This window comes from Triturus cristatus, chromosome 7, assembly GCF_964204655.1.
Source record: "Triturus cristatus chromosome 7, aTriCri1.1, whole genome shotgun sequence".
Lineage (NCBI taxonomy): Eukaryota > Metazoa > Chordata > Amphibia > Caudata > Salamandridae > Triturus > Triturus cristatus.
This window is the reverse complement of record NC_140590.1, coordinates 1,218,153,154-1,218,225,242: the sequence shown is the minus strand read 5'-3', so window position 1 is coordinate 1,218,225,242 and position 72,089 is coordinate 1,218,153,154. Positions and strand designations below refer to the sequence as shown.

General features: G+C 44.0%; 2 protein-coding genes across 4 annotated transcripts; one reads left to right on the top strand and one right to left on the bottom strand.

Annotated features, from left to right (window-relative positions):
• Positions 1-6,988: 6,988 nt before the first annotated feature.
• Positions 6,989-9,451, bottom strand: LOC146811654 (uncharacterized). The gene has a single exon (XM_085615093.1). The coding sequence runs from the start codon at positions 9,449-9,451 to the stop codon at positions 6,989-6,991; it is 2,463 nt and encodes an 820-aa protein (XP_085471219.1).
• Positions 9,452-17,900: 8,449 nt separating this feature from the next.
• LOC146811653 (uncharacterized) lies at positions 17,901-63,802 on the top strand. Of its 3 annotated transcripts, XM_085618627.1 has the most exons (7): positions 17,908-18,177; positions 20,809-21,108; positions 22,093-23,733; positions 23,838-23,917; positions 25,736-26,039; positions 26,354-26,478; positions 63,682-63,802. In XM_085618627.1, exons 2-6 carry the CDS (start codon positions 20,868-20,870, stop codon positions 26,470-26,472), a joined length of 2,385 nt encoding a protein of 794 aa, XP_085474753.1. In that variant the 5' UTR covers positions 17,908-18,177; positions 20,809-20,867; the 3' UTR covers positions 26,473-26,478; positions 63,682-63,802. The 3 variants fall into 3 exon arrangements, with proteins under 3 accessions (XP_085474752.1, XP_085474753.1, XP_085474751.1); XM_085618626.1 differs by lacking the exon at positions 63,682-63,802 and having other exon boundaries at positions 17,901-18,196; positions 26,354-27,109; XM_085618625.1 differs by lacking the exon at positions 63,682-63,802 and having other exon boundaries at positions 26,354-27,109.
• Positions 63,803-72,089: the final 8,287 nt, after the last annotated feature.

The window sequence follows — 72,089 nt, the reverse complement described above, 5'->3', positions numbered from 1 at the left end:
TGTCCTTCCTCTGGTGGCCCATACACCCTGGGGCTGTTGGAGAAAGTATTCCATAGACGGAGCCAACAAGGGTGCCCTCAACACAATACTAAAAGAGGCAAGCAGAGCAAGTGATCGGCCGGCTGGTGACTTTGTTGAGTTTGCGACAAAATACTCTGGGGGATATTCACAAGGATCTATCGCCGAGTTAACGGCACTTTATCGCAGCCAATCACAAGCAGGTATTAACAGCCCACAGCACCAGTTTACCCGTGATAGCAGCCGCAAAAAACATCGCCACACATGACCCCCGCAACTATCGCTAATGAGATGCAAAGTAATCGTTCCCGTGCCAAAAGTCGCGACAACACCACTCCACAACATTCACAATGACCAGCCAGAACTGCGATAAGAGCACAAAACAGGCAATAAGACGCGTTAGCAGCAGAAAAAATAACACCTGCTCTGACCTGGTGGAAAGTCAGGCCACAGCCTGCACCACAAAAGGGAGCACAGCCCAGAGCCACACCAGGGCCGCCTGGGAAAGCGCACGCATAGCTAGGTCCTGCCGCCATTCCTCTGTCCCCGGCGACACCTGTTACTGCAGCACCGGAGAGGACGGAAGGGGGAAGCAGTCAAGCAGCAGAGACCTACCTGAGTCTCGCCACGCCATTTCTTTCGCCGCCACCGCCAAGAGCCCAGCGCAGTTATCGCCGCACGAAGTGGGCGCCATCTCCCGCGTCGCCGCCCCGGGACCACAACTCCCGGCAGCACTAGCGGCGGCGCGTGGTTTTGACGCGGCGCAACCGCCAGGAGGCGGCTACAAAGCTCCCAGAGGCCGGCGGAGCGGGGGGAAGCAGTCAAGCAGCAGAGACCTACCTGAGTCTCGCCACGCCATTTCTTTCACCGCCACCGCCAAGAGTCCAGCGCAGTTATCGCCGCACGAAGTGGGCGCCATCTCCCGCGTCGCCGCCCCGGGACCACAACTCCCGGCAGCACTAGCGGCGGCACGTGGCTCTGACGCGGCGCAACCGCCAGGAGGCGGCTACAAAGCTCCCAGAGGCCGGCGGAGCGGGGGGGAAGCATTCAAGCAGCAGAGACCTACCTGAGTCTCGCCACGCCATTTCTTTCGCCGCCACCGCCAAGAGTCCAGCGCAGTTATTGCCGCACGAAGTGGGCGCCATCTCCCGCGTCGCCGCCCCGGGACCACAACTCCCGGCAGCACTAGCGGCGGCGCGTGGCTCTGACGCGGCGCAACCGCCAGGAGGCGGCTACAAAGCTCCCAGAGGCCGGCGGAGCGGGGGGGAAGCATTCAAGCAGCAGAGACCTACCTGAGTCTCGCCACGCCATTTCTTTCGCCGCCACCGCCAAGAGTCCAGCGCAGTTATCGCCGCACGAAGTGGGCACCATCTCCCGCGTCGCCGCCCCGGGACCACAACTCCCGGCAGCACTAGCGGCGGCGCGTGGCTCTGATGCGGCGCAACCGCCAGGAGGCGGCTACAAAGCTCCCAGAGGCCCGCTTCGCGGGACGCGTGCGGGACGCGCCGGGCTAAGCCCGGGCAAAGGGCGGGCCCTCTGTGGCCCTCAGAGGCCTGAGGAGACCGGACTGGACCCGTCCCCCTGGTCAATACGTCCGTGAAACAACCTGCACGCACAGTAAGTCACTATTTTACCAAATTGTCGTGACATCTGGTTGCCAAGTTCATAACATGTCCTCTGACGTGCTGAGTTCGAAAAAAACGGTGGCCAATAGAGTGGGGACTTCATTGAATGGCACCCTGGATAATTATATTGTCAGAACATCATCCGGAGGGTTGACAGAATGCTCACTGGTAGAGCGCCGGGCTGAACGCCGACGCTCTATCGAAAATATTAAGAATAGGGCACTGTCTGAGTCAAACCATGCAGCCATTCTTAATAATGAGATAGCCCAAGATCTTGCAAATGACACCCTATCTACAGATGGTGTACCTTTCTTGCTGAGAGACTGCGAAGTGCCCAGCACTAGTTCTATCGGATTAGACATTCCAATCTCACCGGGGAACAACCTTTACAATGCAACTTTTACAACGCACTACCATTACAACACATTTTTTACAACGCATAATCCATTACAACGCATGACATTACAACGCATACTACCATTACAACGCATACCATTACAACGCATAATATTACACTATACTATCCAACACTTACCCTACTGATGCACCCCCTGGAGTTAGAATAGTAATTTTTACCACTATACTATCCAACACTTACCCTACTGATGCACCCCCTGGAGTTAGAATAGTAATTTTTACCCCTATACTATCCAACACTTACCCTACTGTTGCACCCCCTGGAGTTAGAATAGTAATTTTTACCCCTATACTATCCAACACTTACCCTACTGATGCACCCCCTGGAGTTAGAATAGTAATTTTTACCCCTATACTATCCAACACTTACCCTACTGATGCACCCCCTGGAGTTAGAATAGTAATTTTTACCCCTATACTATCCAACACTTACCCTACTGTTGCACCCCCTGGAGTTAGAATAGTAATTTTTACCCCTATACTATCCAACACTTACCCTACTGATGCACCCCCTGGAGTTAGAATAGTAATTTTTACCCCTATACTATCCAACACTTACCCTACTGATGCACCCCCTGGAGTTAGAATAGTAATTTTTACCCCTATACTATCCAACACTTACCCTACTGATGCACCCCCTGGAGTTAGAATAGTAATTTTTACCCCTATACTATCCAACACTTACCCTACTGTTGCACCCCCTGGAGTTAGAATAGTAATTTTTACCCCTATACTATCCAACACTTACCCTACTGATGCACCCCCTGGAGTTAGAATAGTAATTTTTACCCCTATACTATCCAACACTTACCCTACTGATGCACCCCCTGGAGTTAGAATAGTAATTTTTACCCCTATACTATCCAACACTTACCCTACTGATGCACCCCCTGGAGTTAGAATAGTAATTTTTACCCCTATACTATCCAACACTTACCCTACTGATGCACCCCCTGGAGTTAGAATAGTAATTTTTACCCCTATACTATCCAACACTTACCCTACTGATGCACCCCCTGGAGTTAGAATAGTAATTTTTACCCCTATACTATCCAACACTTACCCTACTGTTGCACCCCCTGGAGTTAGAATAGTAATTTTTACCCCTATACTATCTAATACTTACCTTAAATGTAATTTAATATTATGCGTTGTAATGGTATGCGTTGTAAAGGTAGTATGCGTTGTAATGGTAATGCGTTGTAAAGGTATTTTTTAAAAATGCGTTGTAGTGTCATGCGTTGTAATGTCATGCGTTGTAATGGATTATGCGTTGTAAAAAATGCGTTGTAAGTGCATGCGTTGTAAAAGTGTGCGTTGTAACGTCATACATCCATCTCACCACAGAATACTCACTGCATTCCCAGTACCCCTGGAGTTCTGATTGCTGTGCCACCCGCTCCTCCTAAGACAGTTCGACAAAGGTCTAAGAAACCTATACAAACTTTAAAGTATGGTCCACCTCCTACCAAGAGGAGACGCAAAAGGATGGAACCTAATAGTCAGAAGCTAAGTTCTACTGACTTTGGGAAAAAGGCCATCCCCTCTAGTACTAATGTTACAACCGCTGCAGTTTTCACGGATGTGACTGGAACGGTTAATGCTTCTATATCAATGTTAACTTCTGCATATACAGAGGGGGAGCCTAGCACTAAACCTAGCCTGGAGGATAATGGGTCTAATTCAATACATACCAGTAAACTTTTGGATAGTATTGAGATCATTATGCGAACCTATACTCTAGCTATAGTGGAAAGATTGGAAAATATGGAGTACAGATTAGGGAAAATAGAAGCAGATCTGGGTAGGAAGAGAAGCCCTACAAGTCAAAAAGCTAATCCAGAGCTTAAAGTGGTCTCAGTCCCTTCCCTAGTGGATAACTCCGCCAACAACTCCCGATCATCGTCTACTGAAATTGTGTCAACATCAAATACAATTTCAAACAATTCCATATCAGATGTTCCGTCCTCTAGCAGACACCCTTTGAACGGGACAGTTCTTGCCCCTAAATCCGCTCATAATAATTTTATTACTAATCAGATAAACGCTCCTGTGAGCACTGCAACAGTTAAAACTAACTGTTATCCAACAATCCCTGATAATAAATCTTTCAGAGATCAGGGCAGTTGCCCGATTGGATTAATGAGAAACGAGGAGGGAGGCCTCAGGCAGACCAGGGGGGAATCGATCAGGAGACCACTACCGGATCTTCCCCCAGAGGCCGTACCATATGTAGTGATTCTCACAGGGGTACCAGAGCTTCCAGTGAACAAGAGAGAGAGTTTTTCCCAACTAAAGAATAAAATAACTCACTGGCTGACATTACACAGGCCAATTGCCAGTCATATAGATGGCAAAATAATACATGTACGCCGTCTTCAGTGGTTGGGTGGAAGACCTAAAGAAATTGGGGGGGATGTGGTTGTGGTCAATTTTAGAGATCATAATGCAGTACGATATATCCTGAATTGGCCCCAGATAAATCTTAATAGTAGCATTTCTCCACGCCCTCTGACCTATTTCTACCCAAGATCTGTAGTATTTCCTCTCCAACCTGCCCATGATTACTCTTTTCCTACTACCAACTTACCCATTGTGCCGAATAATAGGAATTTGGCCTATGTCCATTACCCAGCTCCAGTCGCAGAAACACCTGGGTGGAATACAGTACCTACCAGGCCGGGTGTTGCTGTACATGTGAGTACGGATTATCCAGTGCCATTCACTCCACTGGAGTTGTCAAATAGGTTTGGCGTCTTCAGTGGTTTGGATGCCTGTGATTGAAGATTACAGCAAGGAGGGGAGGAGATAGTGGGTGTACATTTCCCAACTACAGGCGGTTTGGATGAGGTCTTGGAAGGGAATGTATCCATTGTTCCAAGTATATCTGATGGAGATTCGGATCCGATTAGTGTCATTGTTAATATGCCAATTAATTTCGATAACCGTACACAAATAAACAACCAAGGAAGCCGTCTAAGTGGTACAACAACTCACGGTTTAACCAATTACGAGGCTCTCCCCGGAGTTACAGGATATTCTACACCTAGTGACTGTCCAGGGATGGCCAATGAATCTGGTCGTCCGGTGGAGGTCAGCGGATCAGTGACAGAGGGAGTGCAGGCTATTAGTAGCATGGGAGTTACAATAAATGTTCACAATCCTCTAAATAGTAATGTGGAGAGCCAGTTTCTGGTTTCGTGGAATGTGGCAGGTCTTAAAAACAAGATGGCATCCAGGGATTGGACCTCCTTTATTGATAACTATATGATTGTCAACATGCAAGAAACATGGGCATTAGAACCCCAACATAGATCAGGGTATCTTCATTTTGCAATAGCCGCAACTAAAACAAATAAAGGAAGACCTAAGGGGAGACTGACCACTTGGGTAAAACAGGATGATGGATTCACAACCACCCAATTAGCAATTAATTCAAGGGATATTCTGGGGGTCAAGTTAAAATCTCCCTCATTTGGTGAACTCATTATTTTTAATGTGTATGCCAGGGGAAAGCCGGGAGGGAAATCGTCAGAAGTTGTGGTGGCACTGGGACACTATCTAAGCATTTGGAGAGGAGGTGCTAATATATTAATCTGCGGAGATTTCAACTGCTCCTATGAGCCTCTGGACAATATGGATCTAGAGCTCACGGAGGCAGAGGATATTTGTTGGCAAATTCCCCCCCTTAGCATATCCCCTATCAAACGGTGGACCCAGGCAGCCCTTCAACTTCCCTTACCGAAGTCGAATACTACATTTAGTGGTTAACCTGTCTTTTTATAGCATTCGAAGACTATTTTATGCTTATTTTAGTATTCAGTAGTATTCTTTTTGGGAAGGCTAGTGCATGAAGACTACTGATATGTAAGTGATATTTCTTGAACACTAACAGAATACTAAGCAAATACTTATTTGCTAATCATATAGTCTTCATTTACAATGCAGAACATTTAGTGAATACAAACAATTTGAATACTACTGGACCACTATTAACATTCTACTCAAGCTTCTGAATCGTAGCAGAATTGTGAACCATTAAATATTAAAAAGATGTCCAAAGCATTTTGTGTCCAAACTGTTAAAGCGAAACCGAGCGGTATGGCTAGGTTAATAGTATATCACATTATTAACAAATAAACAGGTGCACTAGCAGATGCTTAGTTACACATGTATAGGTCGGAGGATCTTACAACTTCCTCCATTAATATATTAGTATGAATTAATGGTCAAAGTATCCCAGCACTTATGACCATTTGTTCATATGACTATGGTTTATTTTCAACAGTCCAAAGATTACAATAAAGTAAAAGTATATGGGTTTTTATCAGTAACACAATGAACAATCTCCACATATGACTGAGACGCATAGCCCACCTTAATTTGTCAATGAAAACTCTTTAAACTAAATGGTTAGCAGAAATTTAATTTTCTTATTGATAATAGTACACAACAGTGTGAATTTCCTATGGATAGATGTGGCAAAATCTAGCTTTTACACAACATTTAAAATGTATTTAAAATGTACTTAAAATGTACTTATAAAAACATTTTGTAAAAGTAAACACATAGCCTTACGGGTGCCCTGGTAATTACTTGTTTACAGTGGGGGAGAGGCCGGGTTGCAGTTAAAAGTGATGTGAATATAACATTTCCTAGTAATTACAGGGTGGAGTACCCCCAGATCAGTTTTCAAACCTGCCGAAATGTATGGTATAGACCTTTTAAACATCTAGGCAAGTAGATTTTGGTAGGGATACGTATCACAAGGTCAATCTTAGAATCAAGTACATAACTTTCCATTAAACAACAGAGAGAATCCAGGTGACCACATACTGTGTTACATAACAGACAATGTAGTTCAATCCACTACTTAGAGAAAGTGGCTCCTATATCATGTTGTGGTACTGCTAATACAACAGCATCCACTAATCTCTCTCATAGTGATTTGGAAATTCGCATACAAATGACAATTTTGTGGTACAAACAAAGCAGCAACTTCCTAGTATTTCCGAAATATACACTGCAATTATCTGGTTCCAACTTGGATTAACTTGATGGACATTGCAGTCACTGGAATATGTGTTTATACAAGGCATCGGATTTAATAGTGCCAAGTTGTGAGTTTTTCTATTTATTTCTGTGACCTGGATAAATTTCAACACTTTTCCAAACTGCATTTGTGAATTATCTAAATATTTTATTGTACTTTGGTCCCGTCTGACTAGTTTGTTGTAGTTTGCTGCATACACATAGCAATAACCCTTCCTTAAACTAATTTTATCATATGATGCTACTTTCCTTTCGAAGTATACAGATACTCTTTTTTGCGCTGCCAGGAACTCATCATTTGTTAAATCTTTTATAGTCACTTTCCCCATTTGAAAGCACCCATCAATTATCTCCATTCTCTCCACACGTATCGATGGATCCATAAGTCTATTGACTGCATTTTCTATCTCGCTATCAATATTATAGGTTGCTTTTAGTAATGGTATCATCTGAATTAATGTCACAGTATTTAGGATTTGCATTTCTACATTTTGTGTTCCAGAGATGTGGGACACTATGTAGCCATTTAGGTCTTCAAAATGAAAACAGTTATTTGAAAAGAGTGGGCCATTGTGACGTACACAGTCTGAAAGATGCACTAACTGATGAATATTCATAGTCATGAACCTCTGATCATACAGGTCTCCAAAAAATTTGACAAAGGTGAGCAAGCAAGTCTCTGCTCGGTCGATTTCTGAAAATGTTAGACTTTCTTTATCTAGTAAATATATTCCTTTTGAGAAGAGGCAAAAATGTATAAATAACTGATTGGGTAATACATCAGCTAGTACTGGAATTCCCCAGAAGAGCAAGAAGTTTCTGTATTCAGAGAATTTCCATAAATGGACATCTTCAAGGCTACGAGGAGGTCTTGATATGTTAAGTGGAGGCTTGATCGCCTGTAATCTCTTGCTAACAAGTTCTCTGTAAGAGTGTGCTGAAAAGCATGACTTCTCATATTGCTTCCCGAACCATAATGTGAGCATTAGTTTCATTACACCAGCGCAGACCCCATGCATATAATCTAAACGAAATCCCTTAATACATGGGAAAAGGGAAAGGAACAGAAACCGGAAAGGGCCTTTCACACCACGAACTGAATATTCATGTTCACCCTGTTGTATTTTAGCTAATGTTTCATTTATATCATTCTTCAGATTTTCTGTTGTTCGTGGTGGTCCTTTAGGATCATCATCATTGTAAGGAAAAACATGACAATGCCCCATTCCAGATCTTGAAGTCATGCCTGGCTGTAAACAGGACCAACAGCTAAATTTCCCATTGAACTCCTTACTGTTGGTAACCAAACAACGAGCTGGTAGATCACAAGTACATGAAAGTAGTGCAGCACGACATACAAAAACAGAGCCTGTATGATCTGTAAACATAACTCCATTTTCCAACTGACTCAATTCCTCAGTTAAAGGATGTAGGTATGTCCACATATATGGCTTTCTTTGCCCAATCCAAATTCCATAGACAAGCATGTTTTCTTTTGCTTTGCGTTTTGTTATGGAGAGCTCATTAATCATCAAATACACAGGCCACATACTTAGTTTACTACTTTTAAAAATGTTCACTCCATCTGTGTTCAGAACAAAAGAGATATTGTTTTCATTACTTAATATCCCCTCATCAAACAGGTTTTTATATCCAATTCCATCATAAACATCACCTATTACAGAGTTTCCATTCTGTTTGTAGTGTTCATATCTGTGGGTTCTCACTTCCTCCGTAAAATCTCTCCTCTTAAACATAGTATTTAGCTGTTCAATTATGGAATGTTGGACAAAAAATGCAACAGCACCAGGCTCTGTAAGATCCTTTAGACAATGGGTGTTAGTGCATATCTTTTCATTATCGCTGATGCTTTCATAGCAAGAGGAACAGTAGTTTCTTATCTTAGGAATAGTGATGTATTTTTTTATAAACATCTTAAGTTTGAATAACGAGTTAATCATTTTATTAGGCACTGGTAAAATGCAGCAGATTAAGTCCAGTAGTGCCCCTAATGCCTCATCAGAAATTCTAAATCTAACCGCAAAGCAAATGATAAGCAGTAGGACAGCTTGCACAGTGTGTCGTGAACCTTTAAATAAAAAATTGTCTTCTTGGATTTCATGACTTTTAGAATTATTAATTTCGCCCTCATTTACAATAGTTATATTGTTTACAACATTCTCTGTAAAGTCTTGTGCTTCAAAACCGATTTCATTGTCTTCTGGATCAAAATTATTTTCTCTTTCATCTGCATATTCATTCTGATGCCCAGATGTGTGTAATTCCTCATAAGCCTCTTCATCAAAATCATATGTTGGAGTACGTAAATTATATTCCATAGTAAAGGATGAGACTACTTCAGTTTATCACCAATTGCATTGGAACGTATGATATTTTTATTAAACAAGCTCACCAAAGACACAACCACTTTGGGGTTCAAAGCAATTGGGGGCCTCAGGCATCAGAAAAGACTTCACTCAGTGGGACCTAATCGGGATTTCCAGGTTGTGAGACCTCCACACGGGTAGAGAGATGATGTCATTTGAACGGCTAGAGAACAAATATGAAGTGGCCAAAACATATTGCCCAAAACAGTGGGGGAAATTTTTGGGATAAATGGAATATATATCGGGGAGTCCCTGCCTCCGGTGGTTGACACAACCCTTGCCATGAATCAAGCAGAAATTATCTGACGGGAACAGCATACCAGGAGATAAGGAGGACAGCGGCCCTGCAAGGCCCTTTGGCAACACTCTGGGGGGGGAGGGGTGGTACTGCTTAAGCGTGTTTGTAATATTGATGATGTAAAGACGTAATTCTGCGCTGTTACAATAAAAAGATTTATTTTAAAAAAATAGAACCAGAGAATTTATTGTGGAGCGCCCAACATTCCAATGTTCTAATTTTTATTGAATGTTTAGAGCTCCCATCCAGGTAGGGTGAAGGGTGAAGCATCTGAAGGTCCTGAGTGCGCCCCATCTGCAGGGGATCCCGACTGCTGCAGCCAAGTCCAAGTGAATCTGGTGCACACCAAGCAGCCACACTCAGCAGGCGCTGAGTCTCTCACAGGCCAAAGGGAGTGACTAGCGTTCATAACTGGGTGTCAGGCACTATGATATATGTGCTTCAAAAGGTTGGGCTAGAGAGCCCTGTTTTTTTATGATTCTCTTATCAGTCTCATCTCCTTCCTAAGATGTGCCCAGGTCCCGTTATGGTGACCTGGCACTAAATCAAAGAGCACCCTTGGAAGTGTACAGGTGAAGCCTAACTCTTCCCTCTCCAGTTTGCGTCTCACCCAGCTTCTAGGAATGCAACAATACACAAATCTGTCTGTGGGATTACTCTATGTCCTCTGCATGTTTCACCAATGCTGGACTGAGTTTTACTATTCATTCATTCCTAAAAACTTTATTTCGGCAATCAAATGCCATAAAAACATCAATAAAACAAGCAATAAAATTCAATGACTTCATAAAATATACACAGTTAAAAAGGTAGTGTTAAAATTCGTTAGAGTGCTAAACAGTAATCCAAATAGTAGAATTGATGTAGCCCCTCCCAGAACCCGAAATGTAGCCAGAAAAATCCAATATTATGATCACCCATACAATTCCTGCAATGTCATTCTACTATTCAAAGGCACACCTACACCCATTCAAACATTCTAAATCACTTACCAATATTAAATGTTTGTGGTATGGACCTCGTTTTTTAGAAAGTCTTTTTTTTGCTCCTGCTTCTGCCATTACTCCTACGATATAAAAAGAATCTTGAGCCATGAACAATTTTGTGCTAAAATAAAAACCTCTATGTATATGTGTACTTATTTCCATACACCCTCTGCATACTCTGCAAGACAAATGGATCCACCCTGAATCCAGGAAGACCGTCACACATGCACTCATCACCAACAGGCTGGACTACAGGAACGCTCTCTATGCCGGAATCAACAAATCTCTACTTCACAAGACTGTCCAGAACGCTGCAGCCAGACTCGTCCTCAGCATCCCACAACAAGACCACATTACCCAGCACCTCTACTGGCTCCCCGTCAAAAGGAGAGTGACCTTCAAGCTGCTCACACACGCCTACAAAGCGCCCTCCACAACACCGGACCCCAACACCTCAACGAAAGAATCTCCTTCTTTGCCCCCAGGAGAAAACCACACACAGCAGCATGCTGCCATTTCAATTGAAGGACTCGGTGGTTCTATTTATGATAGGACTGTTTGCATGATATGGCGCAAGCGCACAGACAGTGCTTAGCCCTTGACCCTTGCTTGTACTGTCTACCAAAGTACAAAATGATGTGTCTATCTCCCATCACATAGGTCTCTGGATGCAGACCCTCGATATACACCACCCTTTGGGGTAAAAAGACAATTATGGCCATTTACTATCCTGCCACTAGACGAGAATAGAAACCTTTCTCTTCTCAATACTGAAAACCCTGACTTCGAGATTATTTGCTCCCCTGTGAAATGGATCCAAATAAGAGAAACATTTTTGCTGGAAATGTCGTATTTCAATTCCAAAGTGCAGCATCTGGATTAAAAGGTTAAAAATATGCCAAATAACTAAATAAAGTAACAGGGTGGCAGCAAACTGGCCAGATTGATTTTATTCACACACAAACACAATAGCACCACTTTTTCAGAGTTTGCCAGAGAAGCGCTTTTTTTGTTTGCTTGGTTTCCCTGGGCTTGCAACAATAGTGCATCAATCCTGGAGGTACTGCAAAGTGTGGATTGAACAAAATGTGTACTGCGCTCTGTGTGCAGGGATGTGGTCTTTTTACCTGCTGCTTACGTTTTGTAAGGATATAAGCAATGGATATTGAAATGGGTCAGGGCCCTCATGTCCTTAACTTTTCAGGCATATCCTCCGCTTCTAGGAAAATTATTTAATCTTCCATGCCTAAAAAACAAAGGAGTTATGAGCTTGTGTAATGTAACTGGTGTCCATGTTTAGCGCTCCAATATTTTCGGGTCGAATCCGTGCTACATAAAACTGCAAAAAAAAGTTCAGCAAATCACGTTGTGAATTATCCGTCCAGTTATATCGAGCTTAAAACCTACCATGTGCTCTGCCACCTCTTTCTGCTGCGGTACACTAATGTAAGCACTTGAGCTGCTGGTTAAACAATCCCCAGTGTGAGGCAGAGTCCTGCAGTTGGAAGTGCATGCCTCCATCTGTCCTAACAGAAACAGATGTATGCAGCAGCACAGCTGCCCAGAAGTCATTTTTAGGTCTCGCCTGAGCCAGCGCTTTAGCGCTGCTCTGGCAAGAGCTATAGAAAACGGGGATTTGGAAGTGCAAACGAGTGCTTTTCAGGCCCCCAACTACAGTGCATGTGCGCCGGGTGCGCGCACCAGTTGGCAGCCTGCGTGTACATTTCGCGGGCGCTTTGATGTTCTCAGTGAGCCGCGCGGCGACTGCGCACATCAAAGCGCCCGCGAAATGATTACTTTCACTTTAAAGTTCGCACCTACTTGGCAGACTGGTTCTCTCTTGCTCTTTCCTCCTCTGCTCTCTCTCCTCAGAGTCCGTCCCTCCCCCTGTTGCAGCAGCTGGCATTACACGGGGGAGGGTGGCTCTTCATGCCTACCAGGCCAGTGGCGCTCTTCGTAGTCACATTAGTGGCACGAAGTGCTTTATAAATTCTATATTGCAGTAGTAATCGGAGTTACACGCCTCAAAGCGCTTCAGCGCCTCGTCAGAGGCAATAAGCGCTATATAAATCCAGTTACAGTACAATATTTCCGCAGAAGCCCCTTATAACGCAACCAAACCTTCTTCGGGGCCCAACTTGTGCAGATGGCATGAATGGTGTGCTCAGGTGTGGGCCCCAGGGGCCCATACTGAGGCTTGAAGGCCTCATCGGCACCAGCACGCTCCAGGGGCAGGCCTTCCCGTGCAGCCGTCTCTGCACCTCCGTGTCTCTTTGCTTAAACCGAAGCCCCGCTCCCCCCCCACCCTCCCCCACTTGTCTGTTATCTCTGGCTTAGGGCTAGTACCATATAACTCTCTCCGCTCTGATAAGGCAGGTCTCTGGTTTGAGTTCTCGAAGAACAAACAATACATTTTTTTATTCTTTCCTTTCTGAAATATTTTACAGCCCTGTTTATGAGGGAATTACCAGACACTATTTATATTAGGGAACGTAAGATGCTTTTCTTAGTCTGTGGTAAAAGACTTCAAAAAGAAAACACCGTTTGCCTGCTATCGAAAAGTACATCTAAAGGAAAATGTGTCGGCTTTTCACTTGCAGATGGAATATTGTATTTTTTATTTTTGTAAAGTGCTGCACAGTGACACATGGTCTTTACTACACGTGATTAGCTTTCATAAGTGGATACATGCAATGTTTAGATTATACTAACATTTACCTAAATAAAGCATCTATCGCCTTAAATTAGACATATATAACAATAGAGTGATAACACAGCCATGTTATACGGTTCCGCGGCTTTTTGGCCCTGTAAAAAGCGGGTGTTACAATAACCTAGTTAAACAAGCATTTGCAATGCAATAGGTCTCGCAGTTATACGAGTTTGAGCTATTGGCATTATAAATGACAGTGCCTTTTATTTATGTTTTAAAAAACCAAACTTAAATAAAAAGCATTGTCATTTACAATGCCAATAGCTCAAACTCCTATAAATGCGAGACCTATTGCATTGCAAATGCTTGTTCAAAAGGCAGATTAAAACATCTGCCAGAAGCCACTTACGAGGCCGGAGCAGGAGCAGCCCCCTCAGCTGGGCCTGTCACTCCGGGCTAAGAGCAGCAGGGCGGGCGAAAAAGGCTGCATCGCGCACGCGCGTGTTCTGATTGGGCGCTATGACTTTAATATTTGGGCCTCCCTTCTCCCATTACTCAGCTGTTGCACGCGCCCCACTCCCACTTTAAACCTCATTTTCTTTGGTTTCTGCTCACAGCTGTCATCAGATTACGAGAAGAAGCAGCCTAGGTCACATTTTTGAGTAGATTGAGCAGGGGGATGTGATCTGTGAGAAATCTCCGCTGAGGCGTAATGGAGCACTTTATTAACACACAGTTGTGGGTTAACAACACACATAGGCTCACTGTACTATATCCTCGAAAACATCATGCTAGTAAACAGTATCTCTCCCTCAAGAGCTAAAGCAAAATGCTTGAAGTTGATACACATTTGCACAGCAGATTTTCGGATCAGCGTTAAGATGCACCAATGATTTCCCAACACACAGAGTATTTTCATTTAAATATCTGCAAGGATGTATTATTTATGCCTTACGTCCAAGGCAAGCAGAGCTTCCCCCAGTGTCTCTCAGACTGACTTACAATCAGCTACGCAACTGGAGAGGTGTATCGCTTTCTAACGATTTTATAATGTGATCGGCAAATTATTCCTGCGCCAATTTAAACAAACATGAACTGGACAGACGTGGTAGCGTTAAAAGGCAAAAGTCACTGTGTCCTTCTTGAATGTATTGCGTAACTAATTAAAATTGTTATCGATTGCAATCGAGGCCAATCAAGTAGCAGCGGAACACCATAACGACCACTGAAAGAAATAGGCATATGTAGCTGAACAAAAAATAATATACTAAAGAATTTCAAGAAATCTCATCTCAAGGCATGTAAATTAGATCATTCCCACACATTTCGAGAGTCGGGTGCTCTAAATCAACAGAAGCAGAGTCACAGGTGCAAGGCTGTGTCAACAAAATGAGAAGAGAAACCCAGAGAAAGAGCTTGTATATTCCATCCAACACAATGGAGTGTTCTGCTCTGCACGTCTTGTTTTCTTGAGTCACAAACTGCTGTAAAACCCCTACCTTCATGGTGGTCATTTAGGTACTACCAGGAGTAAAAGTCTCATTAGTATTCCTGCTACGACACCATTAACACAGTCTTAAGTTTTCATACACTTTCCGAATAGAATATAGATCTCCCAAAGTTAATTCACGTACTCACCAGATCAGCTCACACGGTGGATATAAGCAGGCTCTGGCAGTATCCTCCAATCCTGTTGAGCGCGCGGAGAATGGCTGCGCATGATTGGGTATATGGACTTGCAGCATGTGTGTGCACTGCAAGCACACCTGCTGCGCACGTAGCTGCAGTGCACTGGGTCCCCGGGCCGTCAATCAAGTAGCGGGCGAATCGCGCTACCAATGACAGCCGCTGGCAATTAAATTGGCCAGCCCCTGCGGCGCTATCTTCAAAAGCTGCGGGGGCGATCTCTTCGTCGTGAGTGACTGCATCGTAGCTTGTGCAAGTAAGTTGTCGCAGTCACAGTGGGGCTTAAAGCGGGTGGCGCGTTTGGGTTATTTATTACATACATTTTTGAAACCCCCGATTTCCAGTTGCTGGGTATTCAACTTCCACAGTAGTTAATATGGCGCGCGGCCCACTGTGTTGGCTCGTTTTAAAAATGTGTGTACACCGGAAAGGTAAGCCTCAATCGGGCCCGTGCGATGTTCTGGTTTTAAGTAGTTTTCCGTCACGTTTCTTCTCTCAGCGCAAACATATCTAAAATGACCAAATTGAGAATTGGCCTGGTTTTGGTTACAACTTCGGCTTTCTGACATCCCCTGCCACGCGCGCATATGGGGCCCAGCTGATAAGGGTGGTGGCAGAAAGCCGAGGCTGTAAAGTGGTCGAAGTGGGCAGAATTCTTTAATGAAAACCCTGACTTCGAGATTATTTGCTCCCCTGTGAAATGGATCCAAAAAAGAAAAACACTTTTGCTGGAAATGTCGTATTTAAATTCCAAAGTGCAGCATCTGGATTAAAAGGTTAAAAATATGCCAAATAACTAAATAAAGTAACAGGGTGGCAGCAAACTGGCCAGATTGATTTTATTCACACACAAACCCAATAGCACCACTTTTTCAGAGTTTGCCAGAGAAGCGCTTTTTTTGTTTGCTTTGTTTTCCCTGGGCTTGCAACAATAGTGCATCAATCCTGGAGGTACTGCAAAGTGTGGATTGAACAAAATGTGTACTGCGCTCTGTGTGCAGGGATGTGGTCTTTTTACCTGCTGCTTACGTTTTGTAAGGATATAAGCAATGGATATTGAAATGGGTCAGGGCCCTCATGTCCTTAACTTTTCAGGCATATCCTCCGCTTCGAGGAAAATTATTTAATCTTCCATGCCTAAAAAACAAAGGAGTTATGACCTTGTGTAATGTAACTGGTGTCCATGTTTAGCGCTCCAATATCTTCGGGTCGAATCCGCGCTACATAAAACTGCAAAAAAAAGTTCAGCAAATCACGTTGTGAATTATCCGTCCGGTTATATCGAGCTTAAAACCTACCATGTGCTCTGCCACCTCTTTCTGCTGCGGTACACTAATGTAAGCACTTGAGCTGCTGGTTAAACAATCCCCAGTGTGGGGCAGAGTCCTGCAGTTGGAAGTGCATGCCTCCATCTGTCCAAACAGAAACAGATGTATGCAGCAGCACAGCTGCCCAGAAGTCGTTCTTCAAAAGGCAGATTAAAACATCTGCCAGAAGCCACTTACGAGGCCAGAGCAGGAGCAGCCCCCTCAGCTGGGCCTTCCACTCCGGGCTAAGAGCAGCAGGGCAGGCGAAAAAGGCTGCATCGCGCACGCGCGTGTTCTGATTGGGCGCTATGGCTTTAATATTTGGGCCTCCCTTCTCCCATTACTCAGCTGTTGCACGCGCCCCACTCCCACTTTAAACCTCATTTTCTTTGGTTTCTGCTCACAGCTGTCATCAGATTACGAGAAGAAGCAGCCTAGGTCACATTTTTGAGTAGATTGAGCAGGGGGATGTGATCTGTGAGAAATCTCCGCTGAGGCGTAATGGAGCACTTTATTAACACACAGTTGTGGGTTAACAACACACATAGGCTCACTGTACTATATCCTCGAAAACATAATGCTAGTAAACAGTGGGGCATATTAACCAGCCAGGCGATAAAATTATCGCCGCTTTAGCGGCAGAAAACTGCCGCTAAAACGGCAATAATGGGCTTGATAATATGCTCTATGGAATTCCAATTGAAACCCATGTTAGTCGTCCTTCACATCTAACATGGGTTTCAATTGGAAGTCCATAGAGCATATTATCAAGTCCATTATCGCCGTTTTAGCGGCAGTTTTCTGCCGCTAAAGCGGCGATAATTTTATCGCCTGGCTTGTTAATATGCCCCAGTATCTCTCCCTCAAGAGCTAAAGCAAAATGCTTGAAGTTGATACACATTTGCACAGCAGATTTTCGGATCAGCGTTAAGATGCACCAATGATTTCCCAACACACAGAGTATTTTCATTTAAATATCTGCAAGGATGTATTATTTATGCCTTACGTCCAAGGCAAGCAGAGCTTCCCCCAGTGTCTCTCAGACTGACTTACAATCAGCTACGCAACTGGAGAGGTGTATCGCTTTCTAACGATTTTATAATGTGATCGGCAAATTATTCCTGCGCCAATTTAAACAAACATGAACTGGACAGACGTGGTAGCGTTAAAAGGCAAAAGTCACTGTGTCCTTCTTGAATGTATTGCGTAACTAATTAAAATTGTTATCGATTGCAATCGAGGCCAATCAAGTAGCAGCAGAACACCATAACGACCACTGAAAGAAATAGGCATATGTAGCTGAACAAAAAATAATATACTAAACAATTTCAAGAAATCTCATCTCAAGGCATGTAAATTAGATCATTCCCACACATTTCGAGAGTCGGGTGCTCTAAATCAACAGAAGCAGAGTCACAGGTGCAAGGCTGTGTCAACAAAATGAGAAGAGAAACCCAGAGAAAGCGCTTGTATATTCCATCCAACACAATGGAGTGTTCTGCTCTGCACGTCTTGTTTTCTTGAGTCACAAACTGCTGTAAAACCCCTACCTTCATGGTGGTCATTTAGGTACTACCAGGAGTAAAAGTCTCATTAGTATTCCTGCTACGACTCACGCTAACCGTGGTCTTAATGGTCACTAAAGGCAGTGCACGTGCGTTCAGGCTGCACGCCCAAGCAGGGCTCACTGGTGGGAATGGAGATCACTGATCGGATTGCAGGTGACAGCACTCACTGATTTCTGAATGGTGAGTGTGAAGCGTTAAGGTAACCATGTTGTTCCTGCTTACATTTCACATGGTTTGCTAAATTTTGCATTCCCTATGAGCGTTTGCTTTTTCCATGATGATGTTACTTTTTTTTGGTAGGCTGCATATTGCTCTAGGCTATTGCGTCATTTACATTGAGCCTCATCCTATAGCCGGCAGCAATTGGGTTGTAGTTGAAGGCAGTGTGAGTTTTGATTCATGGAAAGGTAGCTCAAAGGGTTAATGACCCTACTGCAAAGAACATGTACAATGCAGATCACAAAGTGCACATAATGTAAATAGGTCAGTGGGCTAATGCTTTTGTCAGAGAGATCCTTTTGTTGCTTGCAGTTTATAAGTTAAAATCCTAACATAGAACAGTGCGCCATTAACTCTCATCTACGAGCTGCATACAAACAGCAAGGTATAAATTAGAGCGTTATATTTTTCCTCCAGTCTTTGATTATCCTAATGTTGCAAAAAGTGTTCTTTTGGTCACAAATCAATTCTGATTATTAAAGAGAACCCTAAACCTTGGTATTACATTTTAAAATCTGTTTTTATGTTTCTCCAGACCAATCACTTTTAAACTATACGGCCTACTAGTATGGTTGTCATGTGACTCCTACACCTTGTAGTCCTTAGTCTTATGTAACATTTTCTATACGGTGATTTACACACATATTAATTGTCTCTTAGTAATGTGTGTGATGTTAAGTGCTCTGACACCCTACACTGGTATGAGTGGCGCTGTAAATCAAATTAAATGCGTCTGAGAGAGTGTGGTTATGCAGACTTGAGGGGCACTGTTAAATGGTGGTAGTGAGGGAATCCATGGCAGAGGTGGTCATTGGGGGGCAATAACAAACATTAATGCACAGGGTACCGCCAGTGCTAAGGCTGGCCCTGCCCTTGAGGCCAGTCTGCCTCACCCATAGGTACCTCCATTGGCCTTGTTTCAGAAGTAGTAGCTGCAACTCACCAGGGATTGGCAATGCAGAATTTGCACGCACACCAAACTAAGTTCGCAAACTTCACAATCTCTCTGCTTCATTCACAAGCACCTTTAACATGTGCTGCTTGCTGTGGGGCCACTGAAATTATATATGCAGCAAAGGAGGACAAAATTATGCCGCTGTGTTGACTAAATTATGCATTAAAAAAAAGGCTGCAGCGTAATGCTGTATGTTGTCTGATATTTTATTATTTTGACATGTGTACACGCTAACAGTCTTTGGAAAGATTTTGCCTCATTAGTATCAGTGTAACATACAAATGCAACAGTGAGAAAGGTGATCAGTCAACCTTTGCACTAAGCCATCCACTCCGCAGCAAAACAAGTCACATTTTTATTTAACTTTTGATGCGTTTGAGCTATAAACCATTTAGTAGTTGAAATGGTCAGATCATGCAGCAGATCTTCCATTAGGAGGCAAATATGGCAGAGGCATAATTATATAGAAAACATTTTGCAAACTAGGATATTTTGCCATTCATGTTTGAACTGCCGTTGTGGAAAACGGGAGAACTGCTGATGACAAACTCCATGGCTCGGTGACAAATGGCTTGTGCTTCCACATTTTATCGTATTTAGGACATTCTGTGATTAGAAGCATATCCCACTTTGTGAATGTGTTTTAATGTCAATAACTCATTATAACCTTAAATAATCATGTGTATCCATTGTTTGATGAAACTGGGCAGTGAAATGCCAAACTAATACTAAAAATTTGGATGTTTGCACATTCTGCCCACACCTCTGGCTCTGCCCACTGATCCAATCCTTGGGTTATTCCCGCCCTCTGGTTTTGGGGGTAACACCCCTCATCAACCAGGCTAGCTCGAATCCAGTGGCAAGGGACCTTGTCTGGGCATACCCTGCCAACTTAGGGTGAACAAAGCAACCATGAGGAGATGATGGACTGAGTGCTGCAACTTTTCAGACACTCACCGCCAGTCACAGATCTGTGTTGAATCCGTCATCATTCTTTAGCTCACTTCGCCACCCTAGTCTATCAGTGTCCGCTTTGTGAGTGTGGTGTTTGAGCTATGTCTGCATGGATAATTTTCGAGGGTTAATAACAGGGTAGATGCATTCCTGATAAGTTGCTGCATGTTTTTAGATTTTCAGCGTGAGGGTGTGTATATTGCTGTCTAATATGGAGCATGAGTTTCTGAGATGACATAGGAGTATCAAACTGGGTGAGATATCATATCTTTCTGAAGGCAAGAGAAGCTGTTTTGATAAGGGGCTAGATAGTTTAGAGTATGTGAATGTGATTTGATGCCTGATGGCATGTGTTTGGGTGTTTTAGGTGTGTGATGGCATTTGGGAGTATCATAGTGTTTGTGGATGTATGATTATGTATGTCTGGTGATATGCTTGAGTGTCTGTCAGTGTGGGTGTCTGTTGTGCAATGGGGACTACATTGTTGAGTGTGGAATGGGCTTGTCAATGTGTGCAAGAATTTAATGGTGTACACTGAAGCTCCATTCTGCTTAAGTGTCCGGTTCCATTTGTCAGTAGCTGAGGATTATTTTGATGGTACAGTGAGTTGAAAGCACCATGCACAAACTGTCCCATTCACTGCAGGTTACATCACAGTTAAATATTTACTCTTTCATTTACAGGGATTAAAAAGAATAAGGCAGCTTAGATTTTTTATTTTAATTCAGAACATTTGGAAGCCATGGCGCACATGACGAGGAAATCGAGTAAGGACTGCTATTGCTGTATATTTTACTATGTAGACCGATCAGTTGTGCTGCAAAGTCATGCGGAAGTCACATTTAATGCAACGGAGAAGACTTCAGAACTTTTATTAGGAGCCCGCTGTCACAGTGCCTTTGAAACATTTGACCTAGATGATGAAGGAACACCTACCAAGAAGAAAATCATTTATAAAGGGATCCTAGTCTTCTACAGTGAATGTAAGTGTCTTCAATATGTATGTTTCACGGTCCCCTTGTCAGTTAAGTTTGCTTTTGAATATTGCTGAAATGCATATCAATACTAATACCTAGGCTCAGTTACTGCTGAACCAGTTATGGCCATAGAATGCTATCTGGTTCGGCCTTTACACAATCTGTACATTGAAACACCAGTCTGCCCCTGATGATATCCAGTACCTTTCTTTTTGGTATCAAGTGAGAATAAATTTCACATATGCAATGCTCCCTTTTCCACTTTGGCTCTACGTTGTTTAAAACAGTCATCTCATCTTATGGTAAATCACCTTTTCCTTGGCATTGAAGATCTGCTATTAAAGGTACATCAAATGAAGTCTTTTCTCCTCATGTCCCATCATGCAGGCCTCCATGCTGCACTTTCGATCTCTATATTTCTATTCCCTTGGCTTATTCCACCGACTCCCAAAATACTAGTGGCATATATTCTACTCTGATCACAATCTCTCGTAAGCCCATTGGCGGCTACTACTGTAGCCAGTTCTCACAACCCTACACCTATGTCCAAAAACCTCTTTCTGAGGTGTTACATGCCTGCCCACAGCTCCATAGAAAATGACTACAAATTAAATACATAATGTAATGCAATACCTTACAAATGTGTGACCTGATTTACACATTGGTGGATGAGTACTCCATCCCAAACATTATGAATTACCCATCCACCTTATTACAAATGCATTGGGATGTGATGCACTTGCAATAAGGTAGAGAGGATCTGTCATGTACATTGGCATGTTCACTCCATTGAAGATCAGAATACCATGGAGCAGCAACAGACTAATTGAGGGTCCATAGTAATTGTTCATTTTACACTGGGTACTCTAATCTCACCAGTTTCAGTGACAAGTAAATTTACACAATAGGTCATACAAATAAGTACTGTATCGCAAGTCGTTTGCAAATAGGAACATTTTGAAAATGAATTCTTTTTTTTTTATGTTACAGTCAAAAAACAATGTGCAGCTGTAAAAAAGACTATGGATGTGTTTATTAAAAAAAACAGTATGACTTTAGCACAGGATTTGGACAAGGAATTGGTACATATGGGTAACATTGAGACAAAAAAACTGTCTTCAAAGAAAAAAGATCAAGCTGCTAGTCCATTAAAAGAGATGGGTAACATTGAGACAAAAAAACTGTCTTCAAAGAAAAAAGATCGAGCTGCCAGTCCATTAAAAGAGATGGGTAACATTGAGACAAAAAAACTGTCTTCAAAGAAAAAAGATCGAGCTGCCAGTCCATTAAAAGAGCTTAAAGAAAATATGCCAGTTGTAGGAAGTCAGAAACGCAAAAATGATTTCAATGCTTTACAAATGAATAAATCAAAGATGGATAAATGCGAAATCGAAAATTCAAAACCTGCAACCAAAATGAAAAAGCAGCAATTCGCCAGAAGCATTAAGCAGCAGCAGAAGGATGGCATTAAAAAGAAAAATGTTTTTGTGACATTATTAAAGAAAAATACAACCAAAAAAACGAATTCAAAATGTGTAGATCCAACAATGCAAAGAATGTGTGAGCAATTTTCTGGATATAACTTTCAATTACAACAGAGTGATGTTTTACATACTTCTGTGACAACGAACTACACTGATCCGCCACCAAAAACTCCAAACCAGACTAGAAATTCTATCTCAGAAAGCATTAACACTGGGCAAACTATTGCCCCATCAACCAGCACTGCACCTTCAGGAACACTACACTGTAGCCCTGTAACAACAAATCTGAATCATAGGCAACTAGCAGAGTGCAATAGCTTTACTTCTGTTCCACGAGCAGGCCATACGCTTTCATTCAACCATTTGACCGCTAATGGAAAACCCAAACAACATCAAGTTTTGAGCAACCCAGGCCTACAAAAGTCAACTATAGAAAGACCGGATTACAGTAGACAGGGAGTTGGGAAACACAAAGATACAACTACTTCTGCTCTAGCGTCTAACAGTCTTTCTTTCATTCAACAAACCGTCCATCAGTCAGGAAGTATACATGGTTCTGCGAGGGACTCACTCAATATTGATAATCAATGTGCAGAATTAAATCAGACAGAATTACATTGCACCATGTCGTCGCCTACAATACCGTTGCACAACAATTATTTATTGAATGCCTCGGAAGCTATGACATCTGTCTCCCCTTCAAGATATGTGCCAAGAGTCCATGACGAAACAACACAATATAGTGGATCAGAACCCACGATTCATAGCCAAAAAGATTGGCCCCAAGTTAATTCACATCCACTCCAACCATCACAAAGTAATACATCCTATCAATCATCTGTGCATCCAGAGAACCAACTTCAATCCTCTGTGCTGGCACAACAAATACATTCTGAATACAGGCCACAGCAAATGCAAGAATCGCTAATTGCAACCATCAATAAATCCATTAACATAGCCAATGGTGAAGAAGATCAGATATGGGAGAATCTCGGCAATTGTCAATCTATTGAAGATGATTTTGACAACGATAATGAACTGTCTGACCACAGTGAGGCAAGACCTAACGTGTACAATAAAAAAGATCACAGAGAAACCAATAGAACAAATGTGCAAACACATATAAATCGTGCTAATGTGATAGCTGGTAAGTTTAAAGTCTTCTTTTGTATATGCCAACTTAAACTATCAAATGATTCATGAAATAAAACCAATATACATTTAAATGTACATATATTTGCTTTTTTGCAGCACTTGGGATTGACCTAAAAGATCTCCCAGTGGTGACAAAGGCTATTAGAGGTCTCCTGAATATCCTTTCAGAAACTAATGTAAGTTTGTTCTTTGATAATTGTTCAGTTATTTGTATTGTATGCTTCCAGTTGCTGTTGTGAATTTAAAATTATATACGCCAAATTTTTAAAGTCACGTGCAGTGAATTCTCCACTTTGTTGTCCCTGCGCACTTATAACATTTTACCCCCATTTCATTCCACCACCCATTACCACATTTTTTATCCTCCTGGATAGCTTATGCAGATTTATATGCAGAAGCAAACTGTGTAGTATTTTTATTTTATATTGGCATGTTCACTCCATTGAAGATCAGAATACCATGGAGCAGCAACAGACTAAAAACACTATAGCTATTTTTAAACCACTCAGCCCATGGTGTATGATGTCACCTGAAACTCAGTGTAAATTGTTCCTATATTGCCATTCTATCACCCCTGATATATGTATAAGTTCATATTCACCCATACAAAAAACTTGATATCAGTTTCATAACATTAATATGTACATGGTGGTGTTGCATATCTCTCTATCTTTACCTCTCTAAAGGACAGATGTACGACCATAGCATTTAGCGACTCGCAAGTTGCGCACAATTGCGAGTCGCACTTTGCGAGTCACTAAATACTATATATAACAGTGTCGGAGACACTGTTTGTGATTCCCAATGGGTTTGCAAATTGCATGCCTCATCAATATTCAAGAGGCACTCGCAATTTGCGACACCATTGGGAATGGCTGGATCTCCCAGCTATGGTGGCCTGCTGGGCTCCGCAAACCTCCATTTCTGAGACTGCTTTTAAATGAAGTAGTTTAAAAAAAAAAAAAAATGCAGCCCGGGATGCATTATAAAAAAATGAAACTTTTTTTTTAACATTTTTTTTAATGGGAGGTAGTGTTGAGATTCCTATGGGTGTGGCACCAGCGCTCGGATGATGCTCAAACTGTTATCAACGCATATTGTGGTTGCAAAACATTCTTACATAGGCCTTTGACTCGCTATTAGGAAGGGACGCCCTTGGAACGTCTCTTTCTAATAGCAACTCGCAATTCCTATTTAGCGAGTCACAAAACAAATGCGACTCGCTAAATCGGGATTGTTACACTGTCCTATTACATTTTGCACGTGCAAACGGGTCACAAACCAGTTTGCGCATGCAAAATAGGGTCGTACTCTGGCCCTCTTTCGCGCTCGCTCTCTTTCGCGCTCGCTCTCTTTCGCGCTCTCTCTCTTTCGCGCTCTCTCTCTTTCGCGCTCTCTCTCTTGCTCTCTCTCGCGCTCTCCCTCTTTCGCGCTCTCCCTCTTTCGCGCTCTCTCTTTCGCGCGCTCTCTCTCTTTCGCGCTCTCTCTCTTTCGTGCTCTCTCTCTTTCGCGCTCTCTCTCTTTCGCTCTCTCTCTCTCTCTTTCGCCCTCTCTCTCTCTTTTGCGCTCACTCTCTTTTGCGCTCACTCTCTTTTGCGCTCACTCTCTTTTGCGCTCACTCTCTTTTGCGCTCACTCTCTTTTGCGCTCACTCTCTTTTGCGCTCACTCTCTTTTGCGCTCACTCTCTTTCGCGCTCACTCTCTTTTGCGCTCACTCTCTTTCGCGCTCACTCTCTTTCGCGCGCTCACTCTCTTTCGCGCTCTCTTTCGCGCTCTCTCTCTCTTTCGCGCGCGCGCTCTCTCTCTCGCGTTCTCTCTCTCTCTTTCGCGCGCTCTCTCTTTCGCTCTTACGAGAGTTTTTTGAAATGTTACTTGGGGCATTAAACAAGAGTTGTTGCACTCTACTGAGAAGACTCATGTTAATGTTAATTTCATATGAAGGCTAATTTCATGTGTTTGTATCTCTAATATCCATCTCCATTCTTTCAATGCAGGAAGAAACGACCTCCGCTTCAGAGATGGGGAGTGCATTTTTAGAATACAGGCAAGGGCGACTTATACAACTCATTAAGGACCCCAAAAATCCTCTTCGATACAACGATATCTTGGTAGATGCTGGCCAACTTTATAGTTTAATTGCAAGAGCACCAACTTCAAGTGATCCTGGAGCATTTGTGATAAATCGCGTCATATCTATGGTATTCAACGATCAGGAATTGGCAAACAGCAAAGGAACTGGTCAAAGAAAGCATTCGAAGGATAGAGGCTTGAATGAAGAGAAAGTTTCTGCTTGCAGAGGTATGTTTGGATGTATTGTGTATATATATTGAACTAGTTAACCTTAGTGTATTCCTTCTTTTTTATCCATTGAAAGTGTTTAAAGGATACTTGCCAATAGCAAAGTCCTGTGTGTACTCTACAAGAACCACCACCACTGAGGGGGATTGAGGGGAAATCAAAGGTAGTATTTTGAGTCAGTGGGTTGCAGGTGGTAAATGGAACTGTGAGGACACTGACTGAAGGATATGCTCATGACAGAAATCAATTGACCTGACTGTTCCCACCTATTAATGTATATTTTTAATGTATCCACTTTTATATTTATTCTACAGAATTTGTTTGGGCGCTTTGCAAGGAGCACCACTGGAAAGTCCCAAATAGTGACCAGCGTATCTTTAACAACAAGTGCACTAATGCAAGACGGAAATTTTCACCACATCAAACTTTATAAGCTTTGGTAATATTTGTCACGTTTCTCTAAATCTAGACTGATAATTTGATAGACAATAACTTTATTCAAATGTGATGGAGACACTTTTACCACTGATGTGCTTATAAACTTTAATTCATATAGCAATATATCTAAAAGTGAAAATGCCAAGAGACGGACCGGTTATATTTGTCACTTTTTAAAAATCTGTTCTGATAATTTGGTAGACTATAACTCCATTCAAACATCTGATGTAGACATTTTTACTAATAATGTGGTTTACAATTGTTAAATTGTAAGTTCAACCAATCTGCAAGTTTCTTCTGTCAATAAAAAGTCATCTCACAGGTCACCTGCATCTCCTTCAGAGCATAAGTTAATGGCATACAAGCCTTGTACAATGTGTTTAGCAAATCGTTTTTCTAAATTATACCATTAATAGAGTATGGGGGAAAATAAACACAGGCGTTAGAACAGTTAAGCTTTTATCTGGCGACTAATTCAATTTTGTACAATTGTTCTTTTGGATAATATGAAAACAAACAAATGTTCCATACACATCATAAAATGTTTGCTGATTGTATAACTGATGAGTTTGTAGTCCGCTTATAATCATTGACTCAAAACATGTAACAAATAAAATTTAGTTTGAAAGGCCCATAAGGCATCGTTAAGAGCCCTGTGCAAGCTATCAAATCAATCACATTACTATAAATTAATCGGAGTGAATGTAACTAGTCTTCAATTAACATTCACTTTAAATTCTGCTAGTCTTACTTGAGTCTTCACAATCATTGCCGTTAGTATTCAGATACTGCTCACAAAGAATACCATTAGTCTTCAGATATTGCTCACAAAGAATACCACTAGTCTTCAAACAGTGGTCACTATCAATGCGACTAGTCTTCATTTTGCTCTTGGAATAGCAGAAGAGCTGCAAATAAACCCTAACGGAATACTACTAAGCTTCAAATACTATTCTTCTAGAATACTACTAGTCTTCTTTTAGCAATCAATTGAAGTGTTCATCATGTATTTGAAGGGTAGTTGAGTAGAACTAGTATTCCCTCATTTGCATATTTCGGCTTGTGGGCATACTACTTAGTCTTCATGCATACTAAAAGAATACTACATTTTAATAGTAAATGAATACCACTGTAAATACTGAAATCACACTAAATGAAGAGCTTCCATTTTGGTGAGGGTTAAGACCTTCAGTTTAGAACACGGGTTGAGAGCTGTGAATGGTAGGACACGAGGGGATGAGCAGGGTAATCCAACCTTTAATAATGGACTGAGTTCTAGTAGAATCGACTATATTTTGGTCAGTCTTGAATTTTGGTCATCAATACGGGATATGACTGTAATTCATCGTATTGAAAGTGACCATAACCCTCTCAGTCTCGAGTTACAGCTTCACATAGGGCTGGGGTTAGCTTCAGATTATATAATAGATGATATCGTCATGGTAAATGACACTCGGCGGGTTAGATGGGCCGAGTGTCTGGGCAAACCCGAAACCATTAGTGAAATGAATGACTTGGTAAAAGAAGCAATCACTGAAATACAGGGGGAGCTGGATCAAGAGGATTACTGCAGCAGGGTAGTCCATATCCACTCGACCCTTTTTTTTAAACTAAGTAAATATTTTAGTATTCCGAGGAAGTGGAACCCTGGTAAGGAGAAAAAAAAAACGGAGTCATGGTATGATAAAAACTGCAGAACCGCATATAAATCCTTAGCTGACGCAGTGCGATCTACTGATAGGGAGGCCATTCGGGCGGCAAGGAACCATTATAAATGGACACAAAATACAGCGAAAAAAGCGTGGGACACTAAATACTGGGAGGAGTTATTGGCAGCCAGTAAGTCCAGAGATTCAACGGACTTCTGGCATCTTGTGAGGTGGGGCACGGGGAATCAAAAACCAATCCCGGTTAATCATGTCCCGCCAGAACACTGGGTTAAGCACTTCAAGTCCCAGTTTGCTAACATAAACAACGCCCCAATATCTGCCCCAGCCTTTCTCAGCCGTCCCTTATCAGTAAACACGCTAGTGTTCACTAAGAAAGATGTTGAAGGTGCCCTTAACTTAATACCCAAGGGCAGGGCCCCGGGGTTAGATAAAATTCCGGCAGACTTGTTTCTGCACAGTAAACCAGTCTGGGTCCCTTACATCGAACTATTGGCAAACACTATTGCCAAAGGTACCGTGGTGCCGGACATATGGCGGGGAGCAGAAATCATACCAAATTTTAAGAAGGGTGACCGAGCGGACCCGGGAAATTACAGGCCAATTAGTTTAATAGCCTGTATACAGAAGGTTGTGGCCAGAATGGTACTTCTTAGGGTCCAGAATTGGATCGAGGATTCGGGAATCATGTCTACCTTGCAGGCTGGCTTCCGACCCCTGACCAGTACGGTAGACCAAGTTTTTAGATTTTCCACTATATACTGGAAATGGGTGGTTCTGGGGGGTGGTACACTCTATGCAGCATTTGTTGATTTAAAGGCTGCATTCGACCTAGTCCCAAGAGATAGGTTGTGGAGAGGGCTCCACGAGCAGGGTATCCCACCAGAACTGCTTGCTTTTCTGATAAAATTACATGAAAATAACTACGCGCAGGTCAGATGGGGTAACCAGAGCCAGGTGACCGCCAGATTTCCAATGGAAAGGGGTGTGCGGCAAGGGTGTGTGCTGGCACCCACACTATTTACACTATATATAAATAGAGTCACGGATTATTTTAGGGACTCCACTACTGATCCACCCAAACAGAATGGTATCCCCGTCCCCCTGTTAATGTTTGCCGACGATACCCTCCTATTGTCTAAGACCCAGGAAGGGCTTCAGAAGGCTATAGACTGTTTTGAAAAATTTTGTAATGACTACGGCCTCTCTGTTAATGTCTCTAAAACCAAATTTATGACTATGCATAGGTATAGGAACATTAGGGGCAGAGTACATATGAATGGGGAACCACTAGAGCAGACTGATAGCTTTAGCTATTTGGGTATCACATTGGGCTCTAGGTTACAGTGGAAGCCGCATGTTGCCCATCTAATCTCTAAGCACGCACAATTATCTGGTGCCCTTTTAAGAGAATTTAAGATGTCAGCCACTAAACCTGTAGCCCCAGTATTAAGAATCTATGACTCTAAAGTAAGATCCTCCATGCTATACGGAGCGGAACTGTGGGGGTCGTCTAATATAGCAGGTTTACAAAAAGCACATAACAAATTTCTCCGCTGTATAACAGGGCTCCCACTTTCCACACCACTTGTACCTCTGTGCATGGATCTGGGCTGTCAGAGTCTAGAAAATATCTGCAGATTCAGACCAGTTGCCTACTGGAGAAGACTGTGGGTGACCCCAGAATTGCATCATTATGCGCTAGCACTTCTGGAAACGCGTGATATGGATACTGGGGGTAAAATTCTATGGTTTAGAAAGGTTAAAACTCTCCTTACGTCTCTAGGTTTGGGTGATCTTTGGGATAATCCTCAGGAGGCATTATTTCCAAACAAACAACAGTTAAAAGAGGCCTACTGATCATTCATATCCCAGGAGGAGTTTCAGTCACATACTGCTCCATCGCATACTAAGGTTTTTTTGGAGCTGAAACATACTCCTAGGTATGAGCCGTATTGGGATCTGATTACAATGCCCCATGATAGGAAATTATTCCACCAGTTTAGGGTAGGCACCCTCCCATTGAATACGGTTACCTGCAAATGGGCATCTAGTAAAAGTGACCAAATGTGTCCTTTCTGTATAACACACTCGGAATCCATAGCTCATGTTTTGTTTATCTGCCCAGTATACAAGGTCCCCCGTCATAAATGGATAAGAGCAGTCTGTATTCAAAAGGGTATCATGACGGGGGTTACTGCACTGAGAATATTTCAAACTGACTGTTCTGAAACAATGGTGATAGCGGTAGCTAAATATCTGAAATGGATGTGGATAATAAGAGCTGGGAATCTGAAAGTTCTCCAGTCGCCAAAAGCTAATCCAGTATAATTGTGGCATTCTTATTTTTATTACTAAAGTTTTAGCATGTTTTTATGGAAGAAAGATATTTATTTTTTTAATTGGGCGAGAAGTAATATTAACTATGTAGTGAACTCAAATCCTGCGGTTCTTGGTTTCAGTGAAATGCTTTCTGTGTATAACTTAAATGTGTAGCTCTAATGGATGTGTTTGATGATGATGTATAGTGTTTCTTCTTTCTCTTTTTCTTTTTTGTATTTGATGATGAATTGTGTTTTTAATTTGTCTTTTATGACAATATGTCGAAATAAAGACTGAATATGGAAAAAAAACAGATGCACCTGGGCAACTGAACATGCAGCCCGGAGGGCTTGGCTGACAGGGCAACAACACCCACTGCCACTACCCCCTGGAACCCCCTACCAGGCACCCCCCAACCAAAGACACTCCACATCAGCTACACCCAAACATGTACAAAATAATCCGCCTGATGTTGCACAATCACAACTAGTGACATGCATGTGTCATCACAAAAATGAGCATCACACATTCACTTACGAAGCAACAAATGAAACTTTATTAAAATGAACACTGAAATGAAATGAAGACACATGGCGTCTCCCCTCGGGACAATCCGTAGGTCACAGCCTGCAAGACAAAAATCATGATGAGAAGGTGTGTCCAGCGCACATCAAAGGACAGAGAGAGAGCGAAGGAGAGAGAAAGGAAGAGAGGGAGAGAGAGAGAGAATAAGGGAGGGGAGGAGAGAGTCAGAGTGCCACCGCTGCGCACCCAGGCCACACTGCTCACCTGCTGCCACCAGTGTGTCTCCAACCACTTGCCGGTATGTATAGCAGTACACCAGGTCACACATCTGAGACAGAGCCATCATCTGAAACAGAGTCCAGATACATGATTGGCACAGTACACACATTTGCACAAGACAACATCGGCTGCCTACCCATGCACACTTAGGCAGAGGCACCCCAGCCCCTCCCGCCGCCCACCAGACCATGCCTGACCATGCACACCCAGGCCTCACTGCTCACCTTCCACCACCGGCGTGCAGACAGGAGGTCCCACCACATGCCGCTGCAAGCCACAAGCCCGGGGCCCGCGGACATGGCACCCACCACACCATGCAGCCCCACTCCACAGTCCATCAGGTCTCACGTTTGGTGCTGGTTCTAGATTACCCCATGGCATAGAACATACCAGTGCACCCGGCATCATCGCAGACTGCACACCTGCTCAGCCCAATGGGTGCCACTAACTCCGGGATCCTGGAAGCGATGCCACGTGGCGATAGGCCTGCGCTGGCCGCTGGCTCTGGCCTACACTGCGATCCAGCAGGGCACACAATACCTGAGCTGTCTGGACCGCCGGGACGGGCATCATTGCAAGCTGCACACCCGCTCAGCAGCTTGAGGTGCCACTAACTCAGTGTACCCAAAGTCTGCTGAGCCGTCTCCCCCTGGGCCTCCAGCACACGGAATTGGAAGGCCATGTGTTGTTCCTGGGGGTCTTGGGAGACTGCCGGGGCCTTGGGTGCCTCCTGCTGGGTGGTTTGGGTGGTGGGTGGGGTCTCCTCGATGCAGCTGGTCAGCCCTGATCCTGGAGGTGAGTTGCGAATGATGTCAATGATGTCTAGGAGGGCTTGTGCATCGATGCTGGGGTTGTCCTCCTCGTAATCAGTGAAGAGTGGCTGGGACTGCTCTGCAGGGGGTGTTGACGGTGGCCCTGCAATGTGAAGGGGAGATGGTGTATTGTAATTTGTCCACATGTATGTAGCCACATGGTACATGTTGACATTCAGACAGCATGGCATTGTACATTTTGACAGTCTATAGATCTGGGTGATGACCCAGAGTCATTGAGGGTGTGCACTGTGCTCTGCTTGATTGTGCATGTGTGCCATCGTGGCCATCTCCACCCGTACCCCTAGTACCTGGTGGTCACTCACCCTGTTGCAGTTGTGTTGTGTCCTGTCGAGCAGTGTCCGGTCCCCCGATTCCGGCCACAGTATCCACACTGATGACTGTCAACACCAGCTCCTCCATGTCATTCAGCCCGAGCTGTGGCGCTGGGTCCCCACCTCCAGTCTGCATTGCTGCCTTCAGGATGGCTGCGAGTTTCTCCTTGGTCTTCTGCTTGATGTCATTCCACCGCCTCTTGACCTCGTCCATTGTCCTCTTGTGCTCTCCGACGGCATTCACCTTGTCCACGATGTCCCGCCATATTCCTTTTTTGGTGCCCATTGACACGTTGGAGGTGACGAACAGTTGTTAATGGTGTTCCATCACCTCTTTGACTATGATCCTGTTCGCCTGCGGACTGAACTTCATCTTCCTCTTCTTGTCCTTGACCTTCCCTGTCCCCGAGGTCCCGGGCTGGTCGTCTGGGGTGCTTGTGGTGTTGCACTCGTCCTCTGCGCCTGCTCCAGCTGCCTCCATGGTGCTTGGGTGTTGGTCAGTTTGTGTGTTTTTCTACTTTTATGGTGATTTTTCCCACCTGCCAGGTGTGTGTTGCAGGCCTAGTGCTGCTTATCGCTGATTTCCTCAACGCACTTTGGCCCATCGCAGGTTTTTTTTTTGTGTTGTGGTTTGTGTTTTTATCTCCGTCAAGATGGTTGTATCGTGGACATTGTCCACAGTTTAGGCAGACTATCGCATGGTACCGCTTGTTGTGAATTCCACGTTGACACAGGGTTAATTTCTCGTGATGGGCTGCGATGTTGAGAGTTGCGTTATGCTACACTTGCGGTACTCATAACACGTTCTTGTGAATATACCCCTCTGTTTGCCAAACTCTGAATATTGCTTTATAGTGCAGACTTTAGAACAGCACCAATATGAATCTTCTTTTTATAATTTAAAGATGCTGACTTCTATTTCAATTTGCTTTTCCATCACTACATTTTTTCAGGCAGCACTTAACTTTCACAGATAATGCTGATGATTGAGCGTGTATTTTGACATTTGCCTTTTGAAATATTAGGAGCGTAATGTTGCATTTGTGTATTTGTATAGCAATTATAGATAACTTGTTTATCCAGTTGGTGTGACTTTGTTTATAGGTACTACAAACCTGATGTCACTGATGGTACTTCTGTCCTAAGGTTAGTGATTAAAGTAGTGTTTGTTCTTAGCGCATCAATGAAGGTGTTTATTTACAAAAATAATATTTCTGTATGGAATTGTGTGAACAACTAGACTGACGATCGTTCTCCAGACGCTACCACGTCTGTGAACAACGTCCTACTTGTTGCCATAGTTACCGAATCATGCAACGCAGTGACGTCATTGATCTGCGCCCACTAACACGTCCCCAATTAGAACAGTGCAGCAGTAGTAATCGGATAAAAGCGGAAGTTTTCACACATTGGCTATCCGTTCCAGCGATAGACGGAGAAGGGGTAGGTTTCTACGTCCCGGGCAAAGGAGCACGAGTGAGTATTTCCCTACGAGAGAGGTGAGCCGAGCCGCGCAACTTTTGGGTCTGACATAATTACCGATTGTCATGAAACCTTTCTCTGTCTCCCCATCTGTTAGTTTCTCCTTAGTGCCAACTCCACTACGCTGATGGAGCCCTAATCCCTACAACTTGAGGGTAGGCCTCAATTATTAATCTAGTTTCCTATCCTTTACTTTCACCTAAGTTTCACGGATACAGTTAGTTGTGTTATTTACACATATACGAACACACCACTGTACAGATATTGCTCGTCTCCCGGTAACAGCCACGATATAGCCAGCTTCAGTTCCCACGGGGTAAGTTTCACTGCCTCACACGAACAGCTGGCTAAGTGAAAACACACGGATGCAATGATACTCTCACTGCACAGTAACGGATTCAAGATATTTTGGGATCATAGTCCTCACTATCGAGTCCGTCACACACGCATGTTATGTTTACTTTAGAAGCATGGCGTGCATTGTAATTACCCTATGTCGCTTGTATGACATCCGTGATATAAATGTACCAGTACTTACCTTGATGTTACTTGTCTCTGCATATTTTTCTCCCCTGTCCATGTGTTTGTCTCTCCCCCTTTTTCCCTACCAATCCAGGTTGGGTTGAGGTTTCCAGAAAAGACAGGTAAACCTCTCAGCGCAAAGACGCTGGATTAACCTTAATATTGAGGTACAACAGGTCTACAGAACCACACCTCACTGAAACCTGTTACTCTATTTCACTCACAAACACTTTCACTCACTATTTAAATTATTTTTTTAGGTCCTGACGAAGCGCATTTGGGATCCCTTAAGGACCCATTCGTAAGCGCGAAACATGTTGACCATTCACCAGTAGGCTCCCCACTCACATTCCTGAGAGCAGCAGTTACTTTCCAGGATCTGCCCTCTTTTATTTTTTTCATTAAGAGTAGCTCCAGGATTATTATTTTTAACCATTTGCCAGGTAGAGCAGTGAATAAAGGTCTGTAACTCTACCCAGCAATTTTTTAACCGCACCACCCACTTGTTTTCCATTAGGCCCACACACACCCATGCACAACTGCGGCGTCTCCAATCAAAAGATCTCCGCCAAAGAGCCCTCTTGCGGGGCCCGTGGGGGACTGCAGCGCCACCCCCACGAGGAGCAACGCCCTATGATGAAGCAAGACACCCGAAAGGGTGTGTGAGGGCACTATTTACAAAAGGAGAAATTCCCCACACCACATTGAGAGAACAAACACAACCATAATTCCTCAGGAACAGTTACCCTCTCGTAATATACTAGTTATTCTGAGGGAGCACGGGTACTGGACCTACTTTCTAACTACGCTCCCGGTCCCCCCCTCTTTTTGTGATATAATTAACGTACGGCAGCCAGCCGCGGGACCTATCTATTTCCATTTCCTCTTTTCCTAACTCTATACAGACCACTGTTCTGTCCTGAGTACTTACACTCACCATGGATACCGTTGGCCTCAGCTTTGATGATGACACAATAGCTGAGATACTTCGGGCACCCTCACTACTAGGAGATGATGGCAGCGCTGCTACAGGCAGCAAAGCAGACGACTGGAAATCTCTACAGTCACTTAGGAAACTACAAATCAAGACAGCCCTACATGGATTAATGATGACGGAATATCTGAGAGCGAACGTTGCACCTAACGGCCTCCTAGTCACCTTACCCCCTAGAATTTTTTTAGAAGACCTGACATTCCGGACGGAATGGTCACAAATAGCATGGAAGTGTACACGAGATTGGCTCGTGCTAATAATCAACACGGCTAAACGTCTCTCAGATGAGCTCCTCATCCAGATCACTATAGCTGAAAATGGCTTAAAAACAGGCATCTCTATTTCTTCATTCAAGTCGAGACTCGCGGAAATCAACGAGGAAATGAACGAACACAAAGATTTCCTGACTCAACAAAAAATCACAAAACTTCAAAAAGATTTGAAACGGTTCAATAAAGAAAAGGTATACCCTTACACGAAGGAAGACTATGTTTTCCAGAATCATGACACATCCTCAGATGAAGGAAGCAGCATCAGATCCAGTAGGACAGGGTCATTCGGCAGTGATTCTAGTTATGAGGGACAGCGGTACACACAGTACGCCAGAGGGGCTCATCAACAAGTACGCCCTCCCTTATTTCAGAACCCTCCACCACCACCCCATTTGACACACCCATCGTTCCAACAACCGAACTATCCGGGACAATGGATGGGCCCTCCACCCATGTGGCACGTACCTCCAACTCATCATCTTCTGCCTACACAATTCCAGCAATTCCCGAACCCACCTTTTCACAACAGAGGGAGGGGCAAAGGAAGAGGCAGAAGAAGAGGAAACTACAAGAAGGTACAGTGGCAAGATCAGGAACCGATGACACTACGGAGCCAAGCGAGAGGCCAGAGACCCTAGTGGTGAACCTCTCTTCCAGACCACTTACAGAAGAAGAGACCATGCTACTTGAAAAGGGATTAGGATTTGTTCCAACACCTAAAGAGGACTCTTTCAAGTTACACCAAGAACTTCACCAGTTCTTCCGCAAAGTTAGACTCAAAGCTTTCTTTCAAGGGAAACCAGATAATCCTCCTACGGAGACGGGTCTGAAAAAACCATCAAAATTCACCCCTACCATGGCCATGACACCCCACGAGGTCCTTACTTACGAACAAGCGGTCTTGAAAGACATAGGGACTCTTAACAGGAGGCAACCATACGACAATCTGTCAAAGGAGGAGAGACACGTCCTACGTACCATCACAGATGATCGGGAGATAATACTGAAACCAGCAGACAAGGGAGGTGCCATCGTCATCCAGGATCAAGATTCTTATGACAGAGAATGCACTCGCCAACTGAACAACACTACCTACTATGAAGTAATTACAGAAGACCCCACCCAACGTCTGTCTACAAGAATTAAGAGCATGGTCAACGAGGCATCCATTGAAGGCTGGATTTCACAACAAGAAGCCAACTTTCTAACGACAGATGAACCACGGACCCCATACTTTTATACTCTCCCCAAGATCCACAAAGGGGTCACCCCCCCTCCCGGCAGACCGATTGTCTCTGGCATTAACTCTGTGTTAGAACCACTGAGCAAATTTTGCGACTTTTACCTACGCCCCTTGGTGAGCCAGACGCCCACCTACCTGAGAGATACCACAGAAGTCCTAAATCTCATCGATCAATTCCCTGACGCCAACCGTATAGACTTTCTGGTGACCATGGACGTTGAAGCCCTGTATACGAATATCCCGCAGGATGCCACATTGGAAGTCCTTGAAGAAACTCTCCGGAAAATCACACCATGGCCCTACATGACACCGATCTCCTTCATTTGCGACTGTGCTTCCCTAGCTCTCAAGGAGAATTTTTTTGCCTTTAAAAATCAACTCTACCATCAGATACAAGGCACGAGCATGGGAAGCACATTCGCGCCGAGTCTGGCTTGCCTTTACATGGCTCATTTTGAAGAGGGACACATTTTGGGAGACAACAACCCATTTAAAGAGCACATTCTGCTATGGCGTCGTTATATAGACGATGTAATCGTATTTTGGCAAGGGAATGAAGACCAATGTACGGAATTCTGCAACTGGGTTAACACCCTGAATCCGTCCTTGAAGTTTACCAGCACCAGGTCACGTCAATCCATTCCATTTCTGGACCTTCTCATCTCCTTGGACAATGGGTGTCTACATACCACCAATTACAGAAAACCCACGGATAGGAATAATCTCCTTATCTATGATAGTCACCACCCCAGGGCACTTAGGAACAACCTACCGGTTGGCCAATTCCTACGCCTCCGAAGGAACTGTGACACCATAAAAGAATTTGAAACACAATCAGATCTCCTCAGAGACAATCTGGAAAAACGGCACTATCCGAAGAACATCATTCGTCAGGCACACAAGAGGGCCAAAAACAGCACTAGGGCTGCACTGCTCGAGACCAGAGACAAACCTGTACTAGACACAATGACCTGTGTCACTACATTCACTCCGAACTCGAACAATGTGCAAAGAGCAATCAGAAGACATTGGCCTATATTAAATTCCGGTTCATTTGAACCAGGACCACCACCCCTTTTCGCATTTAAACGCACAATGAATCTGAAAGACCACCTAGTACATACTAGGCCAAAACCCCCAACCACACACCAAACTACACTTTGGTCTCTACCACCTGTAGTAGGCCACTACCCTTGCGGCTCCTGCTCGAGCTGTGCAGAGACCATGGTTTCCAAAGAAATCGACTTGGGCCTCAACACACCGTGGCGCCAGCTGAGACACACTAATTGCAACACTACCAATTGTGTCTACACCATTGTATGCCCATGCAACAAGAGGTATGTAGGAATGACTACTAGAGCAGTCAAGGTCCGCATGGGGGAACATAAGAGCACCATCAGACGAGGAAAAACCAACACTAAACTGTTGACACACTTTGCAGAGGAAGGGCACACTGCCAATAGTCTGAGATGGACCGTCATCGATTCCAATCCTCATTGGACAAAACAGACCTTGTTCAGACAGGAACAACGATGGGTCCACAGACTGAGAAGCGATACAATAGGTCTGAACGACGAAATTCCATGGGTAGAGCTGACATAACATCCACATATCGACCCTTACCACGAGATCAGATTACTGTCATTGCTTTCTCCCCCCCTTCCTTCGCTCCGCCTCTGTCATACCATCAGGAATAGCTCCAATATGACTAGTAGCGAAAACAAAAGCCAGTATGTAACATTCTGATTACAGGCATAGAAACATACCCCCCATTCACTCGACAATACATGTGGAATATTTGCACCGAACTTTGACGGACGGAACACCAGATTGGTTTTAATGGCTTCAACCTACTCAGAGTCTGCTTCTGTCACGATTTTTCCACAAAAAAACCCCCACATCTCCCATTGTCACGATCAATGGTTTTTACATACAAATAACTTTATTGACACAACATTATACATACGAGCAACCTTTTCATTAATGCGAGGGGTAACCTTATCATGACATATTGGTAACCGATCCCCAAGAAATGAAGCTTCGCCTCCGACATGAAGGACACACCTTAACAACATAAACCGCATTTTGTACAACGATCCATTTTACATCGGATTAACGTCTACTTATTGCCAGAATTACCATGACAATCACTCACAGAACAACTAGACTGACGATCGTTCTCCAGACGCTACCACGTCTGTGAACAACGTCCTACTTGTTGCCATAGTTACCGAATCACGCAACGCAGTGACGTCATTGATCTGCGCCCACTAACACGTCCCCAATTAGAACAGTGCAGCAGTAGTAATCGGATAAAAGCGGAAGTTTTTCACACATTGGCTATCCGTTCCAGCGATAGACGGAGAAGGGGTAGGTTTCTACGTCCCGGGCAAAGGAGCACGAGTGAGTATTTCCCTACGAGAGAGGTGAGCCGAGCCGCGCAACTTTTGGGTCTGACATAATTACCGATTGTCATGAAACCTTTCTCTGTCTCCCCATCTGTTAGTTTCTCCTTAGTGCCAACTCCACTACGCTGATGGAGCCCTAATCCCTACAACTTGAGGGTAGGCCTCAATTATTAATCTAGTTTCCTATCCTTTACTTTCACCTAAGTTTCACGGATACAGTTAGTTGTGTTATTTACACATATACGAACACACCACTGTACAGATATTGCTCGTCTCCCGGTAACAGCCACGATATAGCCAGCTTCAGTTCCCACGGGGTAAGTTTCACTGCCTCACACGAACAGCTGGCTAAGTGAAAACACACGGATGCAATGATACTCTCACTGCACAGTAACGGATTCAAGATATTTTGGGATCATAGTCCTCACTATCGAGTCCGTCACACACGCATGTTATGTTTACTTTAGAAGCATGGCGTGCATTGTAATTACCCTATGTCGCTTGTATGACATCCGTGATATAAATGTACCAGTACTTACCTTGATGTTACTTGTCTCTGCATATTTTTCTCCCCTGTCCATGTGTTTGTCTCTCCCCCTTTTTCCCTACCAATCCAGGTTGGGTTGAGGTTTCCAGAAAAGACAGGTAAACCTCTCAGCGCAAAGACGCTGGATTAACCTTAATATTGAGGTACAACAGGTCTACAGAACCACACCTCACTGAAACCTGTTACTCTATTTCACTCACAAACACTTTCACTCACTATTTAAATTATTTTTTTAGGTCCTGACGAAGCGCATTTGGGATCCCTTAAGGACCCATTCGTAAGCGCGAAACATGTTGACCATTCACCAGTAGGCTCCCCACTCACATTCCTGAGAGCAGCAGTTACTTTCCAGGATCTGCCCTCTTTTATTTTTTTCATTAAGAGTAGCTCCAGGATTATTATTTTTAACCATTTGCCAGGTAGAGCAGTGAATAAAGGTCTGTAACTCTACCCAGCAATTTTTTAACCGCACCACCCACTTGTTTTCCATTAGGCCCACACACACCCATGCACAACTGCGGCGTCTCCAATCAAAAGATCTCCGCCAAAGAGCCCTCTTGCGGGGCCCGTGGGGGACTGCAGCGCCACCCCCACGAGGAGCAACGCCCTATGATGAAGCAAGACACCCGAAAGGGTGTGTGAGGGCACTATTTACAAAAGGAGAAATTCCCCACACCACATTGAGAGAACAAACACAACCATAATTCCTCAGGAACAGTTACCCTCTCGTAATATACTGGAATTGTGTGATGCCACAATCTATATATGTGCCCTAAAGTATAGAGGTACAAAGGGAAGTGCGCACACTTTACACACACCCCCCACCGGGTTGAGAACCTTGCACCAGCTGGCGGCTTTTTTTGCCAAATATTTTCTTCCTTACCCCTGACAAAGGCACACACCTACTTCACTGGTCCAGTCACTCTCAATGCTACAAAACACAGCAAACCTGTGGGAGTCTGTGTTCCAAGGCAGCATGTTTAATAATCCATGGGATTCCAAGAAATGGTAGGCACAATGTCTTGCTACTGACGTTCTGGTGTGTGAACTTGTGTGTGCTTTCATCAACAATGCTGTCTACTCTATTAAGGCTCCCACAGCCACAGTGTGTCAGGGAGCATCTAGAAATGAGACTTGCAGGCTGCATTTCGTTCCCAGGGTGCAAAGGCAAACAAGGCGCAGTAATTTCAGTCAGCTGAAGAAGCAGTAGTTTTAATCAGATGACATGTTGTATTGCCAGGGTAAACCAGAAACCTGAGTCTGTTCCAGGCCACAAACCACTTGGAAACCCCATGTTGTGATTGGCTGGGGGTCAACAACCAGTGTCTCTCATTTCTCTTCTTCATTAACTTACTACTCTGTTGCGAACACAAATGCGACGTCCAACTTTCCTGCGATCTGTATTTCTTGCCAGAGTAGTAAGGTCACATGGAATTAGGATACTATAGGCTTCTGCTGCAAAATGTGGCTCCCAAAAATGCATCCTTCCCTGTGTGCAATACAATGAAGATCTCCGTAACACATTCTATTTTCCTCCACTGCTGAAATTTCAGGAAAAAACACTTTGCATGTGAACCTCACTCCTTTAGCTAGTGACCACAGATGTCACAACATTGGGACACCCACATACAGGTCTCTCATCGTTTCTCAATGTAGCGTTGGGACAGTCTCCTAATTCATTTAGGTGAAATGTGAACTAAATTATACAAGAGAATTCTCCCACTGACCACCAATTTTGCTGACCTTGCTTTGTACTGTTTAGTTTTAAAAGGATCAGTTGAATACCTTTAACCCTAATAAGTTACATCTGTAAGTTTTTAGCAAGCTCATCTATTAAGATGACATTTTAATGATTCTTAGTACACTAAAATAATTCTGAACAGCATATTGCACGTTTGTGGGGATTTTCGGGATATCATATTTAATTTGGACAATTCAAGTTGTGTTTAGTTTTGCCTGCTGTGCTTGTCAAATCTATTGTATTTAATATAAATCTTAAAATGGACTAACCTCCCACCCTTGCTTTTCATTGGTTTGTGTGTTTGCCACTTACTTTTCTTCCGATTTCTTTTTCCTGTTGTTCCTCGTGTGTTTCTCTTATCTGTCTCCCAAAGCCCAAGTACTGTTTTCATGTGCCTTGCTGGAACTTCTTTAAAGCATGTCAGCACCTCTGCTGGAAAGCCAATCTCCGATGACAATGCACACTTACCAGTCTCCCCCAAGGCCGAAGCAGGGACGCACTTTAGTGCTCCCTTCTGTTTACAACCCTGGAACGCTGCATCAGAAGCTGCACTCTTTAATCTTGGAGCTTCTATTTATTTGCTCTTTTCACCACTAAAATCAACTAGACGCCTTTCAGACCCCCTGCAAAGCTGCTTAGTTAAACCGGCTGTGTTTTCCCCCCTTTACTCATCAAAACTACAAAATGTTATCATAAACAAGTAAGCGAATGGACGCATGGAGAGGAGCCTGAGCCTCAATTTGTATTTCCAAGTTTTAATTCAGCTGAATAAATATGAAATTTGTTGAGCTCTATGTCATGCTGCACGTGTGCAGCCTCAGCCACAAGTAATTAAGTGTGGGCAGTGAACTCCGCTCTGCCAGCGGAGTCCACAGAGTTTTTGTGACTCTGCGATCCGCTTGAAACGCAGAGTTCAGCAAAAACTGTTTAGCCGCCGCGTAGTGGAGTTTGCCACCACAACACGGACACCAGCAGCACCTGGCATTAGCCGAGACCAGAGAAATCTTCGGGTTTACAAACCCCGTGGAGAAGTGTGGCTCACTGGTTAGAGGAGGCAGACCTGGAAGCAGAGGTCAGCCCGGGACCAGGGTTCAATTCCCGGCTCGGCTGGGTCTTGATTCCATAAATGTCCATGGACTCGATAATTCTCGCTCCAGTGCATACTCGATTCATGGGTTCACACTCTGCGACTCTGGGCAATAGCTTGCTTAATCTCCACATGGGCCCCTCGCGGCGGGATGCCTGGCTTTCACCTTGCGGATGCCCTGCCGGGTTATCTCACAGGGGAATACCAGGACGGGTTCGCTAAGCAAGCGCTTAGAGACCGCTTGGTGATTTGCGCTATATAAATTCCTGCACATTTACCCCCGCTCAAAAATACCAATTTACTTGAACACCTGCCCTGAGGAAGCCCCAGGCCTGATGGCCAATTAGGGGGCGAAACACGTGTTGGCTGTGCCATCCTTTTTTCGTTTGCAGCTACTAATAAGAATAAAAAATACAAACATCAACCGGATCTACTTGCATCAATTGGATTTTATCCCAAACAACGGAAATTTATACTCTAGCCCAGATACACCATCAAAAAACTATGCTGTGCGAGCATCGCAGCTCTGTGCCCGGCCCAGCCCAGCCCAGCCCAGGAATGTATGTGTCATCAAGAAGACATACACAGTCCACTCCTGTCGCGCTCAAAGCCAGCTAGTGAGCTCACAAGAAAGAAGCATGAGCAGCCGAGGGAATTGTCACCATCATCCACAGGACCTTGCGGAAGGCTGATGGTGAAAAGGGCCAGAGTAAAACCCCAGTCACCAGCAGAAAAAGTAGGAAGAGAGCCTGTGAGGTGTGGGAGGGGTGGATAGAGATGGTGCTATAACCGTTTAAGGCATACTATTCATAGGAAAATACGTAATATTATGTCAGTGAGACATGCCTTTGCAAAGCATTCTGTGATTTGCCTGCACTGCGCTGGGGTAACGAGGTTCATTACACACACGTGGCCTGAGAAGAGAATATATAGGGTAGATCATAGGAGTTATCTTGGATAAAAATTGCAGAAACAAGCTGTTGTATGGTATGCGTTGTAACAATGCAGTAGTTGTAACGACCGCGTTTTAACAATATACGAAAAAGCCAGGTGACAGAGTGGCAACACCATCTCAGTACCAGGGAAGGCCATTTTTGAAGCGGGCAACATTATAATAAACAGGTTGTTTCTGTAATTTTTATCCAATATAACTCCTACGATCTACCCTATATATTCATATATTAAGGGGTATTTGACAATGAAGTAAAAGCGTGTGTCGTGTTCAACATAGAGATCAACACATAGAGACTGGCGTTTAGTGGATTTGGGGTGATATACAGTTCCCGTCCACACACATCTACCATTTCAGCACGAGACGATTTATTTGGTCTTTTAATAAAAAAATGTAATTCTATAAATTATAACAATTTCTGTCCTGAAGAAGGCAAAGAAATCTTTTGCCGAAATGCCATGTCGACAATTTTTTGGTTTTAAAGTGACAATTTTTGGGGTTTAAAGTGATCAATTTGTACATTCGTATTTGCTATTTGTTTTTGCATTTTCGAAGTAAATATATATGCCATTCATGCAAGTATTTTCTTTGATATATAGTGATAAAAATATGAACTTGCATCTTTTGAAGAACTTTCAAAAACAGAGTATATTTTTATATGTATTTAATAAATAATCTAAACTTTGAGTACATGTTTTACTTATGGGATTTTTCAAGTTCATAGTTACACATCTCAGCAATGTGCATTTTAACATTATTTTTTGTTATATTGTGAGTTTTGCTTGTGTTATATAAGTACCTATACCACATGATCCAAACTTCAGGTATGTTTGTATAACTGCCCGCTTTATTATTTCCTGCATTGTTCTTTGAAAAGGGAATCTTGTTCTTGTGGGAAACATAAATATGGCATAGCTCCTGGCTGGACAGAGGGCCTGCTGTTACTGAGCGCACTGTGGGGGGCGTCGCCATTCCGCCATACTACTTCAGGCCTCTACCTGAGATAAGAGCACACCGCTTCCCTGCACTATGGACAGCATCCCAGATTAATCTTGACCCTGTGGGCACCAAAGTGGGACACTCTCCCTGTTTTTGTCCGCTAGGCCTCAACCTGACCTGCTGAGCACGGGAATCTGGTCATCTGAAAGTAGCACTTAGAAGAACAAGCTATGAGTTGGGACTCCTCCCCTGTTGCTGGTACCTCCACCCCCCCCTTTGGGATAACAGTTTTGAGGCAGCAGCCAGAACACAATAATTAATATTGCCCGCTCACAAACATGTGTCGTTTTCTGCTTAAGCAGATTACATTTGAGTTTGGGTGACACACTCTCTGGGCTTTTGACTCACCCTCACCTCACTCAGTTGCTGCCTTTCAGTGGTCCAGACATCCAAGACAACCATTTGGGACAGCCGAGCTGTGGCCCTATTGCTGTGATCTTTGCCTCCTGGGGCTGCACGTGCTGCATTACTCACAGTATGATGACTGAGGTGCAAGCAGGCCCTATTATCCACTGGCTCCTTTATTTGATTTATCGCTCTCCTGGCCTGGGGTGGCCAAGTTCATGGCCACTACATGTCACCCTTCTCATCGCCTCTACACAGGGGGGTGGGTGTCCCGCACGGCCACTATAAACTGCCTTACCGCTGGACCTGGGGACTGGTCTGCTTGTGCTGCTGTGTTGTGCTGTACTCCTTGAAGCACACAAAACAGGCCCATTTTTTATCTGGACTTGGTTCTACTTCCTTGGTTCTTCAACTTCCGGTTCCAAATGCGTCGACTACACTCCGGTGTGCATGGAGCACTTTTGCTCCTGCCCTACACATCTGGCACGGCAACTGAACCAGCGGATCCTTCAAGCTGCTCCTGAGACCCTGTGTCCTTTAATGGTAAATTGGATATTGGTTGGTGGCAGTAGAAAAATCCCTGCAATCCCTAGAATGTAAAATAGACACCGTAGCTGCTCACCTCACCTTTTTTTCAACGCAAGCTGGCAGACAAAGTTCGGGTCCAAGAACAGACAATTGCCACACTGCAGCGCTCCGGAAGCAGAGGTGCACTTAAATCAGCTTACAGACCGGATTTGTGTTTTGGAAGATAGGCCAGAAGATGCTGAGGGCCACTCCAAGTGGAATAATCATCGAGTGGTGGGCCTCCCTGAGTACGTGGAGGGTCAGGATGCAGTTGCCTACGTTGTACCTCCCCATAAGATAAACTGCAGACAGAGCCAAAAGATTCTTCTCCACCCAACTGCAATTCCTCCATGCAAGGAGATTCAGACTTGGGGACCTCATCTCCCTCCCCACCTGTTGATGTTTGACCAAACCACCTGGTTGTCGGTCTGGATAAAAATCACAGGAGACCTTATCACCTGCGCTAAACTGAGAAGGGCCTTCCAGACAGCTGCCAACATCACTCCAACTGGAGGAACGGCATACCTGAGCTGGCAACCACTTCTCTTGAACCGAATAAAGCTGACAAATGGCACCCCAGTCTACCCTGCTTGCATTTGTAGTTGCTATGCACACAGGAGAAGAATTCAGAAGAAACCCCCTTGAAAGGTGGGCCTCCTCTAAATACATTTGGAGATTTCTCTTGATTTCCAGTTTCACTGGAACTAGAAACTTGTATTAGTTTGACATTGGATCCCAATGCTGTAGCAAGTGGTGAACCAATGGAAACAAATGGAAATGGCTCCAAGGGATGATGGCCAGAGTTAATGCCATTTCTCCTTGACTCTGTAACCAAGTCCTCACAGGGACCATCTCATTTGCCAAGAGAGACCCCAAATGAGACATCAACCAGACTCTATCCTCCTCTGACAGCAGTACTTATTCAAAATCTGTTTGGAAAACAGCACCAATGAACTAGAGTCACTGAGAGGGAGTCAAATGGGACTTTTCCAAGTTGAGAAGAAACCTGTGAACTGCATAAACATGCCAAATATCGTCTTGTGCCTTAAAGGAAGAATAATAAGAAGAAGCAATGAGCCAATTGTCCAAATATGGGTAAGCCTAAATTCCTGCAGAATAAATTATACCCACTGAGGAGCACCCACCTTGCGCAAGACCCTGGAAGCAGAGTACAAACCTAACAGCAGGACCTTGAATTGGTAGTGGACACCATTGACTGAAAATCAGAAGAACTGACAGGAATTTTATGGATGGGAATATGTAGGTAGAGCTCTTGCATGTCTATTGAACACAAAATGTCCCCTGGCTTGATCAACAGCATGATAAACTGAAGAGACCCCATCTTGAATGATTGGCAGAGAATGAACCTGTTTACTCCCTTTAATTCCAGCACTGGAAGGTACACCCCGATGGCTTCCTAATCAAAAACAGGATTGAGTAGTAGCCCCAACCTTCCTCCCCTAGGGGGACTAAAGAAATTGTGACTTTGTCTAGAAGCAACTAAACACCCTCCAGCAGACTGTATCTCTTCAGGGGGTTCGTGGGAGTTAGATGTACCCTGAAAAAAGGAGGAGGAGGGGAAACAAAAGGAATCATGATGTCCAGAGCCCAAGCATCTGACACTGTCATCCACCAAACATGACTGAAGGCCTGGAGCCGACACCTCCAAATGGCAAAGTGGTTGCACCGTTATACCTTCGGAGGGGAGGAGGGGGCGTTTGAGTGTTAAAACTATACTGCTGCTTAAACTGAGATTTATCAAATCCAGGGGTGCCCCACCTGACCGCTGCCTCAAAAGGGCTAGATAGAACCGTTGGAAGCCTCAGACCAAAGGGTCTACAATAACCAAATCCAAGACCCCAAATAAAAGGCTTAAGTGGGTTGATTAGTTTCTTGTTCCCTACTGTCTCATTCAACAGATTCTCAAGTTCCTGCCAAAACACCTTGGAACCAGAGAATGGCAATTTCAAAAGTTTCACCTTCTGACAGGCATCAGTCTTCCATGAACACCTCCAGATATTTCTGCATGCAGAAATAGCTGCCCCAGGTGCTGCTGCAGAAGAATCCAAGGAGAGAAGAGCAATCCACCTCCGCAGACATCTTCACAGTCAACAGATGGAAATCCTGCAACAGTGCGGAACAGCATACAAAGAATAAGCGTTAGCCTTGACCGAAAAATTAGAAGCAGAATACTATCTTTTAAATGCAGTTTCAATCTTTTAGTCCATAGGGCCAGAGGGAAGAGAATCCTGCTACATGTCTGACCCCTGAATAGAAAGACGCACCATAAGGTTGACTACCATAACATTTGAGAGAAATACATCTGAAAACCCCTGCACAGGATTCCCCTTCAGCAGAAAGCAAGGTAAGGATTGATGCTGCAAATCCTTTCACTCATAGGTCTACACTTTTCTAACAGAAGTGTGCAATCTGAGGGATTCAGGTTCAGTGCACTGATAATGTGCTATAAAATCCTCCTCTGATGGTGTCACCACAGGAGCAGAAAATCCCAAATTCTCCAGTATCAGCTCTGTACCCTGCTCAAATCGCCCTCTGATATCTTACTCATCTGTATCTTGCAAGGGCTCAGAATCCAGCGAGGCAACTTAGGGGGGGGCAGGATGAACCTCTCTTGCTCTCATTGCAGCTTCAACTGCTGCAGTAATCATGTTTTGCAATATCTCTATAGAAGACAGGGCAGAGGAGGGCCCAGCCTGTTCTTCCATGCATTCTGTAACATTCGCCTCCACTGTGCCGGTAGGAAAAGCTTTCTTGCCAACACTTCAGTAAGTGTCATTGTTGCCCAGCAACCCGGCCGATTCCCGTCTTAAATCTTGTGAAAATTCATGAGGGGGCCATTTTTAAAGTAGGCACTGCTTCTCACAGCATTCCCACAGTCATGAGACTTTCAGAAATTTGACTTTGTTTAGCCCTAACAAATTGTGCCTTCTGCCAGTGCTGTTGGGGTTTGAGCATTTCTCCCTTAACAGTGACACAAAGAGGACTAGATGTGGTCAGGATGAGCCATCCTGCCAGGATAACTTAGAGTGGAGCTGTGCCCTGCCACACTTCCAATTCAAAGTGCTTACCTCCAGCTTGCACAAAGGACCCTGACACCAGCCTATTGTCATCCCATGCAGTTTGGAGCCGTCCAGGGGAAAGGAATAACTTTCCAGAATCAGATGTGGATGTAGGAGAGGGTGTCCTCCTACATACAATGTCTGGCACCAGTTTTAAATATTTTACCTCCAGAACCACTCTTCAGAACATTCCTTGCCCTGTGGACATCACAGAAGAAGGTCTGCTCTGTTGCCAGAGGTATGCCCTGCTGCTGAGGACTGCCTTGCTGTCTGAGAAGGAAGACTGGTCCTGCTTAGCTTTATCACAAGCTAACATGAGTGGCTCCAAGAGTCAGTTGGCTGACCTTCTGTTTGAGCTACAGGGATATAACAAGCTCCAGAGGCATTCCTGAATCTGCCATGCTACCCGGCTGCTACCTGACCTGCCTGGACATGCAGTTGAACTTGTCTGTGCAAATGTGGTGGTGCTGGCCTCTGCTGGAGCAAGTTCCTGATCCTAGGTGCCTTCCATGTTCCAGAGCCTTGATTGGTATTGGGCCAAGCTCTTCCAAAGACAATCAGGTGAAGTCCTGAAGTTTGGGCTTTTCACGACTGCAAATAGGCCCCTTTGTGCCAAGTCTCTGCTGCCTACGATGACTGCCAGCATGAACGTTCAATAAAGACCTGCTCTTTGCGCTACAGCAACCGCCAGGGACGACCAGCAACACGAGATCTGCACTTCATGCTACAGCAACGACAGCCCGTGGTTAATGACAATGTGAAGTTTCAGCAGTGACAATCTGTTACACCCGACTGGATCTTCGCGCTACGGCAGAAATCATTTGCATGGCTCTCCTTGATCCTCAAGACCTCCACCACCGCAAGCAGAATTCTTCGCATCGGACATTTAGAAGGTAACTCTCTCAGCTAGACTAATCTGGTCCCTATATCTGACCCATGCTCCATAACGGTCGACCCTTAACTTGTGACTTTTCCCCGGTCTAGCGAGACCAGAACACTGCGAGTGGCGCTTTGCTCTTATAGATGCTATTTTTACTTAAAACTTTTATATCTCTGGTTCTAATGTATTTTTTTATCCTGGCATCATTTTATATATCACAATTTACTCTGTGTTTCTAAATCGTTTTTTTTGTGTGCTGTGTGTTCACATTATTACTGTTTGTGTGTTGCATAAATACTATCCATCAATAAATCATCATGGCTTGTATATTGAGGCTTGTCACCCCGGGGGTCTCCAGGCACAGTGGGGTTTGAGCGATCCTTGGTTTACACATTGCCTCTAAGTTAAGCTTGACTACTTTGTGCCAAGCTACCAAAGGGTTAAGCACAGGTTAATTAAGTGACTTTTTGTGGTTCACCCTGACGAGGATTGTGACTGTTGTCTGAGTGCAGCTTCTACCGCCCCTCAACCGATATCCCACTTTCTTACAGGTAGGACTCTATATGGAGTGGTGAGGAGGATGTGTTCACTAGCAGTCCAGGAGGGCAGAAGGAGGAAAGTGAGGATATTAAGACATAGGATGACAGTATTCGACCAAACAGAGGAAGTAAATACGCTTTAGTATAGGTTATGTGTTCACAAACTACTTCAGCTTATAGATGATTCGAGCCCATACTAGGGAAACACACCCAATTCAGCTGTCACAACCCACTCATGTGTCCTCTGTGTGGAGGGCCTAGTACGCAGGGCTCATGTTGCTTTACACCTGCAGCGCTTAATGGCGCATGGTGATAACTTGCCAGAGTTTCCCCAAAACCTTGATACCATTACCCTTTACTCTGAGTAGGGTTATTCCCCAATTCCCCAAGAGTCCATTACCCTTGATCCTGAATTGTGTTAACTCCATGGCTCCTTATGTAGCTCTATGATTCCACACCTGAGTTTCCACAAACACCCTGATTCCATTACGCCTGAACTTTTAAGCATCCACTGAACACGTTAACCAATGACTTGCTTTGCTCCTGCTGTTACTAGGGTCTTGGCGTGTTTTGCCATGTGCACGTTTAGTCAAAATAATACATTTGTTTCCTTTTCCTTCCGTTTGCCTGCCCCTGTTCTTCCTATAAGGTCGTAGCTAGTTTACTAAGATGTGTTTCCTTCAGGAGTCTTGTAGAACGTTCCAGAATGCCACGTGCGCCATGTGCCACTCTTGACCCCGCTGTATCCATTGGTCCCTGAAGATGTTATATAAATGACACCCAGACCCGAGCTCCTTGCTTGGCCTCACTCACTGCGGAACAAGCATTCTTCCTACCCGCTCACTACCTGAAACGACCAGACCTCAGCAGTGCTCTACCCATCTACAATTCCTCACCTCCTCTGCGACATCCCGAGTCAAGACCTTGAAAGCTTCTTCGAACTTAGGACAAGTTAACTAACTAGGCTAAGTACTTGACTTCAGGTTAGTGCACACTATCTTTTAACAGTAGTAAGCAGGCCGAAGAATAGGCATCTTCAAGATAATAGACTTGTTTCCAAGTTTCCTCTCAGTAAATTCCTCCAGTTCATCTTGTTGTTTTATGCCCCGATTCTCCTTGCAACCTTGGCATTGGAACAGAGTATATAAAGAGGACTAGAGAAGAAGCCCTGTTTGTTTATTATGAACGATAGCGCCATTAGAACACTCTTCTGTGTGCCTGATACATGTATGAACCTAGCACCGAGATCTGTGTTTCACGATGTACTTTGAGAGTGCGTAAACTCCAACCTGAGGGCCTTATTTACAAGATTTTGTAACCCCGGCAGCACCTCAAGCCTTCCCGCTGCACTGCCCTATGGCAAACTAAAAGGGCAGGAATGCACCGTATCTATCAGTTACAGCACATTCCTGTCCTTTTCCCCAGCGCTGGCAAACAGTGGGCTGCCATGCACCAACAAAGCACCTTTCTGCCATGGTGCAAGGGTGCTTTTGTTGCAGGTATGATTGTTTTGTGCAGGAAAGAAAGCCTTCCTGCACAAAAATAGTCATAAGAGGCTATTCTCTCATTCTTCGTGTACAGCAGAATGCAGCAGACATAGAAAAAGGAAAAAACAAGGAGAAATAAAGGTATTTCTCCTCATTGCTCCTCCCTTGGGCTTCCCCTGGGGAGGCATACATTTTTGACACAGCCTCAGAGTTACAATTCCTCCTAAATCTGAGGCAGTGTCAAAAAGCCATGGGTGTTACTGGGAACACTCACAGCAACACCATATGCACACTCCTTTGACACAGAAAATTACATTAAAGGGAACAATAGGGGGCGTGGCCAAGATGGCGTAACAGTAGGACGCAGGAACCCGTCCCTCTGACTTCGTCTTCAGGAAGCTTTGTATTTAGCCCCATCCCCGGTCCTCAATCGTGCTATTTGGGACTGGAGACCGCGTGGGGCTCCCGCGGTGACACAGCGGACCATCCCCTGTCCTCAATCGCGCTATTTGGGACTGGAGACCGAGTGGGGCTCCCGCGGTGACACAGCGGTGTCCTTTTGCCACCTCCTGCGACCTTGCTGACCCAGTTTCCGACAGGCTGGGAGCTGGGCCTGGGCCGTGAGTGTGAGGTGCGGTCCCGTGGTTGCAGGCGGACTCCGGCGGGGACCGAGGCGGCACCTCCCCGAAGCGTGACCACAAGAAGCGGCCCCATCAATCAAGTATCCACTGCCCGCGCATATCTACCCTCCGGCGGGACTCTGTGAGGAGGAGGCCGCCCTGGCCAGCGATTGCGCTGCTCTCTGTCATTTGACCACCTCTCCTGGCATGTTGGGATGCCTAGAGGAGGCGGCGCTGTGCTGCCATTGATTCGCTTGCGACCTATGGCCCTCGAGCTATGCGGGGAGGTGGTGAGTAAGGGCCGCCGGGCACACTGGAATCTGTGGCCTAGCTCCTGCGGCACTGCGGCTCAACAGCCAGGGGAGCCACTACCTTCTGTGCCCAGAGGTGGGCCTTGAAAGAATTGCCGCAGCCATCTGAACCCCAGTGAGTGAGGGACTACATGCCTGCAGCCTGAGGCTGGGCTTCTTTCCTACTGTTGTGGCCGGGACAGCCCTGCCTTGACGGATTGTGGTAGCGCAGTCCACCGCCTGGTTCCCCTCAATCTGTGCCCCTTGCTGGGAGGCAGTTGGTGCCTTCGGGTCAGTGCACCACACATGCAGCTGGCTGGTCAGCGCTTTGGATGGGTCCCACACCCTTCAATTGAAGCGAACTGAGCTAGGCCTCTCCCGGCTGCGGTCTATCGCAAAAACACCATAAACCTCGAGGGGCGAGAGGGCGCAACGGAGCACGCAAGCTCCTTCAGAGCAATATATTAGAACCTGCTGAGCACCAGCATGCAGCACGAGTTCGCAGCCCGTGGCCTGCACAGTGGGGCTACCGACTACTACTCCACGTAGGTGCTCTTAGACTACATCGCTGCTAACCTCACACGAGGGGACCCACAGGCACAACACAGCACCATGTCTTCGGCCCGGGCGAGGAAGGAGAAGTCCCTCAAAGACTTGCTCCTTAAGCAGTCAGACGGCCCTGATACAGCAAGCACCACGCCGGGGGACCAGGTCCAGCGTAACATAGACGAGGTGGGCGAGTGGGTGGCCACCCTTGAGGAGCACAAACTGAGCCGGGAAGATGACCTACATCAGCCGCAGCAAGAGGTGCTCCGGCTACAGGACCAAAACTTGGACTTACAGGCCCACACAGAGGATCTCGAGAACCGCTTTCGGAGGAATAACATACGGATCCGAGCGGTGCCCTGGCATGCAGAGGGAGACGACCTCAGATCCTACGTCTTGGCTCTCTTTCAGCAAGTGCTGGGGGAAGACGGCACTCGAGACGTTCAAATGTACCAGGTCCATCGTGTGGGCCTGCCCAGAGGTGATAAGCCCCCGCTGCCAGACATTCTTGGCTGCGTACAGGATTTCTAGCTCAAGGAGCACATTCTACGCAAAGCCCGAGCGGCTCACCCAATCCAGTTCCGGGGCCACACCCTGGCACTTTTCCAAGAACTTGCAGCGTCCGCATTGACTAAAAGGCGAGAATTCAAAGTGGTTACTTCCCATCTCCGCGACAACAGAATCCCGTACTCATGGGGCCACCCTTTCCACATTGCTTTTACGCATCAGGGAAAGCTCTGACAGATTCGTTCTCTTGCCGAGGCTCCCGCCTTACTGAGATTGGAAAGGGCTACGACTGTGGAGCAGAAGGAGGGCCCTAGAGATCGGGCCGCCCAGAGATTCTCACGTTGCCAAACAGTCAGTAAATCATCATCCAACTTAAAGCCAGATCCAGAAACGATGGCAAAGGAACGTGAAGCTGTCCTTTTCTCCCTCTCTCAGCCTCAAGAGCGTCTGAACACTCCCTGAGTTCATCATGCAGTTCTTCGAGGATGGGTGTCATAGAGCGAGGCCGGGGGAACACTTGTGACTGCTCCTTCTCCCAGGCAAACTGAATGGTCCCCCACAGCCCTTGGACCACCAGGTACTCTGTCCCACGACTTGCCGCCAGCGTCAAGAACCCTTAGGGTTTTTCTCTATTGACGAACTTGTGTACACTGTTGCCGTTTGGGGTTGAACCTGCCGTTGGTTCACAGATATCTTCAGGCCCCCGACCTTCGGTATGTACTGGAATGGAATCGCCCCCTATCTGATAAGCACTGGACCTTCATGGACCAGGCGGTAGCTGGAGCGAATGTTTGGTGAGAGATCTGGTTTCCTCATCATTCATCATCGTGGGGTCTCTACTCCTCCCCGGTCACTGCAGCAATAATGAAGGTGTGGGACATAGTGGTGCTCACGAGAGGCCTTACAACCTTTCCCTCTCCGATAACACCGATGGTTGATAACCCTGATTTCCCCCTGGGATGTAGGTCTGAGGGTGCTCAGCTTTGGAGGGAAGCAGGCTGTAAGTGCTTGGGCCACCTATTCGACCTCGACGGCATCATTACCTTCACGCTGGTGCGTCTGGACCTCAACCTTCCCCGTACCGATGAGTTCTATTACCTACAACTACGGCACTGGGCTACCTCTGCGGCGTACTTCCCACATGTCTCTCGCAAACGTACTTCTTTCGAGTGGATAGCGAGCAAAAAAGATGACAAGCATCTTATAGCGGAACTCTATGTCCTTCTTGCGCCAAGCCAGAAAGGGAATCGCTCAAAAGGCCAACTTCCCTGGGAGGCGATATTGGGGCGGGCTCTTACGGACAATGAGTGGGACAACATCCATTATAGGAGCCCATCATATGGCCTATAATGCTGCTGGAGCCGAGTCTGCTCGTATCCATCAATGGGACAAGACCTATACTGAGGAATGCTGGCGGGCCTGTGGCATTACGGGCTCCCTTGCACATCTTCTCTTGCATTGTCCGAGACTGGAGAGATTCTGGGAGCAGGTGCGCAGTGATACTGACATGGCATTCGAGACTGAGATTCCTCGCTTCCCGGCCTACACTCTCCTAGGACTTTCGAACCCAATAACTTTCCCGTTGCAGTCGTTGCGAGGTAGGCAGATGGCATTAGCGCTACTCGCAGCACGTCAAGCGCTTCTGGTACACTGGGGCACTGCTACTGTCCCGGAACACACGGCATGGCTCCATAGAATTTGGATGACCCTAGGTATGGAACGCCTTTCTCTAATACTAGACCAGAAAGGTGAGAAATATGCAGAACTATGGGATCCTTTCATTGCGTTATTATCAAAAGACCTCCAAGAAGCCACTTGACCCAAACTCTTGCAAATCCTCCGGCTGATCCCTCATGCTCAGGAATAGGGTGTTCCCCATCTGAGTTAACGGGAGGTTTTGGATCATGCCTGGCGGGCGGGGTCAGGTCACTTTCTGGCACCTGAACGAACATGGTACGGGCCCCCCTTTTTCTTCTTCTTTATTTTTCTGTTAGGTGGGTGGGGGGGAGGTTTGGTTTTTCTGTCCTTGCATAGGTACCTGTTTTCGGACCGGCACTGTCCTTTCGATGATTTTGTGTTTGTTTTTATTTATCAGGCATGTTTGTTAGCACTGCCAGCCTCCGGGTTGAAAGCAATGAAGCTGTGTGCGTATATATATATATTCAATTGTAAGACCGAATTCGCGGTATATGTCCTGACATGCACCTGCGGATTAAATTACGTTGGAAGTACCAAGTTGCAGGTGCATGTCAGGATACTGCAGCACCTTCGCGCCATTTTACATAGTGATCCGACTTACCCCGTGGCACGTCATTTTAAAAGCACTCACAGTAATGACGTCTCTTGCCTCAAATACTTTGTGGTAGATTCAGTGCCGAAATCACGCAGAGGGGGTAATCGTGAGTTACAGCTCAGACAACTCGAAACTAAAATAATTCTAGAGTTCGACTGCAAGTGGCCCAATGGGTTAAACAATACAGAGGACATGCACAATTTCATATAAGTTCATCCAATGTTCTTAGTCTTGCATGCCACACAGGATCATTATCAGTAATATCGTTATCCCTCGGCCCACGTCTTAACCATAACATAATACACAGGCTCCCATTGAAGTCAACGGGAGTCCAACCAAATGGTGTTCGGAAACATCTTAATTGGTTGGACTCTCCAAACCCGAGTCGGTCGGAACCGATTCTAACAAAGAGTTGGTCGGAATGCTTTCCGAACGACATAGTAATGAGGCTTTAAATCGTTAAATCGAACTGTTGTAAAAATCCAAAGACTTTTACAAAAGCCTGCACAAAATCTAAAATATAAAATTAGTTTGACCTTCTTTTTATTGTCCATTCGCTGCCACTTGGTCAGTAAAAAGAGGGTGTACAGGTAGAGATGTTTTCTTTCTCTCTATCCTGCATTGCATGGCTTGTGACTCCGGCGGTTGGAGGGTTACCTGTGGGTGGATTACGCTGCACTTCCGACAGCAGAACCAGCCTCGGCACTGCCGTCGGGATTATAATGTCACTTTCCACCTGCCCTTTCATGGTGGTCCACTCGCCATGAAATGGCAGGCGGAAAGTGACTTTGGGGCCTAGCAGGGCCCCGTTCCCCCTTGGCTCCCTGCAATGGTGCCTGCCATACGGTGCAGGGATGTTGAAAAACATCCATTTTGCAATTGTAGCTGGTGCTGCAGGTCTTTTCCGCCCACTGCACAAGGTGCAATTGTAAAATGGATGTTTCAGATCACCTATAGGGCTGTCGCATCCAAATTCTGCAGGAAAAACCGCCAATCTTTAGTCGGGCATCAGACCAACATCATAAAAATGCCCATAGATACCTAGAATAGTGATTGTTAAATATATATACATTTAAATAATAAACATTAATTAAATTAAATATTAATAATATAATCAAAATAAAATATATTTCATCATTTTTTTGAAAAAATATAAAAGTTATTATTATTTAAAACAAATAAAACAAACATATACATTAATATACATATTTATATTTACATATATTTAATTAAAAAATATTACTAAATTCATATTTGTAATTTTTAGTATTTTTTATACTTTTTTTATCTAATAATATAAAAAATAAATATTTATACATATATCCAATAACATTTAATATTTAAAAAACAAACCACTTTAATCACAAATAAAAAAACTCAAACAAAATGCAAATTTAGAATTGACTAAAAATAAATAAATAAAATTACAAATTCATAAATATTAATATTCTAATTTAAATAAACAAAAACATATTAATATAAATGTAAACAATATAAAGTAAACTATCTTTTTTTAATTAATACATGTACGATTCCCATTACAACTTATGATAGTAGTGTCGAACTCAGGAGGCGTAAAATTTGCAAGTCCCACTACAGTCAATGCATCAGTAGGAAAAGGGATGGTTGTCGGAGGGGTAAAAATTGCTATTCCCACTCCACTGAGTATTACTGTAGGGAAACTGTTGCATTGCACAGTGGTAAAATGTACTATTCCCACTCCAATGAGTGCCACAGTAGGGAAATTGTTGGATTGAAGAGGGGTAAAATATACTATTCCCAGTCCAATAATTGCAACAGTAGGTAAAGTGTTGAATTGCAGAGGGGTAAAATCTACTATTCCCACTCCAGTCAGTTCAACACTACGGAAAAGTGTTGGCTTTCAGAGGGCTAAAATTTACTATTCCCACTTCAGTCAGTACAACAGTATGGAAAGTGTTGGATTGCGAGGGGTAAAATGTACTATTCCATCTCCAGTCAATGCAAAAGTAGGGAAAGTTTTGGATTTTGGAGGGGTAAAGTTTACTATTCCCACTTGAGTCAGTGCAACAGTAGGGAAAGTGTAGGATTGCGAAGGGATACAATTTACTATACCCACTCCAGCCAGTAGAACAGTAGGGAAAGTGTAGGATTTAGGGGGGGGGGGCGGGTAAAAGTTACTATTCCTACTCCACTCAGTGCAACAGTAGAGAAAGTGTTGGATTGTGGAGGGGTAACATTTACTATTCCCACTCCAGTCTGTGTAACAGTAGGGAAAGTGTTAGATTGCGGAGGGCTAAAATTCACACTGCGACTGCACTTTCTGCGGCATTAGAAACAGACCATTTCACGGCAAGGAAAATAAATAATTTAAAAACTATGGTAAATAGCAAAAAATAAAAATATTTCTATGTAAAAAAATCAATATTTTTTACAATTAACAAATTACATCTTTATTACAATGTTTAATACATACTACAAACTAATGCAAATATTATTGTTTTCAAAATACCAAAATCTATTGTCAAAATATTACCAACCAATAAATATAATATTGTTTACAAAAAAACAAATAACACAATTAAAACATAGAACAATAAATTACAATCATTTTTTTACTTTTGTTATAACTTACATAACTTTCTACCCTATATCTCTACACTACACCACACATCTAAAATGTATATTTAAATGTATACTATTTACACATTTAACAATTAAATATCTATTAAATATTAATACTAATTAACGACTAATAAATTAATTACAATAAATTACCTTTCCACCCTTTATCTGTACAAAACAAACAACCCACTCCTAGTATATAAATTTAAAAAAACATTTATTAAAGAATTTGCATGATTAATAATAACTTAAACAATCAATATTACTAATTAACTAATAATAACTTAATTATATTGAATTAACATTCCACCCTTTGCCTCTACAAATACAACTCACACATATAACCTAAACAATGTTTAAATTAAATGTGTACATAATTAATTATCATTCAAACAATTATTAAAAAAATCAAATATTTATTCATTATTATAATTTCCCTCACATCCTTTACCCATACAAAAAACACAAAACAGCCCCCAAAATATATATTACACAATCCATATATTTAATTGTAAATTAAATGATTATTTAAAATAATGAAAAAATAACTTCTTATAATTAATTTACTTCCCAACCTATACCCATACAAAACCCTCAACCTGCATATCACATTTTACATTAAAAAAATTAGAAAATCAACATAAATAATTATCAATGAAATATAATGAAAAAACTTAATTGTAATAAATTATAATTAATTAACTTCCCATCCTATACCCCTACAAAACATAGAACCCACCCCTGAAACTTAAAATAGAACTAATTTGATTATTTAGATAAATAATTATCATTTAAATATTTAATAATAATCAAAAATGAATTATAATAAATTTACTTCCCACCATAAAGACCTACAAAATCCACAACTCACATCTAAATCTTAACTAAAAATATATTAATTACAAATTGACATAAATATTTTTGAGTTAAATAATTAATAATATTTAAAATTGTTATAATTTTACTTCCCCCATTCCTCTATAAACCCCACAACCTGCTGCAGTACTCAAAAATAACAAAAAACTATTGAATTAAATTAAAAAACTACCATTAATTTACAAACCATATTAAAAAACAAACAATATTTAAACTAACCTGTTTAAACACATACAATTAACATATATATTAAAATACACACAAATAATTAGAAATCTATAGTATTAACAACAATATTTTTAACATCGATATTATTTGCCTTAAAATCAATATTCTTGTCCATGATACTTCTGTGTCACGATATTGCTGACTCAATATTTAGTTTGAACAGCGATTCAGTCATGCACTCATTCTCCTGTTTCATTCCCCTGTCATTTGAAGATTTCAAATTGAAATCTGTACTTTCTCTGGCACCAGACCATACATCACTCTTCCCAGCTCACACTCGCTTTTCACTGCTGGTTTTCTTGTTCCGTATCTGGGCCACAGTATTTTAGTGAAAGTCACATTTTGTGTCTGCTACAAAAATTGTGCGAGTTTTGCTTTATTTTCGCTGTTGGCTGATGTCTTTTTTTTTTGAGGCAGCAACATTTACAACATTTGGCAAACCATACCACGATCTCGTGGGCACTGGTAATGGTACTTTGGTTAACATCTGACTGACGCATTACGTCCAGTACTTGCCCTGTCTACATGATGACCGGTATCAATATATTTGTTATTTGACTAGCAGTAACCTTTGCATGTGTTTGTATGGCCCTTGAAGGTATTGATGAAGATCACTACAGAGATTTTATTGGTAGCAAAGCAGCCTTTTCGGTGTGGCAGTAGTTTCAGAAGTACTTTCTACAGGTAATTAATTAATTTGGTGTGTTTACAAAAATCACACAATCAAATATATAAAAGGTAACATTTCAATTGTAAAGCCTGTATTAATGATAGCCATTCATTTTAAATTCATGTAATTTTTTAAGTTTTGTGCAAAACACATGCTTCCTTCTAAATAAACTACAGTGCTCACAATGCCTTGTGTTAGATGTGTGTAACATTCAACGTGGATTGTGTAAGTCTTTAAAGCGTAACTAATTATACATTTATCCCTACTTTATAATGCTTAGGGCCCGATTTGGATCTCGTTTGGAAAGCATACCGAAGACTCGGTTCCGGAATGCTTTCCGTATGACTCAGATCGGGGGGGGGGGGATGGTTTGACCGGAAACCAATCCATGGAGCTGTATACATCGGCTCCAGAAAGGCTTGCCATGTCCGAATGCCTTTCCGAACCGATTCGGTCAGCGCTAAGGGTTTCCAGGCATCATACTTGGTCATTTGGAACTGGGAACGATTTGGTCAGAAACAAGGGCTCCGGATCGGTTTAGACAAAGCCAAATCTGATTCGGAGCCTTTCCAACCGAGATCGGAATCAACCCCTTATTGTTTAAATACAATACTTTTTAATAAAATTCCTTATTCTCTTGGTAACTGATGTATCTATTGTGGGGACTCCAATCACTGTATTTGGGAGGCAAATTGACACTATCAATAGATACATGAGTGATCGAGGTCTCTGTTCTGCATTTCGCTCCTGTTGTACATGCATAGTTCTACAGGTTATAATTCTTTCCCCAGCACAAGACCTTAAGTGATATCAGTGTTTGAACGATTCTACCATACTCCTGTTAGCATCCCCTACTGCATTAATGCATCCATGACTTTGCCTTCACGTCTATTTTTCATTACCTAGGAGATGATTAGTGAGAACTTGCCAAAACGTTTCTCATTTTCAGGCACTCACACTTTCACCAGAATCTCCTGATCAGGTTACTGATTTTTCACTTTCTATTTCTTCCTACTTCCTCCTGTAGTACCTGGCTTGACCTTTTGATGATTTCTAAAGGTACAATCTAGTGATTGTGTGATGTGGTCTTCTCCCATGCTTTGTAGAAATGCTTCTGGCTGACTTCCTAGGTCTGTGCCATTCTCAATTTGCAGTCAAGGATTTCCAATATGCATTGCATATCAAATCGCAAATTGAAAATACCAGATGGTTAATGCCCAGTCAGGATGGCAAGGCTCCTGTGTTTTCTCACATGATGATGATAGTGGTGTTAGTCCTGCCTGCAATTTATCCACTTGCTGTACTAGTCTAGCTAGCCTAAATTTGGTGGGCAATGCCTCTTGGTTTGCTACAGTGAACTCAGTTTACAAAGCCATGCACTCGGACCTTGCTGATCTGACTTACTGTGTAATAGAAGGTCAGAGATTCTATTTGTGGCTCTGGTGTTAGGGTAGGCACTCAGTAAATCATTAACGTCTGTCCAGCAGTCGACATGGTCTTAAAAGATGTACATGAGAGAAAGCAAGATTGGTCCTGTACTATTGCTCAAGTGAATCGAGAATGCAAGGTTCCCTGTCTGATACAACTCTCTTAGCTGTTGTACCGAGAAGCTTCCATACTTAATACACTAAAGAGTCCAAGTCTGGATTAAGAATATTACATGTCCATCATGTTTTGACGCATTCACAGTTTGCCTATGTTCCTGTATCCTATGTTTCTCCTCATCTGTGGTGACACTGTGTACTTGCCCTAGCTACTAAAAATGTAAACACACTTGATTAACATGAAGTTTAGAACAACATGAGTGTCTCTTTTTTTCTTCTACCTTTGACAGCTAGCTAGTCTCTTCCTTTGTAGGTCTTGCTGATGCTGTCCGATGTTGCCTTAAATAGAACAACATTTAAATTGAAAATGGAAAACCCTTTATTTCTTTAAATCACCCCCAAACAGCATGGAACACTCCTCCCACTCCATTTGTCACTTGGCAGCCATTTCACTCCTCTGCTTCTCCTTACAGCTAGGTAGCCATTTTACTAAAGGGGTGTTGGGACAGGGGAACACCACTACAACTCCCACCAGGCCTTCTTGACTCACCCTCAAACAGCATGCAACACTCCTCCCACCCCAGAGCCATGTGGCAGCCATTTCACTCCTCTCCGCCGGAGAGCGTCCATGGACTCACAGAAGGACCAGAGTCTGGAAAGTGGCTATTCCACATTCTACTGAAGTTTGCCATTACACCTCTATAGACATCACTGTAAAGGACCCAGTTAACTAAATTACTGTTAGATTTATAAACGCAACTACAGTCAATGAGCATGTGATATGTATGTCATGTAGATAAACCACCTACCTGCAATGAAAATAAAAAGTCTGAACAACATTACCATGCACACACTTTTTCCAAACTCACAGCAAGGCTTTGTGCTCTAAAGAACAGTCCCCAGTTTCAGCCATTTTACCAGCACCTTTCCACTCACTCTCTGGAAAGCAGTGTCCCATGTAGGCTGGTTGGGATGAGTGGGAATGTGCATGTGAGCCCAGGCCTGAAGGGAGTTTAAGTCACAAGCAAAGACTCCACCTCTCAATCAGCACAACAAGCCCACCTGGAACTTTGCATTCTTGACAGCGAGTAGAAATGTACTAGGAAGATGGTTGACACTGCTGCATGGTGTTGAACTCCCACCAAGACGTCTTTCCTCACCCCTGAAAAGTATGGAACACTCCTCTTGCCACAGAGCCATTTGTGAGACAATTCATTCCTCAGCTGCAGCTTACAGGTAGGAAGCCATCTCACTAGGGGGGTGTTGAGACAGGAGCACACCCATACAATTTCCACCAGGCCTTCTTGCCACATCCCCTCAACAGCATGATACACTGCTCTCACCTCATTGTTCACTTGGCAGGCATGTCTACACTGCTCCATATGTCACATCAACAGCACAAATTGCAATGCTCAAGTACATGTCTGACTATTAACACTTCCAATCACAAAGGCTCCAGGAAACACATGTGGAGGCATATCACAATCTGTGCACAATGATATGTGTAAATACAAAAGATGGAAATCATGAGAGTGACATGGCACCAATACATACATGGACACTCATTCAAATAACACAGCACATATGATGGGCACTACAAAATGGACAGCACAAATTGGAACATGTTTTCATGTTGTAAACATGGTATTGCTAAATGATTAATACACATGCCAAAACTACAGTGGTTGAGCATCCAGTTGGTAGATGATGACATGTCTACTGAAACAGGCAATATTAAGATGTACAACAATCACTATGCCCATGACAGTTCACAAACAAGTAATGTATGTACCTCTATTTCATATCATACAGGTAAAGCACATGGATAATGTCAGTCATTTCCAAAACCAAGCATTTTGTTTCCTTCAAACCATTACTTACTGAGTCACATATTTTATGGAATGCACACAACATCCTGACAATGTAACCATTCTCCAACAGGCGGATCTCAATCAACATCAGCCGAGACTCTGACCAACGAGCAAGGCCAGTCCACACCACTGGACTGTGAACTCTTGGATGTCAAATTCCCCAACATTTGGACATGGAGCACCAACCTGGCCCTTCTGGCCTGCCAGGGCAGACACAATTAGTGTCTCTCACTAGCCCCAGCACCACCTCACCACAGAAGCCGCAACAATGCTGACTACTGCCCCAACTACCTGTTTACCAACCACCACCACCACCCCTGCCTGCACCACAGTACCTGTCCCAGAGGTGAGCAACAACACCACACTCAGCGAGGATGCTGAAGTCAGTGTGTGGGTGCAGGCCCAGCCAAGGGCACATGTTCAGGGGCGGGCTGGTGGAAGGGCCACTGGGGGCCAATCACGTGAGGCCACTGTCGGCACTGAAGCCCTGGCTGCCATTTCCAGAGTCCTTGGTTCTTATGAAGGCAGCCAGGGACAGATGAGCCAGGTCCTGGCTGTTGCAGCGGTCCGTGGACAACAGATTTGGTCAACTCATTGATATCATGGGCCACCTCGTTGGGGTTCTGAGGGACATCAGAGCAGCTCAAGTCACACTTCCCTCCCCACATCATCATCTAGTGGCCAGCCTGCAGCTACTCCATCAACCACTGATGTGACGGTTGCCACAAGGAGGAAGGAGCAGACACATGCTGTGTCCTCAGACACCTCAGAGCCTGCATCAGAGGAACCCCCCAAACCTAAGCAGGGACGTCCAAGAAACCCGACAGGAGATTCAAGTGGCAATGCACCACCCAAAGCCAGGGAGCCGAGCCACCCATAAAGGCCAGTTGTGTGCAGAACATTGAATTTGTGGACTATCCTGTCCCACATTTCCATTCTGATGGCAGGAGTCTGTTGGACTGTGGACTTTACAAATGTGGTTTCGACTCCAATGTGTACATTTACCATCACTGACAACTGAAACACTCTGTGTGCCCCTTCCCACTGTTTTCCTTTTTTTTAACAACTCACCAAATGCACCTAAATAAACAATCACATATCACACATCCATTTGTCTAAGTTGTATGTTTTTCAGACTAAGTACCATGTGAACTTGACTGTGACTGTACCAACAGATGACATCATGTGCAAAACAATTTAGGCGGTCACTGGGTGCAACGCTGCTAATACTAATATTGCAGATGAGTATACCAAACATGTAAACATGAACAGATCTTGAAGTATAAAAAACACACATCTATATTACAGTGTCACCCACATAGTTGCTTGGGAGGAGAAGCACATCGCACATCCACACAGTGACAACACACATGTGTCACCAGTGTAACATGCTGTACCACATTTCACACATAGCAACATCTCAGGTACAAGTATGTTTAGGAAACACCATGCACTGTCCAATGCCGGAGTAATCACACCCATGTTTCATCAGTGCGGCCACAGACATGTCAAGTATGCCACAAGAGACTTCACACAGCCAACCAGTCACAGCATCAGGGGGTCTAAACTGTTACTCAGCACTGGTTCACTCCAAACAGGTGTGGCTGCATCTCCTGGATATCTTTGGGCCATGTGTACATGTTGCAACATGTTTTCTGTCACATACAATAATGACACACATGGACACCTACATCCAGTTAGCACACAGAAAGGTATCAACCTAGATGCCATTGACAAACATGTATTGGCCCACAGACACATTGTGGTGAGGAGCACAATGTAAAACATTGGAAATGCAACAACCCACAACACATGAGAAATAGCAAGTTGTTCCTGAAACATCCATCTCATTGCAGTGCAATTTGCCTGCAAAGCTGAGTTGTTCTCACAAAGTATTGGTCAGCATTCCCAGGGACACCTCACGTCTATTTTGCATGGCAGAACAGCAACATTCTGCAGATGATGTCAATACACTGACATGTCAGTTTTGTAAATGACAGGACACAACAATGAGAATTAATTGAGCAGTTCTATGATGTCATAACAACAACACTCCACTACTGCAGTATACAGTACAAGGATCAGATCAAATAACACATACCTACACCTTTAACGGGATGTATGACATTCCATCGCATACTATTACAATGCATACCTTTACAAAGCGGTCAATACAACGCAGCTTCCATTACAACGCATGCCATTATAATGCAAGCCATTAAAACGCATGTTCCGTTACAACAGAAATCCCTATTCTAACACCGCTTGGTGCGTACTTCAGGGCAGGTGCTTGTCAGTAAGGGGTATGCGTTGTAATGACATGCGTTGTAATAGCATGCTTTGTCTTAGATATTGTATTGTATTGTCTGCGTTGTAAAGGCATTGCATTGTAATGCCTGTGTTGCAATGGATGATTCCCCCTTTAACGTATACATCAGTTAAGAGTTCATCCAAAGACAGCTAGGCACAAAGTACCCCACAGTTGTGCACAACAGTCAGAATCCCACCACATCCTCACTGCTTTACCATGACAGCAAATGCGACTGTCAAAGTCATGCCATCTTAATGCATACTTACACTCAAGGGAAATAGTTGTTGTTGAGCTGTCGACACTAGTCCAGACCTTCCTCCTCACCACTATCATCTTCACTGTCCATGTCAGGATTCTCACATTAGGGCTCCTGATGGTCACCATCCTCCATAATCAGAGGGATCTCCTTGAGCAATGCAAGGTTGCGGAGCATGCAGCAGGCGACTGTGATCTGACACACCTTCTCGGGTGAGTAGAGGAGGGCTCCACTGGTCTTATTCAAACAGCAGAACCTAGCCTTCAGGAGCCTGAAAGCCTGCTCCATTACCAGACATGTCCTCCCATGGGCATGATTGAAGCTGACTTCCCTGGTGTTGTTGGATTTCTCAGTGGGGTCAGCAACCAAGGCCAGTTAGGATACGCTGAGTCACCTAGTTGTGAGTGAGAGTTGTGAGAATATATGCACATATCACGTTTTGTCCATCATGCCTGTGTGAGTAGTCTGCATCACACACCTTGCTGCATTCACAACAAGTAACACAATTCCACTGGTATTGTGAGGCCATGCACACATGGATACCATTGACTTCTGAGGAAGGATATAGCAATGTTGTAAATCATCTGTGTACAGCTATTTCTTGTGTTGGATAAAGAGACATCAATGTCACACTCTAAAGTCCCTTGATGTCTGATTTTTTGTGGAGCACAATGCTGCAATTCATTTCTCAAGAACTGCAAATGTCAGATGATGTCACCCACACAGTAAATGTCAACCACAGTGGTCACTGCCATTGGAGCCATTTGTAAAATGCCCACGATGCAGTGGAGAGATTCGGACCCCCATGGTGTGACATCGCCTATGTCAATAACATGGAAGCCAAAGGGACAGGTCATGGCGGCCGGCATTCAAGGATTTGAACATCGCGGTGGGCGTGCTCAGCCATTGCGTTCACTGCCATTGGAGCTGCTGGAGCAGAGTTTTCTGTTAGAAAATTCTGGGGCTTTTGAAGCTCTGGCATGTCCATGCGTTTTATTAATTATTAATAATTAACCATTAATTATTTGTCTTGTGTAAGTGTGTTTTATTAACCAACCTGTTTGTTTTAACACAGAAGGGGATTACACATGGGTTAGCGTGTATGTGCTTTATTTGTCTTACAATAATGTGCAAGTTTTACATGTTTAAACGTTGCTGTGTGCTATTTATTTTTAAGCACAAAATGCTGTCTGAATTAATGCTCTGTATGTCGCAAAGCTAGATAAATGCATACACATAAGGGTATTAGTGGGGTTAACACTGTTTAATCATTATGATGTAGTAATCTTTATTTTGTCTCTTTAATTAAAGATGGTCTATTGTGGCCTATGGAGGCCTTTCGAGAATAATTTGAAGCCTGGCTGAGATGTATTTCAGGCGTAGAAATTTTGGTGTATCAAGAGAGACCCCTGCTGGTGTTCAGCTAACAGAGAAATTGTCGGCAGTCCTTATAAGGATATTTCCGGGAAGACATCAGCAAGCTTGGAGGATCTCCAAAAGAAATGCTTGTCCTTGAAAGACAATAGGTCTCAGAGAACTCTGTGCGAAAACCGGCTTGTCGAAGAAAACAAATATGAAATGTTGCAGAAATATAGTTAAGACTTTTCTTGAGCGGAGTTTCTCAGGATGTAGTCAAGATACATCCCATCCTTCTTGTTTTACTTGGTGATACAAACTTTATATGTGGGTTTTCATTGTATTTCATGGTATAAAAATGTTAGCTTAGGGAGGGCTCTCCCCACTCTTTCTTTCGTCGCCTTGCTGCGTGAACTTGCGTTGCAGATGACCAATGCTGAGGACTCTATCCTGAAAAGACTTTTCAAGAGACTGGTCCTGACCCGTTCTGACACTAGTTAGAATAGGTAACTATGAGAAATGATTTATTCTGATTTCATTCTGACTATTTTAGATAAAGCAATATAATTTTGAACATGGTGTTGGTTGTTTCTTTCCTTGTCATTTATTGAATTATTATTGATTATTGTTTATAGATTGTTTATATTGTGTTAGACAGCCACTAAAACTGGTCCTATCGCCTAGATGCAGGTGCAGGGTGTTTAGGTGTTTTCTTTCCACAGGTTTGCCGCTGGTGGAGTATCGGAGCATGTGTAAGTGAAATGGGCCCTAGTGTATGATGAATGTATGTGCGTGTAACTGTGAAGATTACTCTATCGGTGGTAGTGGATATTATTTTATCATCCTGATCTGCATCAGATTCAATTATAAAATGTCCGTAATGAGGATGAGGGATTCGGACCCTCGCGGTGTAACTCACCTATGCGAAGAACATGGCAGACAATGGGACATGTCGTGGCTGCCGGTATTCAAGGATTTGAACATCGCGGTGGACGTTCTCAGCCATTGCTGTCACTGCCATTGGACACATTTGTATTATGCCACCGAGGAGGACCAATGGCTATTGTGGAATAACACTGAAACCCCCCTAGTGACCTATATATAGATGGCAAATTTGAATACTTGTCACTTGCCTACAGACACTGATGCTTGCTATACCTCCCCATCACCTGCTGCTTTGTTTAATCTTTGAGAGGACTTATGGCTCGTACTGAGAATATTAGTGACCGCCCCTTCACCCCAGTGGAGCGTGATCTCCTGGTGGACGAGGTCTTTGGACAGTACAGGCGGCTATATGGTGCACCAGAGGTACTGGTAAGTGAGTGTGTGCATAATTCCTATTCATGTGAATGCTAGGCTTATGTAATCGTACATTAGTATGTGCCTCACAGTGCAATCCAATGTGGATAATTTTATTGTGGTACCACTACATGGCCCATAAATGACATTCCAGAAGCTGCACTTAAGTCTGTGGAGGGGGTGGCACCATTCAGAGCAGTGTAGCTCTCTTTGACACTATTACCAAAGATATTTTTCTCTGCATGGTTCTGACTCATGTTTGCAAGTTTGACTTGCATAGTGACTTCACGTTTATGGTGCAATGATGTGTTGAGACTTCTTCCCCATGGCCCCTGACTGCATGCAATGATGATTTGGACAGAATGAGGTTTGCCAATTGTACAGTTACACTGATGACTGGGCCAATTTTCACTTTGTGCAACTGTTCCCTGTGAGGTGTTTATGAATCAATATCAAACTTACCATGTCGACATAATTGAGATTGGACATGTCTACGGGGCTGCAGGTGCAATTAAGTTAAGTAAATATGGATACAGGGACACTATGGAGATGAGTGGTGTCTGCCCACAAGCTCTAGGCCTGTATCTGTATCGGTGAATAATTAGCTGAACTCAACTCTTACACAACTGAGACATGTATAGTGTAGATGTAATCCTACTATTGCTATCATAATGTGGTGAGGATCACATGTGTATGCACTGTGCCAACATTCACATAAGACATTCAGGTGAGTATTGGCATGGCATCCCAGTGTCAGTGTAACATTAGGCAACATGGATGGCCTGTGACTGCACAATGTAGACAGTACACTTCTTACAACTGAATAGTTGAGCCATCTGGGTAGTGCACCCTTATATTTGGGCACAAACAGTCATGTATATCTATTGTACACATGACAGCCCTAAACCTTGTCACCTTAGTGAGTGAATGTTGCATCGTGTACCTTACTGTGCCCTCTGTACCGCGTAATGCAATGCAATGAGCCTGGCCTCAAATGTGTCTGTGGTGTCAGACACAGTGAGTACTTCTCTGAGGTTTTCCTTACAGTGTACAGTCTGTCATGGTCACTCACATTACGCACCACAGATAATGTCCTTGCTCACCCTGATCTAAGCGGGCAGCCTCAACATATGTATGTAATGACCAGGTAGTAGGTCCATCCTGACAGATGTTGGAATTGTACTCATCAAGATTGCTCAGTGAGTAGAATGTGACATGGGCTATATGACTATGCTGTCCATGGATCAATGTATGTGGTATGATAAGTACTGCTTCTAAATTGGCACACAAAGGTCCACTACATTTTGCTGAAAACTTGTTCTACATGTCTCCCATGCCTACAGCTCAAAGTCCATCAGCACAAGGGCATATGGAAGGCCATTGCCTGGGGGTCTCCAACCGGCGCAATACCCACTGCCACAAGAGGTGGCATGAATTCTGCTGCCTCAGCAGGAACATCGCAGAGATGCAGCTGGGGCTGGCCCTTCAAGTGGCCGGTTGGCGTGCCGGACCTTGACCCCGCTAATAACCCGCATTCTGGCTGTGACCCAGCCTGAGCTGGATAGACGCTCGATGGCCTACAGCAGCAAGTTGGGGGTGACTATTGGGCTGAGCTTGACTTTGTGCATGACTGACTACCTTAATTCCAGCCATCATCAACCCAGGAAGCTCAGAGATGTCTCATGTGTGATGCAATCTGTTGAAAGTTGATTGTGTGGGAATGGCAGGAGGTGCCGGGTGCATACAACTGTTTCCAAATCATGAATCATTGACATGACTAGTGCCAGCCCAAATGACCTTACCATGTCTGCAAATTCCATCTGGAGTATGATGTCTGAACTGACCCATTAAGACTCATGAATATAAGTCTGTGAACTGTCTATCACAGTACACTTATCATCCTTGTGTGTGCAGTGTGGCTCACAGACTATTGTGACTCATGTGATGGTGCGACAGTGGCTTGAGCTATGGCCAATTGAGCACTCAGGGTGCAATGAGTTAGCAAAGGTCACACTTGTCTCATGTGTTGTGTAGAACCAAATCTTACAGATGACAGCATCCCAGATTAACCTTTACTTGGATTCCTGCAGCATGGCATCACAGTAGTTGTTTTCCTGCCACAATCACTGCAGCTGCACGCATGCGCTGATGGTGTAGATGGTAATGAGTATAGTTATGCATTAGTTGACTTCAATTTGGACACTGTGTACATGGCAATATGTCTTTGTGATGGTCAGACAGTGTAAGGTTGATGCAACGGAGCAGTATGTGGGTATTGGGTGAAAGTGTTCACCCTTAAGGGTTTAGATGATTGTATGGGATCAGTGTGTATGAAATTCTGTTATGTTTCAAAAGTAATGTACTGTACATTGCAAGCAAGTCAGCCTATGTCACTCTGAGTAGCAGTGCTCACTGTGTGTGCATTGAGGAGAGGTGTACATATGCATCAGTGCACCGTTGAGTTGTGGCTAATGATTTGCATCAGGGAGTGAGCTCTTAAGACATTGATGTGCCCTGTGTGTCAGCAGTTGGCACAACATAGGGATGACAGACACCAGATGATGGCTTTGACCACACATTCCCTGTCCTTGTGGAGGCCTCTCTCATCTTCCCGGATATACTCATTCTGATGTAATAATGGAATTTTGCATTATTCCTGCCAGAGCTGGGCACAGAGAGGCAGGAGAAGTGTGTCAGGGGTATACCGATAAAAGAATAGTGATGACAAATAGGGTGCAGATCCCTGGATGACTATTGAAAATGTGCAGTCATTAAGGTTCAATCACTTCCTTGCATTGCTAAACCCTGGTGATAATGCACTTATGATATCTTTCCTTCTAATTCCACCTTTGTGCCACACAGAGGTCAGTGGACGTCCTAGGTGTAATCTCAAATGTGAGACCTCTTTACTTACAGCAACACATGCTGCCACTCATTTCTACAGACGTTTCTTACAGATGCTTGCTCCACTTTTGAAGAGTTTACTTGTTCTCATACGGTGTTGAAGAATTACACACTGTGGACGAAGCAGGGTAAACTGAATCGGAGGCTTGCAGGGGGTGGATTATGGAGCTGACATGCAGACTGACCAGTGAAAGGTCTGGAATTTGAGCAGTCACTTATTCATTTTTCAATTCTGCAAGGTTATTCACAGCAGGGTAAGGCAGGGTGGACAATGAGGAGGTTGCTTAGGTCATGTGTCATCGCTTTATTAGTGGCCTCTTCATTACACATCAGCATTCCTTTCTGCTTTTGT

Excerpts from the sequence above, each read along its gene's own strand:
- LOC146811654 (XM_085615093.1), bottom strand. The coding sequence starts at position 9,451 with ATGGAATATAATTTACGTACTCCAACATATGATTTTGATGAAGAGGCT.
- LOC146811653 (XM_085618627.1), top strand. The coding sequence starts at position 20,868 with ATGGCGCACATGACGAGGAAATCGAGTAAGGACTGCTATTGCTGTATA. Across the intron at positions 23,734-23,837 it reads TCGTGCTAATGTGATAGCTG|CACTTGGGATTGACCTAAAA; the intron begins GTAAGTTTAAAG and ends GCTTTTTTGCAG. Across the intron at positions 23,918-25,735 it reads ATATCCTTTCAGAAACTAAT|GAAGAAACGACCTCCGCTTC; the intron begins GTAAGTTTGTTC and ends CTTTCAATGCAG.